The sequence below is a fragment of the Salmo trutta genome, unplaced genomic scaffold (assembly GCF_901001165.1).
Source record: "Salmo trutta unplaced genomic scaffold, fSalTru1.1, whole genome shotgun sequence".
NCBI lineage: Eukaryota > Metazoa > Chordata > Actinopteri > Salmoniformes > Salmonidae > Salmo > Salmo trutta.
This window is the reverse complement of record NW_021822911.1, coordinates 5,068,390-5,140,478: the sequence shown is the minus strand read 5'-3', so window position 1 is coordinate 5,140,478 and position 72,089 is coordinate 5,068,390. Positions and strand designations below refer to the sequence as shown.

The following is a 72,089-nucleotide window of genomic DNA, read 5'->3' as shown; positions in this document are numbered from 1 at the left end:
CTCTAGTTGTTGTTTCTTCTTGTAATCCTGATAATAATGCAGATATCTCACCTCTAGTTGTTGTTTCTTCTTGTAATCCTGATAATAATGCAGATATCTCACCTCTAGTTGTTGTTTCTTCTTGTAAATCCTGATAATAATGCAGATATCTCACCTCTAGTTGTTGTTTCTTCTTGTAATCCTGATAATAATGCATGATATCTCACCTCTAGTTGTTGTTTCTTCTTGTAATCCTGATAATAATGCAGATATCTCACCTCTAGTTGTTGTTTCTTCTTTGTAATCCTGATAATAATGCAGATATCTCACCTCTAGGTTGTTTCTTCTTGTAATCCTGATAATAATGCAGATATCTCACCTCTAGTTGTTGTTTCTTCTTGTAATCCTGATATAATGCAGATATCTCACCTCTAGTTGTTGTTTCTTCTTGTAATCCTGATAATAATGCAGATATCTCACCTCTAGTTGTTGTTTCTTCTTGTAATCCTGATAATAATGCAGATATCTCACCTCTAGTTGTTGTTTCTTCTTGTAATCCTGATAATAATGCAGATATCTCACCTCTAGTTGTTGTTTCTTCTTGTAATCCTGATAATAATGCAAGATATCTCACCTCTAGTTGTTGTTTCTTCTTCCTGTAATCTGATAATAATGCAGATATCTCACCTCTAGGTTGTTGTTTCTTCTTGTAATCCTGATAATAATGCAGATATCTCACCTCTAGTTGTTGTTTCTTCTTGTAATCCTGATAATAATGCAGATATCTCACCTCTAGTTGTTGTTTCTTCTTGTAATCCTGATATAATGCAGATATCTCACCTCTAGTTGTTGTTTCTTCTTGTAATCCTGATAATAATGCAGATATCTCACCTCTAGTTGTTGTTTCTTCTTGTATCCTGATAATAATGCAGATATCTCACCTCTAGTTGTTGTGTTCTTCTTGTAATCCTGATAATAATGCAGATATCTCACCTCTAGTTGTGTTCTTCTTCTGTAATCCTGATAATAATGCAGATATCTCACCTCTAGTTGTTGTTTCTTCTTGTAATCCTGATAATAATGCAGATATCTCACCTCTAGTTGTTGTTCTTCTTATTTCTTCTTGTAAATCCTGATAATAATGCAGATATCTCACCTCTAGTTGTTGTTTCTTCTTGTAATCCTGATAATAATGCAGATATCTCACCTCTAGTTGTTGTTTCTTCTTGTAATCCTGATAATAATGCAGATATCTCACCTCTAGTTGTTGTTTCTTCTTGTAATCCTGATAATAATGCAGATATCTCACCTCTAGTTGTTGTTTCTTCTTGTAATCCTGATAATAATGCAGATATCTCACCTCTAGTTGTTGTTTCTTCTTGTAATCCTGATAATAATGCAGATATCTCACCTCTAGTTGTTGTTTCTTCTTGTAATCCTGATAATAATGCAGATATCTCACCTCTAGTTGTTGTTTCTTCTTGTAATCCTGATAATAATGAAGATATCTCACCTCTAGTTGTTGTTTCTTCTTGTAATCCTGATAATAATGCAGATATCTCACCTCTAGTTGTTGTTTCTTCTTGTAATCCTGATAATAATGCAGATATCTCACCTCTAGTTGTTGTTTCTTCCTTGTAATCCTGATAATAATGCAGATATCTCACCTCTAGTTGTTGTTTCTTCTTGTAATCCTGATAATAATGCAGATATCTCACCTCTAGTTGTTGTTTCTTCTTGTAATCCTGATAATAATGCAGATATCTCACCTCTAGTTGTTGTTTCTTCTTGTAATCCTGATAATAATGCAGATATCTCACCTCTAGTTGTTGTTTCTTCTTGTAATCCTGATAATAATGCAGATATCTCACCTCTAGTTGTTGTTTCTTCTTGTAATCCTGATAATAATGCAGATATTATCACCTCTCTAGTTGTTGTTTCTTCTCTGTAATCCTGATAATAATGCAGATATCTCACCTCTAGTTGTTGTTTCTTCTTGTATCCTGATAATAATGCAGATATCTCACCTCTAAGTTGTTGTTTCTTCTGTAATCCTGATAATAATGCAGATATCTCACCTCTAGTTGTTGTTTCTTCTTGTAATCCTGATAATAATGCAATATCTCACCTCTAGTTGTTGTTTCTTCTTGTAATCCTGATAATAATGCAGATATCTCACCTCTAGTTGTTGTTTCTTCCTTGTAATCCTGATAATGCAGATATCTCACCTCTAGTTGTTGTTTCTTCCTTGTAATCCTGATAATACTGCAGATATCTCACCTCTAGTTGTTGTTTCTTCTTGTAATCCTAGTAATAATGCAGATATCTCACCTCTATTTGTGTTTCTTCTTGTAATCCTGATAATAATGCAGATATCTCACCTTCTAGTTGTTGTTTCTTCTGTAATCCTGATAATAAGGCAGATATCTCACCTCTCGTTGTTGTTTCTTCTTGTAATCCTGATTAATAATGCAGAATATCTCACCTTAGTTGTTGTTTTCTTCTTGTAATCCTGATAATAATGCAGATATCTCACCTCTAGTTGTTGTTTCTTCTTGTCAATCCTGATAATATAAAATGCCGATATCTCCCCTCTAGGTGTTGTTTCTTCTTGTAAATCCTGATAATAAATTGCTAGATATCTCACCTCTAGTTGTTGTTTCTCTTGTAATCTGATAATAAGGCAGCTATCTCACCTCTAGTTGTTGTTTCTTCTTTAATCCTGATATAACTGTCGCCCCTCCCCCCCCCTGTAGTGTTGTTTCTTCTGGTAAATCCTGATAATGCAGATATCTCACCTCTAGTTGTGTTTCTTCTTGTAATCCTGATAATAATGCAGATATCTCACCTCTAGTTGTTGTTTCTTCTTGTAATCCTGATAATACTGCAGATATCTCACCTCTAGTTGTTGTTTCTTCTTGTAATCCTGATAATAATGCAGATATCTCACCTGTAGTTGTTGTTTCTTCTTGTAATCCTGATAATAATGCAGATATCTCACCTCTAGTTGTTGTTTCTTCTTGTAATCCTGATAATAATGCAGATATCTCACCTCTAGTTGTTGTTTCTTCTTGTAATCCTGATAATAATGCAGATATCTCACCTCTAGTTGTTGTTTCTTCTTGTAATCCTGATAATAATGCAGATATCTCACCTCTAGTTGTTGTTTCTTCTTGTAATCCTGATAATAATGCAGATATCTCACCTCTAGTTGTTGTTTCTTCCTGTAATCCTGATAATAATGCAGATATCTCACCTCTAGTTGTTGTTTCTTCCTGTAATCCTGATAATAATGCAGATATCTCACCTCTAGTTGTTGTTCTTGTTTCTTCTTGTAATCCGGATAATAATGCAGATATCTCACCTCTAGTTGTTGTTCTCCTGTAATCCTGATCATAATGCAGATTATCTCAACCTATAGTTGTTGTTCTTTCCTGTAATCCTGATAGATAATGCATCTATGCTCACTATCAGTGGTTGTTTTCTTTGTCAATCCTGATAATAATGCAGATATCTCACCTCTAGATGTTGTTTCTTCTTGTAATCCTGTATAATAATACATATATCTCACCTTCTAGTTTTTGTTTCATCTTGTAATCCTGATAATAATGCAGATATCTCACCCTCTAGTTGTTGGTTCTTCCTTGTAATCCTGGATACAATGCAGATATACTACCTCTAGTTGTTTGTTTTTCCTTGTTAACTCCTGCTAATACTGCCGATTATCTGCACCTCTAGGTTGTTGTTTTCCTTGTAATCCTGATAATAATGCAGTATATTTCACCTCTAGTTGTTGTTTCTCTTGTAATCCTGATAATAATGCAGATATCTCACCTCTAGTTGTTGTTCTTCTTGTAATCCTGATAATTAATGCAGATATCCTCCCTCTAGTTGTTGTTTCTTCTTGTAATCCTGATAATAATGCAGATATCTCACCTCTAGTTGTTGTTTCTTCTTGTAATCCTGATAATAATGCAGATATCTCACCTCTAGTTGTTGTTTCTCTTTGTAATCCTGATAATAATGCAGATATCTCACCTCTAGTTGTTGTTCTTTCTTGTAATCCTGATAATAATGCAGATATCTCACCTCTAGTTGTTGTTTCTTCTTGTAATCCTGATAATAATGCAGATATCTCACCTCTAGTTGTTGTTTCTTCTTTGTAATCCTGATAATAATGCAGATATCTCACCTCTAGTTGTTGTTTCTTCTTGTAATCCTGATAATAATGCAGATATCTCACCTCTAGTTGTTGTTTCTTCTTGTAATCCTGATAATAATGCAGATATCTCACCTCTAGTTGTTGTTTCTTCTGGGTAATCTTGTTAATAATGCAGATATCTCACCTCTAGTTGTTGTTTCTTCTTGTAATCCTGATAATAATGCAGATATCTCACCTCTAGTTGTTGTTTCTTCTTGTAATCCTGATAATAATGCAGATATCTCACCTCTAGTTGTTGTTTCTTCTTGTAATCCTGATAATATTGCAGATATCTCACTCTAGTTGTGGTTCTTCTTGTAATCCTGATAATAATGCAGATATCTCACCTCTAGTTGTTGTTTCTTCTTGTAATCCTGATAATAATGCAGATATCTCACCTCTAGTTGTTGTTTCTTCTTGTAATCCTGATAATAATGCAGATATCTCACCTCTAGTTGTTGTTTCTTCTTGTAATCCTGATAATAATGCAGATATCTCACCTCTAGTTGTTGTTTCTTCTTGTAATCCTGATAATAATGCAGATATCTCACCTCTAGTTGTTGTTTCTTCTTGTAATCCTGATAATAATGCAGATATCTCACCTCTAGTTGTTTCTTCCTGTAATCCTGATAATAATGCAGATATCTCACCTCTAGTTGTTGTTTCTTCCTGTAATCCTGATAATAATGCAGATATCTCACCTCTAGTTGTTGTTTCTTCCTGTAATCCTGATAATAATGCAGATATCTCACCTCTAGTTGTTGTTTCTTCTTGTAATCCTGATAATAATGCAGATATCTCACCTCTAGTTGTTGTTTCTTCCTGTAATCCTGATAATAATGCAGATATCTCACCTCTAGTTGTCGTTTCTTCTTGTAATCCTGATAATAATGCAGATATCTCACCTGTAGTTGTTGTTTCTTCCTGTAATCCTGATAATAATGCAGATATCTCACCTCTAGTTGTTGTTTCTTCTTGTAATCCTGATAATATTGCAGATATCTCACCTGAAGTTGTTGTTTCTTCTTGTGGTTACATTTCCATTGAATTCACTGCAAATTGCAGCCCAACCCTCTTGTTCTACTGCTCAGTAGCAGCAGTGTGGTTTTTACCTTCAATAACTGGATGGTATGACAACATTTGTTTTGGAGCATTTTTTTCATGCACACAAAAGTTTTTTGGAACAAATTATTTTTGCCTCTGCCATTGTTTCGTCTCAAGATTCACACCAGTATTGGTGTTTTCTATTCCGGGTTTTAATGAGCACCACTAGACCAACAGCATGTGTTCATACTGAACCTAATCAGGATTAACCCAGGTGTTCATACTGAACCTAATCAGGATTAACCCAGGTGTTCATACTGAACCTAATCAGCATTAACCCAGGTGTTCATACTGAACCTAATCAGGATTAACCCAGGTTTTCATACTGAACCTAGTCAGGATTAACCCAGTTGTTCATACTGAACCTAATCAGGATTAACCCAGGTGTTCATACTGAAACTAATCAGGATTAACCCAGGTGTTCATACTGAAACTAATCAGGATTAACCCAGGTGTTCATACTGAACCTAATCAGGATTAACCCAGGTGTTCATACTGAACCTAATCAGGATTAACCCAGGTGTTCATACTGAACCTAATCAGGATCAACCCAGGTGTTCATACTGAACCTAAATCAGGCTTAACCCAGGTGTTCATACTGAACCTAATCAGGATCAACCCAGGTGTTCAAACTGAACCTAATCAGGATTAACCCAGGTGTTCATACTGAACCTAATCAGGATTAACCCAGGTGTTCATACTGAACCTAATCAGGATTAACCCAGGTGTTCATACTGAACCTAATCAGGATTAACCCAGGTGTTCATACTGAACCTAATCAGGATTAACCCAGGTGTTCATACTGAACCTAATCAGGATTAACCCAGGTGTTCATACTGAACCTAATCAGGCTTAACCCAGGTGTTCATACTGAACCTAATCAGGATTAACCCAGGTGTTCATACTGAACCTAATCAGGATTAACCCAGGTGTTCATACTGAACCTAATCAGGATTAACCCAGGTGTTCATACTGAACCTAATCAGGATTAACCCAGGTGTTCATACTGAACCTAATCAGGATTAACCCAGGTGTTCATACTGAACCTAATCAGGATTAACCCAGGTGTTCATACTGAACCTAATCAGGATTAACCCAGGTGTTCATACTGAACCTAATCAGGATTAACCCAGGTGTTCATACTGAACCTAATCAGGATTAACCCAGGTGGTCATACTGAACTTAATCAGGCTTAACCCAGGTGGTCATACTGAACTTAATCAGGCTTAACCCAGGTGTTCATACTGAACCTAATCAGGCTTAACCCAGGTGGTCATACTGAACTTAATCAGGCTTAACCCAGGTGGTCATACTGAACTTAATCAGGCTTAACCCAGGTGTTCATACTGAACCTAATCAGGCTTAACCCAGGTGTTCATACTGAACCTAATCAGGATTAACCCAGGTGTTCATACTGAACCTAATCAGGCTTAACCCAGGTGTTCATACTGAACCTAATCAGGATTAACCCAGGTGTTCATACTGAACCTAATCAGGATTAACCCAGGTGTTCATACTGAACCTAATCAGGCTTAACCCAGGTGTTCATACTGAACCTAATCAGGATTAACCCAGGTGGTCATACTGAACCTAATCAGGCTTAACCCAGGTGTTCATACTGAACCTAATCAGGATTAACCCAGGTGTTAATACTGAACCTAATCAGGATTAACCCAGGTGTTCATACTGAACCTAATCAGGATTAACCCAGGTGTTCATACTGAACCTAATCAGGATTAACCCAGGTGTTCATACTGAACCTAATCAGGATTAACCCAGGTGTTCATACTGAACCTAATCAGGCTTAACCCAGGTGTTCATATTGAACCTAATCAGGATTAACCCAGGTGTTCATACTGAACCTAATCAGGATTAACCCAGGTGTTCATACTGAACCTAATCAGGATTAACCCAGGTTTTCATACTGAACCTAATCAGGATTAACCCAGGTGTTCATACTGAAACTAATCAGGATTAACCCAGGTGTTCATACTGAACCTAATCAGGATTAACCCAGGTGTTCATACTGAACCTAATCAGGATTAACCCAGGTGTTCATACTGAACCTAATCAGGATTAACCCAGGTGTTCATACTGAACCTAATCAGGATTAACCCAGGTGTTCATACTGAACCTAATCAGGATTAACCCAGGTGTTCATACTGAACCTAATCAGGCTTAACCCAGGTGTTCATACTGAACCTAATCAGGATTAACCCAGGTGTTCATACTGAACCTAATCAGGATTAACCCAGGTGTTCATATTGAACCTAATCAGGATTAACCCAGGTGTTCATATTGAACCTAATCAGGATTAACCCAGGTGTTCATATTGAACCTAATCAGGATTAACCCAGGTGTTCATACTGAACCTAATCAGGATTAACCCAGGTGTTCATACTGAACCTAATCAGGATTAACCCAGGTGTTCATACTGAACCTAATCAGGATTAACCCAGGTGTTCATACTGAACCTAATCAGGATTAACCCAGGTGTTCATACTGAACCTAATCAGGCTTAACCCAGGTGTTCATACTGAACCTAATCAGGATTAACCCAGGTATTCATACTGAACCTAATCAGGATTAACCCAGGTATTCATACTGAACCTAATCAGGATTAACCCAGGTGTTCTCATTAAGGCTTACTTACCTGACTCCAGTCTCCGACTAGTTTAACTAGTTCTGGCTTAATCTAAACCCTGCAGGGTCTGAATGAAACCTAATGTCCAGTGGGATTGATCTGTTTGATCCAATTGTTTGTTTCAGTTTCCAGTAGTTGAATCCTTTGACGTATTGTTGACTTCAAAACTTTTCAGTTTCAACAAATGCACTGGGTTGGTTGAAAAGTCATACTGTTTTGACATAGTGGAAGATATACTGAATTGATACTGTTTTTCATACTAAGATATGTGCTCATTGGTTATGCAAGAGGGCGGCAGGTAGCCTAGTGGTTAGAGCTGACAAGGTAAAAATACACTGCTCAAAATAAATAAAGGGAACACTTAAACAACACAATGCAACTCCAAGTCAATCACACTTCTGTGAAATCAAACAGTCCACTTAGGAAGCAACACTGATTGACAATACATTTCACATGCTGTTGTGCAAATGGAATAGACAATAGGTGGAAATTATAGGCAATTAGCAAGACACCCCCAATAAAGGAGTGGTTCTGCAGGTGGGGACCACAGACCACTTCTCAGTTCCTATGCTTCCTGGCTGATGTTTTGGTCACTTTTGAATGCTGGCGGTGCTTTCACTCTAGTGGTAGCATGAGACGGAGTCTACAACACACACAAGTGGCTCAGGTAGTGCAGCTCATCCAGGATGGCACATCAATGCGAGCTGTGGCAAGAAGGTTTGCTGTGTCTGTCAGCGTAGTGTCCAGAGCATGGAGGCGCTACCAGGAGACAGGCCAGTACATCAGGAGACGTGGAGGAGGCCGTAGGAGGGCAACAACCCAGCAGCAAGACCGCTACCTCCGCCTTTGTGCAAGGAGGAGCAGGAGGAGCACTGCCAGAGCCCTGCAAAAGGACCTCCAGCAGGCCACATGTGCATGTGTCTGCTCAAACGGTCAGAAACAGACTCCATGAGGGTGGTATGAGGGCCCAACGTCCACAGGTGGGGGTTGTGCTTACAGCCCAACACCGTGCAGGACGTTTGGCATTTGCCAGAGAACACCAAGATTGGCAAATTTGCCACTGGCACCCTGTGCTCTTCACAGATGAAAGCAGGTTCACACTGAGCACGTGACAGACGTGACAGAGTCTGGAGAAGCCGTGGAGAACGTTCTGCTGCATGCAACATCCTCCAGCATGACCGGTTTGGCGGTGGGTCAGTCATGGTGTGGGGTGGCATTTCTTTGGGGGGCCGCACAGCACTCCATGTGCTCGCCAGAGGTAGCCTGACTGCCATTAGGTACCGAGATGAGATCCTCAGACCCCTTGTGAGACCATATGCTAGTGCGGTTGGCCCTGGGTTCCTCCTAATGCAAGACAATGCTAGACCTCATGTGGCTGGAGTGTGTCAGCAGTTCCTGCAAGAGGAAGGCATTGATGCTATGCACTGGCCCGCCCGTTCCCCAGACCTGAATCCAATTGAGCACATCTGGGACATCATGTCTCGCTCCATCCACCAACGCCACGTTGCACCACAGACTGTCCAGGAGTTGGCGGATGCTTTAGTCCAGGTCTGGGAGGAGATCCCTCAGGAGACCATCCGCCACCTCATCAGGAGCATGCCCAGGCGTTGTAGGGAGGTCATACAGGCACGTGGAGGCCACACACACTACTGAGCCTCATTTTGACTTGTTTTAAGGACATCACATCAAAGTTGGATCAGCCTGTAGTGTGGTTTTCCACTTTAATTTTGAGTGTGACTCCAAATCCAGACCTCCATGGGTTGATAAATTGGATTTCTATTGATTATTTGTGTGTGATTTTGTTGTCAGCACATTCAACTATGTAAAGAAAAAAGTATTTGATAAGATTATTTCATTCATTCAGATCTAGGACGTGTTATTTTAGTGTTCCCTTTATTTTTTTAAGCAGTATATGTTGTTCTGCCCCTGAACAAGGCAGTTAACCCACTGTTCCCTGGTAGGCAATCATTGTAAATAAGAATTTGTTCTGTTGGGGCTAGGGGGCAGTATTGATAATTTAGAAAAAATATGCGCCCATTTCTAACTGCCTCCTACACCAACTCAGAAGCTAGGATATGCATATTATTAACATATTTGGATAGAAAACACTCTGAATTTTCTAAAACTGTTTGAATGGTGTCTGTAAGTATAACAAAACTCATATGGCAGGCAAAAACCTGAGAAGAATACAAGCAGGAAATGAGAATTTTGTGGCTGTACTATTTTCGAGTCATTGCTAATAGATCACACAGTGACAAAGGATTCATTTTGCACTTCCTACGGCTTCCACTAGATGTCAACGATCTTTATAAAGTTGTTTGAAGCGTCTATGATGAACAGAGACCGGATGACAAGGAAGGGAAGTTGACGTCCCTGGGATGTCGTCACTTCATTATTGTGCGCACATGCGCGTTCATGTGAGGCAAGACATTTTTCAAAACGTTTTTCAAGACACAGGAGAGGTCGGGTTGAAATATTACTGATGTTTCACGTTAAAAATGGCCCTAAAGATTGATGCTAAACAACGTTTGACATGTTTGAACGAACGTAAATAGATTTTTTTTATTTACTTTTCGTCGTGACTCCCCCCCCCTACATTTTGAGGAGCCTACTGAACGCGCTAACAACATGGAACAACTTGGAGATATTTGGACATAAATTATGAACTTTGTCGAAAGAAACCACATTTGTTGTGGATCTGGGATTCCTGGAAGTTCCTTCTGATGAAGATAATCAAAGGTAAGGGATTATTTACAATAGTATTATTGATATTAGATGGTTCCAAGATGGTGCTAACCTGTATATCCTAGCCTATTGTTCTTAGCATAGCACCCCGTTTATTGCAAAGTGTGATTTCCCAGTAAAGTTATTTTGAAATCTGGCAATGCGGTAGCATTTATGAGATGTTAATCTATAATTCTTTGAATGACAATATTATAATTTACCAACGTTTTCGAATAGTAATTTTGTAAATTGTAACGCTGATTCACCGGAAGCATTTGAGGGAAAAAAAAATCTGAATTTCACCGCCACTGTAAAATGCTGTTTTTGGATATAAATATGAACTTGATGGAACAAAAAATGCATGTATTGTATAACATAATGTCCTAGGAGTGTCATCTGATGAAGATTGTCAAAGGTTAGTGCATAATTTTAGCTGGTTTTCTGCTTTTGGTGACGCCTGTCTTTGAATTGACAAAACATTACACACAGCTATTTTCAATGTACTCTCCTAACATAACCTAACTTTATGCTTCGCCGTAAAGCCTCTTTGAAATCGGACAATGTGGTTGGATTTAGGAGATGTTTATCTTTCAAATGGTGAAAAATAGTTGATTGTTTGAGAAATTGTAATGATTAGATTCTTGCAGTTTTGAATTTCCCGCCATGGTATCTTGTCAATAAATCCCGTTAGTGGGATCAGAGCGGGAAGGGGTCCTCTAGAGGTTAACCGACTTGCCTAATTAAATAAAGGTTAAATAAAATTTAAAAATAATGAAGTCTGTTGATTGTCAATCATTGGGTTCCTTTGTTTTGCAATATTCTCAAATCAAATCAAGCTTTATTTATACAGCACTTTTCAGACATGGATGGATGCAACGCATTGGCTTCACAGGAAAAAACAATGAAAATAAACGGATATTTACTACACAACTGAAAGACTACGGAACATTCCAAGGAAAATCCATTGATTAAAATATTAACAATTGGATGCAATATTCAACCATAACGAGATGGACAAGCAGGCACATGTGTAACACATTCTGACTAACGAGGTGACACCAATCAGTGCTAACGAGCTAGACGTGCTAAAGTCCAACCTCAAAACATAAATGGAAAAACCAAAGCCTGTAACACCTTCCCCTTTAAGACAACAAATATATCCTATATTTTCGTTGGACAAGTTTGTTCACCACCAACAGAAAACAACTTCCATTTCACATTATAATCAACTACAATGCTTCACCTTCACCAATATAAACATGGTGTCTACTGGCTGTCAACAATTAAAAACAAGAAAAAACACGTACTTTTAAATAATAATAATATACAATAGTATTTTTTCACCTTTTTCTTTCTATAGACTCCCCCACCTTGGTTCACTTACTATAGAATCCTAAAACTCACTAGCTTCTAGAACTCTCGTCTTCCTAAAACTCACTAGCTTCTAGAACTCTCATCCCCTTGGAACGAGCCCAAATAAAACTCATCTCCAATACAGAAAAACGTGCAGTCAAAATAAATTGTGATCCATGGCAATGCACTGGCTAAACGCAAAACACAAATCTTTTTGACAAATCTTTTTGAGACAATCAGCAACCAAGTTGTCCTCACCACGGACATGTCTGATTTCAAGAGGAAACTCCTGCAATATCTGTGGTAACTTTCCACCTCACTGCGGAGCTTCTCTCTCTTTTCAGGGTTCACTAGATAGGTATGTTGTTGGATCGGGGCCCAGTCCCCAATGTCCTGCTCTAGTACATTTGGGTTGGCACATCTGAGAATGTACCCAGACATTCTAAAAGCAGGGCAACAATGTCAATATAATTGTACCAAAAAATTGTCAGTTGGTTGAATGAATAATTTTCATTACTAAATGTTACATGAAATATTTGATTGCATGTCTTATTTTCAAGGGCTTTTCAATGACATTTTGCTAGGTGGGATAGCCCCAATGTCAAAACACAGTTTTAACGTGTCTAAATCAATAACCAATATGCAGAAACAGTTTGTGATATATTGAAAACCTAAACATAAAATGTGCTATGTACACAAACATCTGCCACAATAATCATATTACTTGTATTTTTTTAAAACAAGCACCTTATAAATTGCACAAACACCAAAAACGCTGTTGTTTTGATAAGTAGCAATAAATCAGTGATATCGATTAGGGGGAAAATCAGGTTGTGCGTGCTGTTGAAACTAACACAACTAAAAAAACACATGGAAATGGGAGATATCTTTCACCTCACTGGTTAGAGGACAACCTGCAGAAGACAGTCAGCTACATTTTGGAGTGATGCATTTAAATGTAGGGGTCGCTAAACAAAGGAACACAACACTTATTTGTCATAACTCATCGATATCATGTTGAAATCAATTGTGTGACAGAAGGGAGATGAGGTTGCACATCCTGTTAAAGTAACAGCTCAAAAACCACATGGAATCTGGGAATAATGTGAACATCACTGGTTAGAGGAACCTTTGTAGAAAACAGATTACTACATTTTGAAGTGTTGCATTTTGATTCCAGTGGGTCACCAATGTGGTAAGTGTAACACAACTCTTTTTGTGTTAGTCACTTTTTGTTAAATCACATAAATAGTACTCTTTCAATTCAGAGCCTGGATTTTCCCCCTGAGTCTAATATCCATATCATGTTGAAATCAATAGAACAGGGAACAAACGTTTAGGGTTCTACATTGTGACATCATTAAAATACTCCTACTACAATGTTAAAACATTCTACATTGTGACATTAATTCATTGATATCATGAAACAACTCCTTCATGTATGTATTTTCTGATATTTGATCAGAGATCTTTAATCAGATTATCTCTGGTCACAGCCTTGAGGTTTCTCTCCTGTGTGTGTTCTCTGGTGTATCTTCATATGGCTAGATGTTATAAATAACTTCCCACATTGAGTACAGCTATAGGGTTTCTCTCCAGTGTGTTTTCTCTGGTGAACAGTCAGATTGCTGACAAAGTAAAACACTTCCCACATTGATCACAGATATAAGATTTCTCTCCTGTGTGTGTTCTCTGGTGTGATATCAGGCTGGTTGAATGAGTAAAATTCTTCCCACATTGAGTACAGCTATAAGGTTTCTCTCCTGTGTGTGTTCTCTGGTGTCGAGTCAGATTGCTAGAATCAATATAACTCTTCCCACATTCATCACAGCTATAAGGTTTCTCTCCTGTGTGTGTTCTCTGGTGTATCTTCAGTTCTCCAGATTGAACAAAACTCTTCCCACATTGAATACAGCTATAAGGTTTCTCTCCTGTGTGTATTCTCTGGTGTATCTTCAGTTCGCAAGATTGAACAAAACTCTTCCCACATTCAGTACAGCTATAAGGTTTCTCTCCTGTGTGTGTTCTCTGGTGTATCTTCAGTTCACAAGATTGAACAAAACTCTTCCCACATTGAGTACAGCTATAAGGTTTCTCTCCTGTGTGTGTTCTCTGGTGAAGAGTCAGATGGCTCGTAGTAGTAAAACTCTTCCCACATTCATCACAGCTATATGGTTTCTCTCCTGTGTGTATTCTTTGGTGTGATATCAGGCTGCCTAGCTGAGTAAAACTCTTCCCACATTGAGTACAGCTATAAGGTTTCTCTCCTGTGTGTGTTCTCTGGTGAAGAGTCAGATGGCTCGTAGTAGTAAATCTCTTCCCACATTCATCACAGCTATATGGTTTCTCTCCTGTGTGTATTCTCTGGTGTGATATCAGGCTGCTTAGCTGAGTAAAACTCTTCCCACATTCATCACAGCTATACGGTTTCTCTCCTGTGTGTATTCTCTGGTGTGCTATCAGGCTGCTTAGCCGAGTAAAACTCTTCCCACATCGATCACAGGTATAAGGTTTGTCTCCTGTGTGTGTTTTTTGGTGTACATTAAGACGGCTAGATGTATCAAAACTCTTCCCACATTGAGTACAGCTATAAGGTTTCTCTAGTGTGTGGATTCTCTGATGCATTTTAATGGCTGTTGATGAGGTGAATCTCTTCCCACAGTCAGAGCAGCTGTGAGTTCTCTTCCCTGTGGGTCTCTGCTGGTGTTTCTTGAGGTGTTCTAATGTGGAGAGACTCTTCTCTGCCTTGTCAGCATCATGAGGTTGTTCAGGCTCCCCAGAGGATCCACGATAGTCGTGTCTCTCTCCTGTGTGAATGACAAAGTCAGACAGATGGTTAAAGTCCCACAACAGTGGAAATCCACTGTTTATTTGAGGTAAAGGGTGATGCCCAGAGCATACCCATGAAGTTGTACAACAATTGAAGTCTGTTAAATTTGAAAATGGAGACAGTCAAGATAGCAACAATAGTCAGATTTAGTCTTGTTTTCACATTAGTAGTAACATCTAAGATTGTAGACTAGAAATAAGTTATTCATGTTGTTGAAACCCTAAGCAATGTGCCAGATGACTTCTGGTCTCCAATATAGGCCCCTTTCCGTGCTAAAATTGTATGTCTGCCTGGAGCAAAAATGTGTGAGAAAAGATTTTTTTCTGTGTTTTCTAAAATTGCGATGCAAGTTGTTGCAGAAACTCCTCCCTGCTAATGAGGAAACCACTAGTTATGGATGTAGTATATCTGGTAATGAGGAAACCACTAGTTATGGATGTAGTATATCTGGTAATGAGGAAACCACTAGTTATGGATGTAGTATATCTGGTAATGAGGAAACCACTAGTTATGGATGTAGTATATCTGGTAATGAGGAAACCACTAGTTATGGATGTAGTATATCTGGTAATGAAGAAACCACTAGTTATGGATGTAGTATATCTGGTAATGAGGAAACCACTAGTTATGGATGTAGTATATCTGCTAATGAGGAAACCACTAGTTATGGATGTAGTATATCTGGTAATGAGGAAACCACTAGTTATGGATGTAGTATATCTGCTAATGAGGAAACCACTAGTTATGGATGTAGTATATCTGGTAATGAGGAAACCACTAGTTATGGATGTAGTATATCTGGTAATGAGGAAACCACTAGTTATGGATGTAGTATATCTGGTAATGAGGAAACCACTAGTTATGGATGTAGTATATCTGCCTGGAGCAAAAATGGTTTGCTCCATTACCAGGTTGCTTATGAGTACATTTCACACTACTTTGGATTATAATTGTAAGGCTCGTTTGAATGTCTTGCTTAATATAATGTTTGTGTCATCATCGCAAATCAACCACTTTGTACTTAAAAAACACTTCAACCAGTAAAATGCTCTATGGCTTTTCCATCAGCCTGAAAATGAGGGTTTGCACACTGTTTGCCAAATTGGCCCATAACTTCACCTAACAAAAACAGAGACCTACTGTAGGACCCATAACTTCACCTAACAATAACATAGACCTACTGTAGGACCCATAACTTCTTCTAACAACAACATAGACCTACTGTAGGACCCATAACTTCTTCTAACAACAAATATAGGAAAATAGCTTTGTGTGTTGTACAATAGCCTATCCATCAAGGAACAGTTCTCTACACATTATGAGCTAAGTATCTCTGTGTGCAAACAGACTAACGAGACCCTACAGTAAATCAAGCAGACAATAACATTATAAACATCAATTTGTTAAGGATCTTGGATCCAAAGTGGAGCACAGCATAACTGTCTTTACCAGAGTAATGAATGAAGAAGCACTTTGGTTGTTGTTGCATGTCGTGATGTTTGTCATGTGACTGTCATTCAGAAAAAGATTTCCTGGATCAGCTGATGATAGTTGAACGTGACTAACAAAACAGCTACAGTATTAAGAATTATGTGTAATTATTGAAGAACCGCGTTAATGACAGTATCCATTTGGTTGTTGTAAATAAAGTTAAGATGTTTTAATTTCATTTTTTTTCACCTTTATTTAACCAGGTAGGCTAGTTGAGAACAAGTTCTCATTTACAACTGCGACCTGGCCAAGATAAAGAAGAGCAGTGCGACAAAAACAACAGAGCTACACGTTGGATAAACAAACGAACAGTCAATAACACAATAGAAAAATCTATATACAGTGTGTGCAAATGGAGTAAGGAGGTAAGGCAATAAATAGGCCATAGTAGCAGAGTAATACAATTTAGCAGATTAACACTGGAGTATTAGATGTGCAGATGATGATGTGCAAGTAGAAATACTGGTGTGCAAAAGAGCAAAAAAAGTAAATAAAAACATGGGGATGAGGTAGGTAGATAGATGGGCTATTTACAGATGGACTATGTACAGCTGCAGCGATCGGTAAGCTGCTCAGATAGCTGATGCTTAAAGTTAGTGAGGGAGATGAAAGTCTCCAAATTCAGCGATTTTTGCAATGATTGGCAGCAGAGAACTGGATTGGCAGCAGAGAACTGGAAGGAGAGGCGGCCAATGTAGGTGTTGGCTTTGGGGATGACCACTGAGATATACCTCCTGGAGCGCGTGCTATGGGTGGGTGTTGCTATGGTGACCAGTGAGCTGAGTGAAGGCGGCCTAGCAAAGACTTATAGATGACCTGGAGCCAGTGGGTTTGGCGACGAATATGTAGCGAGGGCCAGCCGAAGAGAGCATACAGGTCGCAGTGGTGGGTGCTATATGGGGCTTTGGTGACAAAACGGATGGCACTGTGATAGACTGCATTCTAGTTTGCTGAGTAGAGTGTTGGAGGCTATTTTGAAAATGACATTGCCGAAGTCAAGGATCCGTAGGATAGTCAGTTTTACGAAGGTATGTTTGGCAGCGTGAGTGAAGGAGGCTTTGTTGCGAAATAGGAAGCCGATTCTAGATTACATTTTGGATTGGAAATGCTTAACATTAGTCTGGAAGGAGAGTTTACAGTCTAGCCAGACACCTAGGTATTTACAGTTGTCCACATATTCTAAGTCAGAACCGTCCAGAGTAGTGATGCTGGACGGGCGGGTGCGGGCAGCGATCGGTTGATGAGCATACATTTAGTTTTACTAGCGTTTAAGAGCAGTTGGAGACCACGGAAGGAGTGTTGTATGGCATTGAAGCTCGGTTGGAGGTTTGTTAACACATTGTCCAAAGAAGGGCCAGATGTATACAGAATGGTGTCGTCTGCGTAAAGGTGGATCATAGAATCACCCGCAGCAAGAGCAATATTGTTGGTATATTCAGAGAAAAGAGTCGGCTCGAGAATTGAACCCTGTGGTACCCCCATAGAGACTGCCAGAGGTCCGGACAACAGGCTCACCAGGTGAGAACCAGGTGAGTCAGTCATTTGAGAAACCAAGGCTGTTGAGTCTGCCGATAAGAATACGGTGATTAACAGAGTCGAAAGCCTTGGCCAGGTTGATGAAGACGGCTGCACAGTACTGTCTTTTATCGATGGCGGTTATGATATAGTTTAGTACCTTGAGCGTGGCTGAGGTGCACCCGTGACCAGCTCGGAAACTGGATTGCACAGCGGAGAAGGTACGGTGGGATTCAAAATGGTCAGTGATCTGTTAGTTAACTTGGCTTTCGAAGACTTTAGAAAGGCAGGGCAGGATGGATATAGGTCTGTAACAGTGTGGGTCTAGAGTGTCACCCCCTTTGAAGAGGGGGGTTGACCGCGGAAGCGTTCCAATCTTTAGGAATCTCGGACATTACATTTACGTCATTTAGCAGACGCTCTTATCCAGAGCGACTTACAAATTGGTGCATTCACCTTATGATATCCAGTGGAACAACCACTTTACAATAATACGATACTAAAGAGAGGTGGAACAGACTAGTAATAGGGGTTGCCACAATGGCGGCGGATAATTGTAGAAAGAGAGGGTCCAGATTGTCTAGCCCAGCTGATTTGTACGGGTCCAGGTTTTGCAGCTCTTTCAGAACATCAGCTATCTGGATTTGGATGAAGGAGGAGCTGTGGAGGTTTGGGCAAGTAGCTGTGGGAGGTGGGGAGCTGTTGGCCGGGGTTGGGGTAGCCAGGAGGAAAGCATGTCCAGCTGTAGAGAAATGCTTGTTGAAATTCTCGATTATAGTGGATTTATTGGTGGTGACAGTATTTCCTAGCCTCAGTGCAGTGGGCAGCTGGGATGAGGTGCTCTTATTCTCCATGGACTTTACAGTGTCCCAAAACTTTTTGGAGTTAAAGCTACAGGATGCAAATTTCTGTTTGTAAAAGCTAGCTTTTGCTTTCCTAACTGACTGTGTGTATTGGTTCCCGACTTCTCTGAAAGGTTGTATATCGTGGGGACTATTCGATGCTAGTACAGTACGCAACAGGATGTTTTTGTGCTGGTTGAGGGCAGTCAGGTCTGGAGTGAACCAAGGGCTATATCTGTTCTTAGTTTTACAATTTTTGAAAGGGGCATGCTTATTTAAGGTGGTGAGGAAATTACTTTTAAAGAACAACCAGGCATCCCAGTTTAGGTCACCTAACAGAATGAACTCTGAAGATAGATGGGGGCAATCAATTCACATATGGTGTCCAGGGCACAGCTGGGAGCTGAGGGGGGTCTGTAACAGGTGGCAACAGTTAGAGACTTATTTCTGGAGAGATTCATTTTTAAAATTAGAAGCTCAAACTGTTTGGGCATAGACCTGGAAAGTATGACAGAACTTTGCAGGCCATCTCTCTAGTAGATTGCAACTCCTCCCCCTTTGGCAGTTCTATCTTGATGGAAAATGTTGTAGTTGGGGATGGAAATTTCAGAATTTTTGGTGGCCTTCCAAAGCCAGGATTCAGACACGGCAAGGACATCAAGGTTGGCGGAGTGTGCTAAAGCAGTGAGTAAAACAAACTTAGGGAGGAGGCTTCTGATGTTAACATGCATGAAACCAAGGCTTTTACGGTTACAGAAGTCAACAAATGAGAGCGCCTGGGGACACACAGGGCCTGGGTTAACCTCTACATCACCCGAGGAACAGAGGAGTAGGATGAGGGTAAGGCTAAAGGCTATCAGAACTGGTCGTCTAGTGCGTTGTGAACAGAGAATAAAAGGAGCAGATTTCTGGGCGTGGTAGGATAGATTCAAGGCATAATGTACAGACAGGGGTATGGTAGTGTGCGGGTACAGTGGAGGTAAACCTAGGCATTGAGTGACAATAAGAGAGGTTGCATCTCTGGAGGCAACAGTTATGCTAGGTGATGTGTCAGGGAAATTGCAAGATTATGTTATAATGCTTATAATGGTTGTTTTATTTGACAGAATAGAGTATTCTGTTAACTATTGTGTGTGTGTGTTCTACTGAGGATGGGCCTCTATGAGATAACACTGACAGAGGAGATTTACGATGTCTTTGGGTAATAAAGCCTAAAGAGCATCCAGAGAACATGAGCTAATGGTTCTGTTCTATACCGTACCAGGAAGAGACGGTTCCAGTTTGGAGTAGGAGGACCAGACACTGGTCTATACAATGAAAACTGTTGACACAGCAGATGCTGTCTGCTATGTATTATAGATATCTTTCATACAAATGTTAACATTGTGACCATTCTATGTATCTGTTGTTCGTCATGTAGGTTGAAAGATGTGTATCTTGGCTATAAAAGATCTTTGTACTTTTGTTTTGCCACTCAACGGATCATTAGAAAATGGTGAATCGTTGATAAGTCATTGCTATTGCAAAGCTCTTATTATTAAATATTTAGTTTAAGTATAACTCTGACTTGTGTGAAGTTAGTCTCTCCTCATTTGATAGTAAAGAAATTAACCACCATAGAGGTAACGCATGTGTGGGAGGTGGGACAAAAGAGCTCTCTGAGGCATGTTGAGTGGGACTAGGGGCTCCGCAGTAAAATAAAGCAATAACTTCCCTAAACAACAGTATACAAGGCATATTGACATTAGAGAGATAAAGCGAGGCATAAAGCAATCACAGGTGTTGATTGGGAGAGCTAGCTAAGACAACAACAGGTAAGACAACAGTTAATCAGCTAAGACAACAACAACAGGTAAAATGGTGATGAATGGGCAGAGAGGGTCAGTTAACTACACACAGGGCCTGAGTTCGAGGCTGGGGCCGACAGATAAACAAAATAAACAAAATGGAGTTCCGTGATTAATGAACAGTCCAGCAGGCATCAGCTATGTAGCCAAGTGATCATAGGGTCCAGTGAACAGCAATATACAGTTGAAGTCGGACGTTTACATACACTTTAGCCAAATACATTTAAACTCAGTTTTTCACAATTCCTGACAACTAATCCTAGCAAAAATTCCCTGTCTTAGGTCAGTTAGGATCATCACTTTATTTTAAGAATGTGAAATGTCAGAATAATAGCAGAGAATATTTTCTACCTGCAGGCTTTATGTAGGCAATTTTTTACAGTTGGCAATAAAAGTTACTTTTAGATTTGTATAATTTTCATTTAGATTTAGATAGAATGTAGATTAATCACAGACAATGATTTTGAGATACTATTATAAATTCAATTAAACTGTTCCTGTAAAATGTGCATATTAAAATCATAACTGGCACCAGATCAGTAGAAATGGTCAGATAAATTTGCACTCCAAATGTAGGTTGCCAACTGCTTGTGTCGAAGCCTATTACCAGCAACGTCAGAATTTATGAAGGCCAGCAGGACGTGGTTGTTCAGGAAGAGTTTATTCCTCTGGTTGGGCTATATTGATGTAATGGCATGAAAACAAAAATACTGAAAATTATACAATGACTTATCAACAGCTCTAATAATTTGCGCACCCACAGGAAATCTACACTGGCAATTCTAGAATATACTATATAGCCTAGAAACCTGGTTAAACTATCATTAGGACATCAGGGATGAATTCTAGAATATACTATATAGCCTAGAAACCTGGTTAAACTATCATTATGACATCATGGATGAATTCTAGAATATACTATATATCCTAGAAACCTGGTTAAACTGTCATTATGACATCATGGATGGCCAGTCCTTGTATTCATAGTGTAGTCAATTCAGGGGGTAGCCCTGAGCTGGACTCAAACCTGGGTCCAGCGACTGTCAAGTCAACACCTTATAATTGTTATGCCAAGATGTCTGAACTGGATGGGGCCACAGTGTCTCCTGACCCCTCCTATCTCAGCCTCCAGTATTTATGCTGCAGTAGTTTATGTGGCGGGGGGCTAGGGTCAGTCTGTTACATCTGGAGTATTTCTCGTCTTATCCGGTGTCCTGTGTGAATTTAAATATGCTCTCTCTAATTCTCTCATTCTGAGGACCTGAGCCCTAGGACCATGCCTCAGGACTACCTGGCATGATGACTCCTTGCTGTCCCCAGTCCACCTGGTCGTGCTGCTGCTCCAGTTTCAAATGTTCTGCCTGCGGCTATGGAACCCTGACCTGTTCACCGGACGTGCTACCTGTCCCAGACCTGCTGTCCCAGACGTGCTGGAACCCTGACCTGATCACTGGACGTGCTACCTGTCCCAGACCTGCTGTTTTCAACTCTCTAGAGACAGCAGGAGCGGTAGTGATACTCTCAAAGATCGGCTATGAAAAAGCCAACTGACACTTACTCTTGAGTTGCTGACTTGTTGCACCCTCGACAACTACTATGATTATTATTATTTGACCATGCCGGTCATTTATGAACATTTGAACATCTTGGCCATGTTCTGTTAATCTCCACCCTGGCAAAGCCAGAAGAGGACTGGCCACCATTCATAGCCTGGTTCCTCTCTAGGTTTCTTCCTAGGTTTTGGCCTTTCTAGGGCGTTTTTCCTAGCCACCGTGCTTCTACACCTGCATTGCTTGCTGTTTGGGGTTTTAGGCTGGGTTTCTGTACAGCACTTTGAGATATCAGCTGATGTAAGAAGGGCTATATAAATAAATTTGATTTTGATTTGAACTTCTTGACGAGGTCGCTAGGTTTTGGGTTAAGGTTGATACAATAGCTTTCTCTATGAATTTGAGAGTGGTTACATTTCTCCAGCCCCCATCCCTCAACTGTTTACCAAACCAAGTCTCTGGGCAGCCATTTTGTTGTTGTTTAAATCCTAGGTTGTCCCTTTAAAAAAGCCACACAACAATCAATCAACCAATTTGCAGTTGAAACAATGACAAAGCTGTAATTCCACCACTGTTTTGGTTATAAGATGATGGATGGGGCTAGAGAAATGTAACTGGTCTCTAATTCATAGACAGACCTATGGATACAAGGACTGACCATCAATGATATCAACATTATAGTTTTAACCATGTTGAGGCTATACAGTGTAGATTTACATTGTTTCTAAACAGAGTAAAAAAAGCTTATTTGGGGTTCTGATGGGGTACAACAGTTGAACTAAGCTCATGAGGCATGTGTTATATTCTTCAAGAATCAATGGCTATAAATTAATAATTTAAAAGTCTAAATATGGATGTAGCAATTGCAGATTTCCCCTTTAACACCACACATCAGTTCAACAACTGCAGAGTTTGTGCCTCTGTTTTTAAGACAGTACTTACTAGTGTTAATCAGGGCCCGTTCATCGTTAGAACCATTGGGTGCCTGAAGATGCGTTTGGGAAACCGGGCCCAGATATCCAGTTTCCTCCTCCTTTGTCACTCCAAAAACGGAATCCTCCTCTTCTTTTACTGTAACATCCTCCTCCTCTTTCACTCTAAACGCGTCTTCCTCTTCTTTAACTGAAACGTCTTTCTCTTCTTCTTTCACGGTAACAGCCTCAGCCTCTACTTCTTGTTTTACTGTAGGAGGAGAGTAGCTTAGTGAACTCATGGTCGGGGATATTAGCTAGCTAGCATTAGCGACTAGCCTAGTTCTAAGCTAACTTAGCAAACCAGCTAGCTGACAAACAACGTAAATATATAATTAAATGGGCCAACAAGTACATACAACAGAAGTGTGTTTAATACACAGCGACGAATATACACCAACACAGTGTAAAGAGCGTGAATGTTGTAGCTATGTTTGCTAGAAAGCTACCGAGGTGTCTGACTAGCTGTTGTTGTTGAAGGAGCGTCCGTCCACTAGATTATACGTCACACTGGCAGCATCGCCTGAACCTAAAAGACGCACATCGCCATCTGCTGACTGGAGGGCAACGCAGTTGAGGAACCAAACGTTTATTTTTCATTTATTTCAGGAAAGTTTAATATTATATTAAGTCGTTCAAAGAGAAGCATGTGTTGATTGATTCGTTTTTAATGAGTGAGAATTTAAAACAAACTTTACACCCACTACACATTTGCATTGAACCATACTTCTGACATGGATCATTTTGACCCCAGAGGCATATCTTTTATCATAGCCAAAATGTGGTTTATTCAATTCTTCCAATTTTTCATGACTTTGTCAATCACCTGGTTGTTAATACATCTAAATCATGGTTTAGTGTTTCTGTATCAATATGGACTTTTAACAAATTCAAATCCTTTGGAGTCATTTTGACTCCAGCCAAAAGCATCTTTGATAAATAGGACGTTTAATTCAAATCAAAATCACATTTTATTGGTCACATACACGTGTTTAGCAGATGTTATTGTGGGTGTAGTGAAATGCTTGTGTTTCTAGCTCCGACAGTGCAGTAATATCTAATAAGTAATATCTAACAATTTCACGACATATACCCAATACACACAAATCTAAGTATTTGAATCTAGGTTTCTCTGTAGACATGATCCATCCCACCAGAAGGTGGAGGGGCACCTGTATCAGTGGTTTTGACCAGATAGACACCTGCAGACACACAGTATAGTGCCTCCCATGTACTCTCCTAAGATTGGACTTTTCTATACCACGTACCACATGACTGTGTACAAATTTGCCAATGGTAGAAAACTCTGCCAGCGATATACAGTGCATTCGCAAAGTATTCAGACACCTTCACCTTTTCCACATTTTCTTACGTTACAGCCTTATTCTAAAATTGAATAATTTTTTGCCCTCATCAATCCACATACAATACTTCACAATACCCCATAATGACATCACAATACCCCACAAAGACAAACCCAAAACAGGTTTTTAGAAATTTTTGCAAATGTATTTACTTAAGTGCTCTTTGCTATGCGACTCGAAATTGAGCTCAGGTGCATCCTGTTTCCATTGATCATCCTTGAGATGTTCCTACAACTTGATTCGAGTCCACTTGTGGTAAATTCAATTGATTGGACATGATTTGGAAAGGCACACACCTGTCTATATAAGGTCCCACAGTTTATGTCAGAGCTAAAACCAAGCTATGAGGTCAAAGGAATTGTCCGTAGAGCTCTGAGACAGGATTGTGTCGAGTCACAGATCTGGGGAAGGGTTCCAAAAAATGTCTGCAGCATTGAAGGTCCTCAAGAACACAGTGGCCTCCATCATTCTTAAATGGAATAAGTTTGGAACCACCAAGACTCTTCCTAGAGCTGGCTGCCCGGCCAAACTGAGCAATCGGGAGAGAAGGGTCTTCGTCAGGGAGGTGACCAAAAACTCGATGGTCACTCTGACAGAGCTCCAGAGTTCATCTGTGGAGAACCTTCCAGAAGGATTATCATCACTGCAGTACTCCACCAATCAGGCCTTTATGGTAGAGGCCAGACAGAAGCTACTCCTCAGTAAAAGGCACATGACAGCCCACTTGGAGTTTGCCAAAAGGCACCTAAAGGACTCTCAGACCATAAGAAACAAGATTCTCTGGTCTGATTAAACCAAGATTGAACTCTTTGGCCTGAATGTCATGTGTCACGTCTGGAGGAAAATTGGTACCATCCCTACGGTGAAGCATGCTGGTGGCAACGTCATGCTGTGGAGATGTTTTTCAGCAGCAGTGCAAGTTGTCTACTGATATTGGTGTAATTTCTCACCTATTTTGTCAGAAGGAAAGTTAATTTCCCCTCAGGCACATGCATTTGTTCTTTGTTATTATGAAGGTAATTTGTGTAGAATGTACTTTTCCCCACTCATTCACCCCACCTCTTTACGTTGCTTATTTATATTCAGTGGCCTGACTGCGTCCAGACTGTCAAAGGCCCATCCTGATAGATCTGAACCTAATGCAGCTTGGAGTGATCGGATGACAGAAGTCACATTAAGGTGCCAGGTATAACTGAGGCTACAGATGCTCCATATCCATTACTTGGAGTGTTTTATATAATATGACTAAATGTGTTTCTGTGTTGCAGGAGCAGTCAAGAAATGGAACGGCAAGGCCACAGAACATGATATAATCAGAGCTGTGGGAGACCACCTCAAGCCCCTGGTAGAGCCGGGGGTGGTGTTTACCACTCCACCACGCCTTCAGCAGGCTGGAAAAGTGGGATTGATACTGTTTTTCATACTAAGATGGACCAAGAGTCTGTTGATTGGTCAGTCATTGGGTTAATTTGTTTTGCAATATGTTCAAATCAAATCAAGCTTTATTTATACAGCACATGTCAGACATCAAAATATTTAGTACACAAATATGAGGATAAAAAACAGAAGAATAACAACTGAAAGACTAATGAGCATTCTAAGGAAATGCCATTGATTAAAATATTAATTGGATGCGATATCCAACCCAAAATACAAGCTTGTTTTTTAGGAGGGGCTCTGAACGACACTATGGGGGTGTCCACTGAAAGTTGACTAGTAACAACAACTGGGACCTAAAAGACACCCACCATGAGACCCACTAAATCTGCCCAAGAAGAGGAAAACAAAAGAAAATCCCACACCAAACTTAAAGACAGGAAGCAAACCAAAAAGGTGGAGCAACTAAAGGTGTTGACTCTCCACATGTATCAAGACAACTGGAGCACTGGGCCAGACACTCTTAAATAGAACCTGGACCAGCTCAGGTGAAACACCTTCCCACTAACGAGATGGACAAGCCAGCACAGGTGTAAAACATACTGACTAACGAGGTAACACCAATCAGTGTGTCCTACGTGCTAACGAGCTAGACGTGCTAACGAGCTAGACGTGTTAACGAGCTAGACGTGCTAAAGGCCAACCTCAAAACATAAATGGAAAAACAAAGCCTGTAACACCTTCCCCCTTAAGACAACAAATATATCCTATGTTTTTGTTGGACAAGTTTGGTCACCACCAACAGAAAACAACTTCCATTTCATGTTATAATCAACTACAAAGCTTCACCTTCTACAAATAAACATGGTGTCTACTGGCTGTCAACAATTAAAAACAAGAAAAAAACATTTCTAAATAATAATATACAATAGTATTATTTTTTTCTCCTTTTTCTTTCTATAGAATCCTAGAACTCACTAGCTTCTAGAACTCTCGTCTTCCTAAAACTTAATAGCTTCTAGAACTCTCGTCCCCTTGGAACGAGCCCAAACAAAACTCATCTCCAATACGGAAAAACGTGCAGTCAAAATAAATTGTGATCCATAACAAAGCACTGGCTAAACACAAAACTTTTTAACTGCCCACCCTTGAGACTATCAGCAACCAAGTTGTCCTTACCACGGACATGTCTAATTTCAAGAGGAAACTCCTGCAATATCCGTAGTAACTTTCCAGCTCACAGCAGAGCTTCTCTCTCTTTTCAGGGTTCACTCGATAGGCATGTTGTTGGATCGGGGTCCAGTCCCCAATGTCATGCTCTAGTACATTTGGGTTGGCACATCTGAGAATGAACCCTGATATTCTAAAAGCAGGGCAACAATGTCAATATAATTGTACCAAAAATGGTCAGTTGCTTGCATAAAGAATTATCATTACTAAATGTTACATGAATTGTAAATAGGAAATATTTGATTGCATAGTCTTATTTTCAACGTCTTTTCAATGACATTTTGCTGGGTGGGATAGCCCAATGTCAAAACACAGTTTTAACATGTCCAAATTTAAACATAAAATGTGCTATATACACAAACATCTGCCACAATAATCATACTACATGCATTTTTTTAAACAAGCACCTTATTAACTGCACAAGCACCAAAAACACTGTTGTTTTGACAAGTAGCAATAAATCACTGATATCAATTAGGGGGGAAATCAGGTTGTGCTAGAGGAGGGAGATGACGTTGAACGTCCTGTTAAAACTAACAGCTCAAAAACCACACGGAATCTGGGAATAATGTGTACATCACTGGTTAGAGGACAATTTGTAGAAAACAGATCGCTACATTTTGAAGTGTTGCATTTTGATTCCAGTGGGTCACCAACGTGGTAAGTGGAACACAACTCTTTTTTTGTTAGCCACTCTGTTAAATAACATAAATAGTTCTCTTTCAATTCAGAGCCTGGATTTTTCCCCTGAGGCTAATATCCATATCACGCTGAAATCAATTGAGTGGGGCAAACGTTTAGGGTTCTACATTGTGAAATTCCTTAAAATACTCCTGCTACAATGTTAAAAACATTCTACATTGTGACATTTTTTCATTGATATCACGAAATAACTCCATATATTTTCTGATGTTTGATCAGAGATCTTTAATCAAAGTATCTCTTGTCACACTGATCACAGCTATAAGATTTCTCTCCTGTGTGTGTTCTCTTGTGTAGAGTCAGAGAGCCAGATCGAGAAAATCTCTTCCCACATTGACCACAGCTATAAGGTTTCTCTCCTGTGTGTGTTCTCTGGTGTAGAGTCAGAGAGCCAGATGTAGTACATCTCTTCCCACATTGATCACAGCTATAAGGTTTCTCTCCTGTGTGTGTTCTCTGGTGTGATACCAGATGGCCAGATTGACCAAAACTCTTCCCACATTAATCACAGCTATAAGATTTCTCTCCTGTGTGTATTCTCTGGTGTAGAGTCAGAGTTCTCGATGCAGCAAAACTCTACCCACATTGACCACAGCTATAAGGTTTCTCTCCTGTGTGTGTTCTCTGGTGCACTGTCAGCTCTCCAGATCGACCAAAACCCTTCCCACATTGATCACAGCTATTAGGTTTCTCTCCTGTGTGTATTCTCTGGTGTGATACCAGATGGCCAGATTGACCAAAACTCTTCCCACATTGATCACAGCTGTAAGTTCTCTCTCCTGTGTGTGTTCTCTGGTGTGATACCAGATGGCCAGATCTACCAAAACTCTTCCCACATTGACCACAGCTATAAAATTTCTCTCCTGTGTGTGTTCTCTGGTGTAGAGTCAGATGGCAAGATCGACCAAAACTCTTCCCACATTGAACACAGCTGTAAGGTTTCTCTCTTGTGTGTATTCTCTGGTGCACTGTCAGCTCTCCAGATTGACGAAAACTCTTCCCACTTTGATCACAGCTAAAAGGTTTCTCTCCAGTGTGTATTCTCTGGTGCACTGTCAGCTCTCCAGATCGACCAAAATTCTTCCCACATTGAACACAGCTATAAAGTTTCTCTCCTGTGTGTGTTCTCTGATGAATTTTAATGCCTGATGAGGTGAATCTCTTCCCACAGTCAGAGCAGCAGTTAGTTCTCTTCCCTGTGGATCTCTGAAGGTGTTTATTGAGGTGTTCTGATCTGGAGAGACTCTTCTCTGCCTTTTCAGCATCACGAGGTTGTTGAGGCTCCCCAGAGGATCCACGATAGTTAAGTATCTCTCCTGTGTGAACAACAAAGTCAGACAGATGATTAAAACCTGTTAGGGCTAGGGGGCAGTATTTACACGGCCGGATAAAAAACGTACCCGATTTAATCTGGTTACTACTCCTACCCAGTAACTAGAATATGCATATACTTATTAGATATGGATAGAAAACACCCTAAAGTTTCTAAAACTGTTTGAATGGTGTCTGTGAGTATAACAGAACTCATATGGCAGGCAAAAACCTGAGAAGATTTCATGCAGGAAGTGGCCTGTCTGACAAGGAGTCGTTCTTCTTGTCTCTGTTTATTGAAGAGTGGGGATCTTAGCTGTAACATGACACTTCCTACGGCTTCCATAGGCTCTCAGAGCCTGGGAAAAAGCTGAACGATATCGAGGCAGCCCCAGGCTGAAACACATTATCGCCTTTGCCAAGTGGCCGATAAGAGGACAAAGGAATTAGGCGCGTGCCCGAGTCGACCCTGTGCTGTATTTTCTTTCGGCTGTTTACCTAATTGCAGATTCCCGATCGGAATATTATCGCTTTTTTACAAGAAAAATGGCATAAAAATTGAATTTAAACAGCGGTTGACATGCTTCGAAGTACGGTAATGAAATATTTAGAAATCTTTTGTCACGAAATGCGCCGTGCGCGTGACCCTTATTTACCATTGGGATAGTGTCTTGAACGCACGAACAAAACGCCGCTGTTGGAACATAACTATGGATTATTTTGGACCAAACGTACATGTGTTATTGAAGTAGAAGTCCTGGGAGTGCATTCTGACGAAGAACAGGAAAGGTAATAACATTTTTCTTATAGTAAATCTGACTTTGGTGAGTGCTAAACTTGCTGGGTGTCTAAATAGCTAGCCCTGTGATGCCGGGCTATCTACTTAGAATATTGCAAAATGTGCTTTCACCGAAAAGCTATTTTAAAATCGGACATATCGAGTGCATAGAGGAGTTCTGTATCTATAATTCTTAAAATAATTGTTATGCTTTTTGTGAACGTTTATCGTGAGTAATTTAGTAAATTGTTAGTAAATTCATCGGAAGTTTGCGGGGGGTATGCTAGTTCTAAACGTCACATGCTAATGTAAAAAGCTAGTTTTTGATATAAATATGAACTTGATTGAACAAAACATGCATGTATTGTATAACATAATGTCCTAGGTGTGTCATCTGATGAAGATCATCAAAGGTTAGTGCTGCATTTAGCTGTCTTCTGGGTTTTTGTGACATTATATGCTAGCTTGAAAAATGGGTGTCTGATTATTTCTGGCTGGGTACTCTGCTGACATAATCTAATGTTTTGCTTTCGTTGTAAAGCCGTTTTGAAATCGGACAGTGTGGTTAGATTAACGAGAGTCTTGTCTTTAAATAGCTGTAAAATAGTCATATGTTTGAGAAATTGAAGTAATAGCATTTCTAAGGTATTTGAATAACGCGCCACAGGATTCCACTGGCTGTTACGTAGGTGGGACGATTTCGTCCCGCCGACCCTAGAGAGGTTAACAGTGATGAGGGGTGGTCGTTTGACCGCGAACACATAATGGATGCAGGCAATGAGGCAGTGATCGCTGAGATTCTGATTGAAAACAGCAGAGGTGTATTTGGAGGGCAAGTTGGTCAGGATAATATCTATGAGGGTGCCCATGTTTACGGATTTAGGGTTGTACCTGGTGGGTTCCTTGATAATTTGTGTGAGATTGAGCGCATCTAGCTTGGATTGTAGGACGGCCGGGGTGTTAAGCATATCCCAGTTTAGGTCACCTAACAGAACGAACTCTGAAGATAGATGGGGGCAATCGATTCACATATGGTATCCAGGGCACAACTGGGAGCTGAGGGGGGTCTACAACAGGCGGCAACAGTGAGAGACATATTTCTGGAGAGATTCATTTTTAAAATTAGAAGCTTGAACTGTTTGGGTGTAACAGTGTAGGTTCCTTACCCATCGCGCCACAAAAGCCGCGGCCCTTGCGACGCAAGGGGAAACCCTACTTCAAGTCTCAAAGCGAGTGACGTCACCGATTGAAATGCTATTAGCGCGCACCACCGCTAACTAACTAGCCATTTCACATTGGTTACATGGGCATAGACCTGGAAAGCATGACATAACTTTGCAGGCTTTCTCTGCAGCAGATTGCAACTCCTCCCCCTTTGGCAGTTCTATTTTGACGGAAAATGTTGTTGTTGGGGATGGAAATTTCTCAATTTTTGGTGGCCTTCCAAAGCCAGGATTCAGACACGGCAAGGACATCAAGGTTGGCGGAGTGTGCTAAAGCAGTGAGTAAAACAAACTTAGGGAGGAGGCTTCTGATGTTAACATGCATGAAACCAAGGCTTTTACAGTTACAAAAGTCAACAAATGAGAGCGCCTGGGGACACACAGGGCCTGGGTTAACCTCTACATCACCCGAGGAACAGAGGAGTAGGATGAGGGAACGGCAAAAGGCTATCAGGACTGGTCGTCTAGTGCGTTGTGAACAGAGAATAAAAGGAGCAGATTTCTGGGCGTGGTAGGATAGATTCAAGGCATAAGGTACAGACAGGGGTATGGTAGGGTGCGGGTACAGTGGAGGTAAAGCTAGGCATTGAGTTACGATAAGAGAGGTTGCAACTCTGGAGGAGGTGGGACAAAAGAGTTCTCTGAGGCATGTTGAGTGGGACTAGGGGCTCCGCAGTAAAATAAAACAATGATAACGACCCTAAACAACAGTATACAAGACATATTGACTTTAGAGAGACATAAAGCGAGGCCTAAAGCAATCACAGGTGTTGATTGGGAGACCTAGCTAAGACAACAACGGGTAAGACAACAGTTAATCAGCTAAGACAACAACAGGTAAAATGGCGATGAATGGGCAGAGAGGATCAGTTAACTACACACAGGGCCTGAGTTCGAGGCTGGTGTCGACAGATAAACAAAATAAACAAAATGGAGACCTGTGATTAATGAACAGTCCAGCAGGCATCAGCTATGTAGCCAAGTGATCATAGGGTCCAGTGAACAGCAATATATGAACCAGGGAAGCCGTTAGGTAGTCGTTACTACGCTAGCCGGGAGATGTGCCTGGCTCGAGGATAACTGGTGCTAGCTTCGGGACAAGGGCATCACCGACGTCCTGCAAAGGCCTGTTGAGGGCACATCGGACGGAATTACGTCGGCAGACCAGTCGTGATGGATCGGCGGGGATCCGTGTTGACAAAGGGTCCAGGCCAATTGGCAAAAGAGGTATTGTAGCTGGAGTAATTATGTTTGCTAGCTGGGTGAAGCACCTGGCTCGAGGCTAACTGGGGCTAGCTTCAGGACAAGGGCGTTAGCCACTATAGCCAATCTGGTGCAAAGGTCCAGAGTTTACGGCAGGAATCCGGTGATGTAGTGGCTTCTAGTCGTCTTAGTGAAGAGTCTGGGAGGCATCAGCTGTGTAGCCGAGTGATCATAGGGTCCACTGAGCAGGCCGGGAGATGGGCCTGGCTCAAGGCTAGCTTCGAGGCTGGGCCACTCGGTAGCAGCTAGCTAGCTGCGATTATCCGGTGTAATGGTCAGCTTGTCACCAAAAACACTCACAAACTTTTACAGATGCACAATCGAGAACATCCTGTCGGGCTGTATCACCGCCTGGTATGGCAGCTGCTCCGCCCATAACCGAAAGGCTCTCCAGAGGGTAGTGAGGTCTGCACCACTCATCACCATCACCAGAAACTTTAGGAGCATAACATCAGAATTTACAAAGGCAAGCAGCAGCGGGAGGAGTAGGCTAAAGAAGAGTTTTTTTTCTGATGTTAGGCTATCTTGTTTCAGAGGGGTGTCATCAATAGCCCATAATGACAAAGTGAAAACAGGTAAAAAAAACAAAAATACCTTATTTACTTAAGAATTCAGACCTTTTGCTATGAGACTCAAAATTGCTTTCAGGTGCATCTTGTTTCCATTAATAATCCTTGAGATGTATCTACAACTTGTTCGGAGTCCACCTGTGGTAAATTCAATTGATAGGATATGATTTGGAAGGCACACACCCTGTCTATATAACGTCCCAGAGTTGACAGTGCATGTCAGAGCAAAAACCAAGCCATGAGGTCGAAGGAATTGTCCGTAGAGCTCCGAGACAGGATTGTGTCGAGGCACAGATCTGGGGATGGGCACCAAAAATAATTCTGCAGCATTGAAGGTCCCCAAGAACACAGTGGCCTCCATCATTCATAAATGGAATACTCTTCCAAGAGCTGGTCACCCAGCCAAACTGAGCGATTGGGGGACAAGGGCCTTGGTCAGGGAGGTGACCAAAAACCTGATGGTCACTCTGACAGAGCTCCAGAGTTCCTCTGTGGAGATGGGAGAACCTTCCAGAAGGACAACCATCTCTGCAGCACTCCACCAATCAGATGTTTATGGTAGAGTGACCAGACAGAAGCCACTCCTCAGTATAAAGCATATGACAGCCTGCTTGGAGTTTGACAAAAGGCACCTTAAGACTCTAAGACCATGAGAAACAAGATTCTCTGGCTTGATGAAAGCAATATTGATCTAATTGGCATGACTGCCAACTCTTTGGCCTGAATGTCATGTGTCACGTCTGGAGTAAACCTGGCACCATCCCTACGGTAAAGCATGGTGGTGGCAGCATCATGCTGTGGGGATGTTTTTCATTAGCAGGGACTGGGAGACTAGTCCGGAAAGTATTATGTGAAATTATTTTGATGTGATATTTAAATATTGTGTGAAATTATTCTGAATTGATATGAAAGTAAAGCAATTTATGTTTCTAGAAACGTATCGCAATTGAGAATCGATTCACATTTAGATGGAATATTTGACTATTTTAGCTGCCAGAGCCAGTCTACCTCTGAAAATAACATGCAGTCCTTGGACCTTGAGGAGTAACGGGGGCAGCAATCAGCAGTAGAAACAATAACAAAGCGTACTCCCTGCCCGTTTCGGTAAAAAGCTGAGGGATGGGGCTGGAGAAATGCAACCATCCATGATATCAACATTCTAGTTTTAACCATGTTTTGAGGATATACAGTGTTTGTTTATATTTACTGACAAACATTGGAATAAAAAATAGCTTATATTTTGGGTTCTGATTGGTACAACAGTTGAACTAAGCTCATGAGGCATTTATAAGTGGATTCTTCAAGAAACAATGGGTACATATCATTAATGTATAAGTCCCAAAATGGATATAACAACTGCTGATTGCCCCTTTAAGAGAACATATTGGGCTAATCTAATAGGAGATATTGAGGACTACAGTATTTCAGGCATTGTCATTGGATGCATTTGATCAATTGTTAACGTTTTGTTGATGGTCCACTCTTGATGTTCTACACGTTACAGTGTAGCTTCAGCCATTCCTACAGAACAACATTAAAGTGTAGAACCCCTTTACTGCATATTGGTTCAACGACTGCAGAGACGGTACTTACTGGTGTTAAACAGATCTCCAACCTCCTCTTCTTCCTCCAATGTGACAGTCATCTCCCCCTCCTCCTCTTTCACTCCATAAACTGCTTCCTCCTCTTCTTTTACTGTAACATCCTCCTCCTCTTTCACTCTGAACGCGTCTTCCTCTTCTTTCACTGTAACGTCTTTCTCTTCTTCTTTCACGGTAACAGCCTCACCCTCTACTTGTTTTTGTATTGTAACATCCTTCTCTTCCTCCTCCTCTTTCACTAGAGCTTCCTTCTCCGTCCAGCAGACCTCTTCTTCTTTAACAGGAGGAGAGTAGCTTAGTGAACTCATGGTCGGGGATGTTAGTTAGTTAGCATTAGCGACTAGCCTAGTTCTAAGCTAACTTAGCAAACCAGTTAGCTGATAAACAACGTAAATATATATAATTAAATGGGCCAACAAGTACATACGACAGAAGTGTGTTTAATACACAGCGACTAATATACACCAAAACAGTGTAAAGAGCGTGAATGTTGTAGCTATGTTTGCTAGAAAGCTACCGAGGTGTCTGACTAGCTGTTGTTGTTGAAGGAGCGTCCCGTCCACTAGATTATACGTCACACTGGCAGCATCGCCTGAACCTAAAAGACGCACATCGCCATCTGCTGACTGGAGGGCAACGCAGTTGAGGAACCAAACGTTTATTTTTCATTTATTTCATAAAAGGTTAATATTATATTAAGTCGTTCAAAGAGAAGCATGTGTTGATTGATTTGTGTTTAATGAGTGAGAATTTAAAACAAACTTTACACCCACTACATATTTGCATTGAACCATACTTCTGACATGGATCATTTTGACCCCAGAGGCATATCTTTTATCATAGACAAAATGTGGTTTATTCAATTCTATTACATTTTTCATGATTTTGTCAATCAACTTGTTGTTAGTAAATCTAAATCATGGTTTAGTGTTTCTGTATCAATATGGACTTTTAACAAATTCAAATCCTTTGGAGTCATTTTGACTCCAGCCAAAAGCATCTTTGATAAATAGGACGTTTATTTCAAATCAAAATCACATTTTATTGGTCACATACACATGTTTAGCAGATGTTATTGCGGGTGTAGTGAAATGCTTGTGTTTCTAGCTCCGACAGTGCAGTAATATCTAACAAGTAAAATCTAACAATTTCACAACATATACCCAATACACACAAATCTACGTATTTGAATCTAGGTTTCTCTGTAGACATGGTCCATCCCACCAGAGGGTGGAGACACCTGCAGATACACAGTATAGTGCCTCCCATGTACTCTCCTAAGATTGGACTTTTCTATATCACGTATCACATGACAGTGTATAAACTTTGATTTGATCATGTACAAAACTGCGGTAGAAAAGTCAAGTATTCAGACCCCTTCACATTTTCCACATTTTGTTACGTTACAGACTTATTCTAACATGTACTTTTTTCCCCCCTCATCAATCTACACACAATACCCCATAATGACATCACAATACCCCATGATGACATCACAATGCCCCATAATGACATCACAATACCACATAATGACAAAGTGAAAACAGGTTTTTAGAGATTTTTGCAAATGTATTTACTTAGGTATTCAGACCTTTTGCTATGAGACTCAAAATTGAGCTCAGATGCATCCTGATTCCATTGATAATCCTTGAGATGTTTCTACAACTTGATTGGAGTCCACTTGTGGTAAATGCAATTGATTGGACATGATTTGAAAGGCAGACATCTGTCTATGTAAGGTCCCACAGTTCACAGTGCATGTCAGAGCAAAAACCAAGCCATGAGGTCAAAGTTATTGTCCATAGAGCTCTGAGACAGGATAGTGTCGAGGCATAGATCTGGGGAAGGGTTCCAAAAAATGTCTGCAGCATTGAAGGTCCCCAAGAACAAAGAGGCCTCCATCATTCTTAAATGGAAGAAGTTTGGAACCACCTAGCCGCCTGGCCAAACTGAGAAATCGGGGGAGAAGGGCCTTGGTCAGGGAGGTGAACAAGAACCCGATGTTCACTCTGACAGAGCTCCAGAGTTCCTCTGTGGAGATGGGAGAACCTTCCAGAAGGACAACCATCTCTGCAGCACTCCACCAATCAGGCCTTAATGTAGCAATGATTAAAGTGTCAAAATGTATTTCAATGGACAATTCAGTGAACTGTTCTGTGAAAGGTGTCAGCTAGAGATGACATGCAGGAGCTTGCAGGGATTTGTAGTCTTGCATGTCATCTACTTTGATGCTAATTAGCGTTTTAGAATCCGAGAGTAAAGAGACAGAAATATAGGCAGCAGCTACTCTTCCTGGGGTTTATTATTGATCCCCATTAGTTCCTGCCAAGGCAGCAGCTACTCTTCCTGGGGTTTATTATGGATCCCCATTAGTTCCTGCCAAGGCAGCAGCTACTCTTCCTGGGGTTTATTATGGATCCCCATTAGTTCCTGCCAAGTTAGGTCAGGGAGCGTGCCAGCCTGCCTGAACAGCCCTTGAATTAACAGGTATAAATGATGGGTTATGAACTAACAGGTATAAATGATGGGTTATGAATTAACAGGTATAAATGATGGGTTATGAATTAACAGGTATAAATGATGGGTTATGAAATAACAGGTATAAATGATGGGTTATGAATTAACAGGTATAAATGATGGGTTATAAATTAACAGGTATAAATGATGGGTTATGAATTAACAGGTATAAATGATGGGATATGAATTAACAGGTATAAATGATGGGTTATGAATTAACAGGTATAAATGATGGGTTATGAATTAACAGGTATAAATGATGGGTTATAAATTAACAGGTATAAATGATGGGTTATAAATTAACAGGTATAAATGATGGGTTATAAATTAACAGGTATAAATGATGGGTTATGAATTAACAGGTATAAATGATGGGTTATGAATTAACAGGTATAAATGATGGGTTATGAATTAACAGGTATAAATGATGGTTTATGAATTAACAGGTATAAATGATGGGTTATGAATTAACAGGTATAAATGATGGGATATGAATTAACAGGTATAAATGATGGGTTATGAATTAACAGGTATAAATGATGGGAAATGAATTAACAGGTATAAATGATGGGATATGAATTAACAGGTATAAATGATGGGATATGAATTAACAGGTATAAATGATGGGTTATGAATTAACAGGTATAAATGATGGGTTATGAATTAACAGGTATAAATGATGGATTATGAATTAACAGGTATAAATGATGGGTTATGATTTAACAGGTATAAATGATGGGATATGAATTAACAGGTATAAATGATGGGTTATGAATTAACAGGTATAAATGATGGGTTATGAATTAACAGGTATAAATGATGGGTTATGAACTAACAGGTATAAATGATGGGATATGAATTAACAGGTATAAATGATGGGATATGAATTAACAGGTATAAATGATGGGTTATGAACTAACAGGTATAAATGATGGGTTATGAATTAACAGGTATAAATGATGGGATATGAATTAACAGGTATAAATGATGGGTTATGAATTAACAGGTATAAATGATGGGTTATGAATTAACAGGTATAAATGATGGGTTATGAATTAACAGGTATAAATGATGGGATATGAATTAACAGGTATAAATGATGGGTTATGAATTAACAGGTATAAATGATGGGATATGAATTAACAGGTATAAATGATGGGATATGAATTAACAGGTATAAATGATGGGTTATGAATTAACAGGTATAAATGATGGGTTATGAATTAACAGGTATAAATGATGGGTTATGAATTAACAGGTATAAATGATGGGATATGAATGAACAGGTATAAATGATGGGTTATGAACTAACAGGCATAAATGATGGGTTATGAATTAACAGGTATAAATGATGGGTTATGAACTAACAGGTATAAATGATGGGTTATGAACTAACAGGTATAAATGATGGGTTATGAATTAACAGGTATAAATGATGGGTTATGAATTAACAGGTATAAATGATGGGTTATGAACTAACAGGTATAAATGATGGGTTATGAATTAACAGATATAAATGATGAGTTATGAATTAACAGGTATAAATGATGGGTTATGAATTAACAGGTATAAATGATGGGTTATGAACTAACAGGTATAAATGATGGGATATGAATTAACAGGTATAAATGATGGGTTGTGAATTAACAGGTATAAATGATGGGTTATGAATTAACAGGTATAAATGATGGGTTATGAATTAACAGGTATAAATGATGGGTTATGAATTAACAGGTATAAATGATGGGTTATGAATTAACAGGTATAAATGATGGGTTATGAACTAACAGGTATAAATGATGGGTTATGAATTAACAGGTATACATGATGGGTTATGAATTAACAGGTATACATGATGGGTTATGAATTAACAGGTATAAATGATGGGTTATGAATTAACAGGTATAAATGATGGGTTATGAACTAACAGGTATAAATGATGGGTTATGAATTAACAGGTATAAATGATGGGTTATGAATTAACAGGTGTGAATGATGGGTTATGAATTAACACATCCCCTGCGAGCCCAGGCATTTCAATATATTCAAGACTTCTTACGGTCCATGTGCAATGTATATGGTTACCTCTCTCTGTCTCTCTCTCCATCTCTTCTTTAACAAGCAGCCATGTTGTTGTCATTCCGCTAGGGACCTGTTTTCAGCATTTTAAGTCTCCAGTCAATAACCGGTGCACTGGAATTATCCCTCTACACATGTACTGCACTGGAATTATCCCTCTACACATGTACTGCACTGGAATTATCCCTCTACACATGTACTGCACTGGAATTATCCCTCAACACCCTTTACACATGTACTGCACTGGAATTATCCCTTTACACATGTACTGCACTGGAATTATCCCTTTACACATGTACTGCACTGGAATTATCCCTCTACACATGTACTGCACTGGAATTATCCCTCAACACCCTTTACACATGTACTGCACTGGAATTATCCCTTTACACATGTACTGCACTGGAATTATCCCTTTACACATGTACTGCACTGGAATTATCCCTCAACACCCTTTACACATGTACTGCACTGGAATTATCCCTTTACACATGTACTGCACTGGAATTATCCCTTTACACATGTACTGCACTGGAATTATCCCTTTACACATGTACTGCACTGGAATTATCCCTTTACACATGTACTGCACTGGAATTATCCCTTTACATATGTACTGCACTGGAATTATCCCTTTACACATGTACTGCACTGGAATTATCCCTCTACACATGTACTGCACTGGAATTATCCCTCTACACCCTCTACACATGTACTGTACTGGAATTATCCCTCTACACATGTACTGTACTGGAATTATCCCTCTACACATGTACTGTACTGGAATTATCCCTCTACACATGTACTGCACTGGGATTATCCCTCAACACCCTTTACTGCATACTGCACTGGAATTATCCCTCAACACCCTTTACTGCGTACTGCACTGGGATTATCCCTCAACACCCTTTACTGCGTACTGCACTGGAATTATCCTTCTACACATGTACTGCACTGGAATTATCCCTCTACAAATGTACTGTACTGGGATTATCCCTCTACACATGTACTGTACAGGAATTATCACATTGGCTGGCAGAAACTTACTGTTTTTTTTATTGGGCCATCGAAGCTGTCTCAGTGAGAGACTAGTTGATTATGGACTAACAGTCTAACAGCTTGAAGGTCACAACTCACGTTATTCTGGTTAAACAGAGAGAGACCAGTTGATTAAGGAGTGGGGAGTTTTTGACAATTAGGAAATAATGTCATGTTTTACTCGTACCTCAGCCAGCATTGTGAATGGTTAGGAAATAATATGTCATGTTTTACTCGTACCTCAGCCAGCATTGTGAATGGTTAGGAAATAATATGTCATGTTAGAACTGTACCTCAAAATCTAACGTCTACCTGGCCCACCACTCTCCCCTGGACTTGAACAGCCTTTATGACCAGGTCCACCTCTGCAAGGTAGCAACGTTTGCAGGACCCTGAAGGACGTCACTCTCATCTGTAGCCCCAGCACCTCACACAGGACAAACAGAGCAACAGACACCCTGCCCAGACACGCAGACACTCTCCCAGACCTGCAAGACCCCCTCCCGAAGGACCTGCACCGAGAGAACCCACACCAAGAGGACCTACACCCAGACCCCCGCTTCTACAGACACACCCCAACCAGCTGAGACCACCCCAAATAAACCTTGGCCACACCCTATATAGGCCCCCCAGATAAGACCTATGCCCCTTCTGCCCTCCCCCCCGCCCCTGCAGCAAGGACCTCAACATGACAGCCGCACATATGCCCAGGCAGTGAGCAGAGCAACAGGCCCAACCCCTACTAATGCACCCCCCCCAAAACTACTCTACTAAATTAGTCAAACCACAAACATTTTATATCTGGCTGGAAATTAATATGGAAATGATCTCAATAGAGAAAACGTCATGTTAGTAGAAGATATACTGAATTTATACTGTTTTTCATATTAAGATGGACCAAGATACATGTTGCTTTTGCACATATTTGTTCATTGGTTTTGCAAGAGTCTGTTGATTGGTTGGTCATCGGGTTCATTTGTTTTACAATATGTTCAAATCAAATCAAGCTTTATTCATACAGCACATTTCAGACATGGATGCAACGCAATGGCTTCACAGGAAAAAACAAATAAAAAACCAATAAAAATAAACAGAAATATTTACTACTCAGCAAACATAAGAGGATACAAAACAGAATAATAACTGAAAGACTAATGAGCATTCTAAGGAAAATTCATTGATTAAAATTTTAACAATTGGATGCAATATTCAACCATAACAAGATGGACAAGCCAGCACAGGTGTAACACATACTGACTAACGAGGTGACACCAATCAGTGCGTCCTACGTGCTAATGAGCTAGATGTGCTAACGAGCTAGACGGGCTAGACGTGCTAACGGGCTAGACGTGCTAACGGGCTAGACGTGCTAACGGGCTAGACGTGCTAACGAGCTAGACGGGCTAGACGTGCTAACGGGCTAGACGTGCTAACGGGCTAGACGTGCTAACGGGCTAGACGTGCTGTGGTGGGAATTCTACCCTTAATCAATAATGAGGAGAGGATAAATTAATAATCAAGGTTTTACTTTTATTAAAAGGCTTGTTATAACAAGGAGGCTTCTGGGTTATATACTATCTCAGGATAGGTGCAACTTCAGAGACGACATACAATGGTTCCAAACACCAACACATCCTGTGCCAGACCTTGGGCCCCAAATACAATCTCCCCCTAGGAGGAGGTGACTGACGCACAGACACTGTGGAGACAAGTGATTGGTTCCCCATTACTCAGGCCATCCCTTCACATGGTTTGTAATAAACACACAGTTCACATGGAAACAATGTTTCCTTCTGATCTCCTTTGCCTCCCTGCTGATATTCTGCCTAGCAACAGGGACATGTGATAGATGCTGATATTCTGCCTAGCAACAGGGACATGTGATAGATGCTGATATTCTGCCTAGCAACAGGGACATGTGATAGATGCTGATATTCTGCATAGCAACAGGGACATGTGATAGATGCTGATATTCTGCCTAGCAACATGGACATGTGATAGATGCTGATATTCTGCCTAGCAACAGGGACATGTGATAGATGCTGATATTCTGCCTAGCAACAGGGACATGTGATCGATAAGCCTGACTTCTCCCCTCTCTGGACCCAAGGTGACTGAGGCCCATTTGAGGGAGGAAGTGCAGCTGCCAACACCAGAGTTAGAAAGGAGACATTCTAATAGCAAGAGGTCAATAGTTCATATCAGCATATTCTGCAGATAAGACATCTTAATTATCCATGTTACTTAGCTAATTCTGATTTCTCCACCACAATCTTACCCCAGAAACAGGCTCCAGAACAATAGCTGTGTTACTGGTGTGCAGGATATAACCTTTACTCTGTGGAGGATCAAGAGGAACCAGTCAGTTTCTGTCATATTCTTGGCTGACAGTCCGAACATCATGGGTTCATTCTACACACCCAGAACAGTTAGAACATCATGGGTTCATTCTACACACCCAGAACAGTTAGAACATCGTGGGTTCATTCTACACACACAGAACAGTTAGAACATCATGGGTTCATTCTACACACCCAGAACAGTTAGAACATCATGGGTTCATTCTACACACCCAGAACAGTTAGAACATTGTGGGTTCATTCTACACACCCAGAACAGTTAGAACATCATGGGTTCATTCTACACACCCAGAACAGTTAGAACATCATGGGTTCATTCTACACACTCAGAACAGTTAGAACATCGTGGGTTCATTCTACACACCCAGAACAGTTAGAACATCGTGGGTTCATTCTACACACCCAGAACAGTTAGAACATCATGGGTTCATTCTACACACCCAGAACAGTTAGAACATCATGGGTTCATTCTACACACCCAGAACAGTTAGAACATCGTGGGTTCATTCTACACACCCAGAACAGTTAGAACATCATGGGTTCATTCTACACACCCAGAACAGTTAGAACATCATGGGTTCATTCTACACACCCAGAACAGTTAGAACATCATGGGTTCATTCTACACACCCAGAACAGGTAGAACATCATGGGTTCATTCTACACACCCAGAACAGGTAGAACATCATGGGTTCATTCTACACACCCAGAACAGTTAGAACATCGTGGGTTCATTCTACACACCCAGAACAGTTAGAACATCGTGGGTTCATTCTACACACACAGAACAGTTAGAACATCATGGGTTCATTCTACACACTCAGAACAGTTAGAACATCGTGGGTTCATTCTACACACCCAGAACAGTTAGAACATCGTGGGTTCATTCTACACACCCAGAACAGTTAGAACATCATGGGTTCATTCTACACACCCAGAACAGTTAGAACATCATGGGTTTATTCTACACACCCAGAACAGTTAGAACATCATGGGTTCATTCTACACACCCAGAACAGTCTGAACATCATGGGTTCATTCTACACACCCAGAACAGTTAGAACAGGCCTCTATCAACACACTTTTCTATGTTATAGGAGTTAGGTTCTTTACCAATCTCAAGCCCAATGCCTCGGCTTAAACAATTATATTTTACTACACCAGCATTAGTAAGGTTAAATAGAAATTTCCCTCACAGTGCTAACGAGCTATACGTGCTAACGAGCTAGACGTGCTAAAGTCCAACCTCAAAACATAAATGGAAAAACCAAAGCATGTAACACCTTCCCCCTTAAGACAACAAATATATCCTATATTTTTGTGAGACAAGTTTGCTCACCACCAACAGAAAACAACTTCTATTTCATATTAAAATCAACTAAAATGCTTCACCTCCTGTCAACAATTAAAAACAAGAAAAACCCACTTATTTTCTCCTTTTTCTCTTCTTACTATAGAATCCTAAAACTCACTAGCTTCTAGAACTCTCGTCTTCCTAAAACCCACTAGCTTCTAGAACTCTCGTGTTCCAAAAACTCACTAGCTTCTAGAACTCTCGTCTTCCTAAAACTCACTAGCTTCTAGAACTCTCGTCTTCCTAAAACTCACTAGCTTCTAGAACTCTCGTGTTCCAAAAACTCACCAGCTTCTAGAACTCTCGTCTTCCTAAAACTCACTAGCTTCTAGAATTCTTGTCCCCTTGGAACGAGCCCAAACAAAACTCATCTCCAAAACGTGCAGTCAAAATAAATTGTGATCCATGGCAACGCACTGGCTAAACACAAAACACATATTTTTGACTGCCCAGCCTTGAGACAATCAGCAACCAAGTTGTCCTTAACACGGACATGTCTGATTTCAAGAGGAAACTCCTGCAATATCTGTAGTAACTTTCCACCTCACTGCAGAGCTTCTCTCTCTTTTCAGGGTTCACTAGATAGGTATGTTGTTGGATCGGGGCCCAGTCCCCAATGTCATGCTCTAGTACATTTGGGTTGGCACATCTGAGAATGTACCCTGATATTCTAAAAGCAGGGCAACAATGTCAATATAATTGTACCCAAAAAATGTCATTTGGTTACATAAATAATTATCATTACTAAATGTTACATGAAATGTAAATATTAAATATTTGGTTGCATAGTCTTATTTTCAACAGCTTTTCAATTACATTTTGCTAGGTGGGATAGCCCCAACGTCAAAACACAGTTTTAACGTGTCCAAATCAATAACCAATATGCAGAAACAGTTTGGGATAAATTGAAAACCTAAACATAACATGTGCAATATACACATCTGCCACAATAATCATATTACTTAGATTTTTTTTAAACAAGCACCGTATAAACTGCACAAGCACCAAAAACGCTGTTGTTTTGACAAGTAGCAATAAATCACTGATATCAATTAGGGGGAAAAAATCTGGTTGTTTGTGCTGTTGAAACCAACAACAACAACAACAAAAGACACATGGAAATGGGAGATATCTTTTATCTCACTGGTTAGAGGACAACCTGCAGGAGACAGTCAGCTACATTTTGGAGTGATGCATTTAAATTTAAGGGTCACTAAACAAAGGAACGCAACACTTATTTGTCATCACTCATCGGTATCATGTTGAAATCAGTTGTGCGACAAGAGGGAGATGTGGTTGCACGTCCTGTTAAAACTAACAGCTCAAAAACCACACAGAATCTGGGAATAATGTGTACATCACTGGTTAGAGGACAATTTGTAGAAAACAGCTCGCTACATTTTGAAGTGTTGCATTTTGATTCAAGTGCGTAACCAACATGGTAAGTGTAACACAACTCTTTTTTTGTTAGTCACTTTTTGTTAAATCACATAAATAGTAACTCTTCCATTTCAGAGCTTGTATTTTTCCGTGAGGCTAATATCCATATCAGTCTGAAATCAATAGAACAGGGGGCAAACGTTTAGGGTTCTAAATTGTGACATTATTAAAATACTCCTACTACAATGTTAAAACATTCTACACTGTGAAATTATTAAAACAATTCCTTCATTTATGTATTTTCTGATGTTTGATCAGAGATCTTTTAACAGAGTATCTCTTGTCACATTGATGACAGCTATGAGATTTCTCTAATGTGTGTGTTCTCTGGTGTGCTATCAGGCCACTTGACTGAGTAAAACTCTTCCCACATTGAGTACAGCTATAAGGCTTCTCTCCTGTGTGTGTTCTCTGGTGTGATATCAAGGAGCATGACTGATTAAAACTCTTTCCACATTGAGTACAGCTATATGGTGGTTTCTCTCCTGTGTGTGTTCTCTGGTGTGATTTTAAATCACTTGATCTAACAAAACTCTTTCCGCAGTCAGAGCAGTGGTAAGGTTTCTCTCCTGTGTGTGTTCTCAGGTGTACTTTCAGGCAACTTGCCTGAGTAAAACTCTTCCCACATTGAGTACAGCTAGAAGGTTTCTCTCCTGTGTGTATTCTCTGGTGCACGATTAGGGAGCTTGACTGAATAAAATGCTTCCCACATTGAGTACAGCTATATGGTGTTTTCTCTCCTGTGTGTGTTCTCTGGTGTGATTTTAAATTACTTAAGCTAATAAAACTCTTTCTGCAGTCAGCGCAATGGTAAGTTTTCTCTCCTGTGTGTGTTCTCAGGTGTACTTTCAGGCAGCTTGCCTGAATAAAACTCTTCCCACATTGAGTACAACTACACCGTTTCTCTCCTGTGTGTGTCCGCTTGTGTAATATCAGTCCATTTGGCTGAGTAAAACTCTTCCCACATTGATTACAGCTATATGGTTTCTCTCCTGTGTGTATTCTCTGGTGCATAACCAAGGAGCTTGACCGAGTAAAACTCTTTCCACATTGAGTACAGCTACATGGTTTATCTCCTGTGTGTGTTCTCTTGTGTACCTTCAGAGAGCTAGATGTCGTAAAACTCTTCCCACATTGAGTACAGCTAAATGGTTTCTCTCCTGTGTGTGTTCTCTGGTGTACTGTCAGAGAGCTAGATGTAACATAACTCCTCCCACATTGATCACAGCTATAAGATTTATCTCCTGTGTGTGTTCTCTTGTGTAAAGTCAGATAGCTAGATGTAACATAACTCTTCCCACATTGATCACAGCTATAAGGTTTCTCTGTTGTGTGTGTTTTCTGATGTTTAGTCAGATTGGAAGATGTAGTAAAACTCTTCCCACATTGAGTACAGCTATAAGATTTCTCTCCTGTGTGAATTAGCAGGTGTGTTTTCAATGAATATGATCTAGAGAAACTCATTCCACAATGAGAGCAGTGGTACGGCTTTTCTCCTGTGTGGATTCTCCGGTGTATTTCAAGTTCTGATTTAGATTTGCAGTTCTTCTCACAGTCAGAGCAGCAGTAAGGATTATTCAATGTGGGTCTCTGCTGGTGTTTCTTGAGGTGTTCTGATCTGGAGAGACTCTTCTCTGCCCTGTCAGCATCATGATCTTGTTGAGACTCCCCAGAGGACCCAGGATAGTCACATCTCTCTCCTGTGTGAACGACAAAATTAAACAGATGGTTAAAGTCCCACAACAGCAGAAATCCACTCTTTATTTGAGGTCAAAGGTGATGCCCAGAGTGTACCCATGAAGTTGTACAACAATTGACGTCTGTTAAATTATTTGACAATTGTCTTAATACAGTCAAGTGAGCAACAATAGTCATATTTTGTCTTGTTTTCACATTAGTAGTAACATTACATTTTTTTTTTTACATTTTAGTCATTTAGCAGACGCTCTTATCCAGAGCGACTTACAGTTGTGAATGCATACATTTCATGCCTTTTTCCCCCCCCCCTGTGGGAATCGAACCCACAACCCTGGCGTTGCACACACCATGCTCTACCAACTGAGCCACATGGAAGGCCATCAATAACTACTGGAAGATCCTAACAGTAACACACACGTACTGTAGGACCGATAACTTCACCTAACAACATAGACCTACTGTAGGACCCATAACTTCACCTAACAATAACATAGACCTACTGTAGGACCCATAACTTCACCTAACAACAGCATAGACGTACTGTAGGACCCATAACTTCACCTAACAACAACATAGACCTACTGTAGGACCCATAACTTCACCTAACAACAACATAGACCTACTGTAGGACCCATAACTTCACCTAACAACATAGACCTACTGTAGGACCCATAACTTCACCTAACAATAACATAGACCTACTGTAGGACCCATAACTTCACCTAACAACAGCATAGACCTACTGTAGGACCCATAACTTCACCTAACAACATATACCTACTGTAGGACCCATAACTTCACCTAACAACATAGACCTACTGTAGGACCCATAACATCCCTTAACAACAACATAGACCTACTGTAGGACCCATAACTTCACCTAACAAGAACATAGACCTACTGTAGGACCCATAACTTCACCTAACAACAACATAGACCTAATAACAGACTCTAAAGGAGAGAAAAAACGATTTGACAGAGGAGAAGGGGTACAAAAATCAAGAAATTATCTCTTTCAAGGACAGTCTCACAAAAACCAAGCATTCTTGCATTCTTACTAAACTCTGATTTACCTCCCCAAAATATCTCTGCACAACGTCTATTTACACCTCTTCTGGATGGAAACTACAAATGTAATGGCTGCGCTCAATGCAATGGCACTTATAAATGTAGATCCTTCAAACACCCCCAAACAGGGAAACAGATCCCAATCAAAGGTGTTATCACGTGCACCACTAAGGCAGTTATTTATCTTAGAACTTGTCCATGTTCTAAAATCTATATGACGTATCCAGTTGCGACCCACTTTTTGGAAGCGAACCCCTTGATTTCGTCTCCTACATTATATCGGCATCGAACACGTCACCCTCCCTAGGAGAGGGGGTGACCTCGACAATTTATTGTTAAAAACAAGAGGCTGCCTGGATCTTAAATTTAAAGAGCCTTGCTCCCGTCGGTCTCAACGTAGCCATTATTGTAATATTGCTATTCATTGTAAATGTTTGTAGGTCTATGTATCCATTATTGTAATATTGCTATTCATTGTAAATGTTTGGAGGTCTATGTATCCATTATTGTAATATTGCTATTCATTGTAAATGTTTGGAGGTCTATGTATCCATTATTGTAATATTGCTATTCTTTGTAAATGTTTGGAGGTCTATGTATCCATTATTGTAATATTGCTATTCATTGTAAATGTTTGGAGGTCTATGTATCCATTATTGTAATATTGCTATTCATTGTAAATGTTTGGAGGTCTATGTATCCATTATTGTAATATTGCTATTCTTTGTAAATGTTTGGAGGTCTATGTATCCATTATTGTAATATTGCTATTCATTGTAAATGTTTGTAGGTCTATGTATCCATTATTGTAATATTGCTATTCATTGTAAATGTTTGGAGGTCTATGTATCCATTATTGTAATATTGCTATTCATTGTAAATGTTTGGAGGTCTATGTATCCATTATTGTAATATTGCTATTCTTTGTAAATGTTTGGAGGTCTATGTGTCCATTACTGTAATATTGCTATTCATTGTAAATGTTTGTAGGTCTATGTATCCATTATTGTAATATTGCTATTCATTGTAAATGTTTGTAGGTCTATGTAGCCATTATTGTAATATTGCTATTCATTGTAAATGTTTGGAGGACTATGTATCCATTATTGTAATATTGCTATTCATTGTAAATGTTTGTAGGTCTATGTATCCATTATTGTAATATTGCTATTCATTGTAAATGTTTGGAGGTCTATGTATCCATTATTGTAATATTGCTATTCATTGTAGATGTTTGGAGGTCAATGTATCCATTATTGTAATATTGCTATTCATTGTAAATGTTTGGAGGTCTATGTATCCATTATTGTAATATTGCTATTCATTGTAAATGTTTGGAGGTCTATGTATCCATTATTGTAATATTGCTATTCATTGTAAATGTTTGGAGGTCTATGTATCCATTATTGTAATATTGCTATTCATTGTAGATGTTTGGAGGTCTATGTATCCATTATTGTAATATTGCTATTCATTGTAAATGTTTGTAGGTCTATGTATCCTTTATTGTAATATTGCTATTCATTGTAAATGTTTGGAGGTCTATGTATCCATTATTGTAATATTGCTATTCATTGTAGATGTTTGGAGGTCTATGTATCCATTATTGTAATATTGCTATTCATTGTAAATGTTTGGAGGTCTATGTATCCATTATTGTAATATTGCTATTCATTGTAAATGTTTGGAGGTCTATGTATCCATTATTGTAATATTGCTATTCATTGTAAATGTTTGGAGGTCTATGTATCCATTATTGTAATATTGCTATTCATTGTAAATGTTTGGAGGTCTATGTATCCATTATTGTAATATTGCTATTCATTGTAAATGTTTGTAGGTCTATGTATCCATTATTGTAATATTGCTATTCATTGTAAATGTTTGGAGGTCTATGTATCCATTATTGTAATATTGCTATTCATTGTAAATGTTTGGAGGTCTATGTATCCATTATTGTAATATTGCTATTCATTGTAAATGTTTGGAGGTCTATGTATCCATTATTGTAATATTGCTATTCATTGTAAATGTTTGTAGGTCTATTTATCCATTATTGTAATATTGCTATTCATTGTAAATGTTTGTAGGTCTATGTATCCATTATTGTAATATTGCTATTCATTGTAAATGTTTGTAGGTCTATGTATCCATTATTGTAATATTGCTATTCATTGTAAATGTTTGGAGGTCTATGTATCCATTATTGTAATATTGCTATTCATTGTAAATGTTTGGAGGTCTATGTATCCATTATTGTAATATTGCTATTCATTGTAAATGTTCGTAGGTCTAAATAGCCAAATTGTATCTATGATCGTATGCTATCCATTTATTTTTTCATATGTTCTATTTCTATCTGTAAATTAACCAATGATATCAGGCCACACTCAGACATGATTACAGACACCTGTGTGTGTCCTTTGACACAAGATAAACTAGTTACCTGCAGTGTTTGTCATTATACTGTCATGAAGACAGCTTGTCTGTATAAACTAGTGACCCACAGTGTTTGTCATTATACCCTGATGAAGACAGCTTGTCTGTATAAACCAGTTACCTGCAGTGTTTGTCATTATACCCTGATGAAGACAGCTTGTCTGTATAAACCAGTTACCTGCAGTGTTTGTCATTATACCCTGATGAAGACAGCTTGTCTGTATAAACTAGTAACCCACAGTGTTTGTCATTGTACCCTGATGAAGACAGCTTGTCTGTATAAACCAGTTACCTGCAGTGTTTGTCATTATACCCTGATGAAGACAGCTTGTCTGTATAAACTAGTGACCCACAGTGTTTGTCATTGTACCCTGATGAAGACAGCTTGTCTGTATAAACCAGTTACCTGCAGTGTTTGTCATTATACTCTGATGAAGACAGCTTGTCTGTATAAACCAGTTACCTGCAGTGTTTGTCATTATACCGTGATGAAGACAGCTTGTCTGTGGAAACGTTGGTTATTAGGTTATTAAGTTATTGCATCTGAGCTCCTAGAGAGTGAGGTTCTCCTTTTCTTTTTCAGGCCACCGGGGTCTGACAACTTGGATGGAAAATGACTGAGGATAATAGAGGACGACATTGCCACTCCTATTTGCCATATGTTCAATATAAGCCTACTAGAAAGTGAGAAAACCCTACCATGTCACAACACAACTGATTGGCTCAAATGCATTAAGGAAAGAAATTTCGCAAATGAACTTTTAATTATTATTTGTTCCGTGACAAATGGTGAATTAGTTATTGATTTATACCACTTTTAAATGCCATTTTATATATTTATGTATTTCTATAAAATCAAAACTGGAATTTTTGTTTAAAAAAGGTTGTAAAAGTATGCTAGACATTTATATAATAAATCTAGTTTAATGTTTCTGTGACAATCAATGAATTAGTTATTGATTTATACCATTTTAAATGGCTTTTGGCCAACGTCTGTTGAATGTGTGAATATAAATCCAACTTTACCTCGGTCTGAACATTCATGGTCTAGGTCTAATTTTTAGCCATCTTACTCATTGCTATAACCAGGACATTGTGATTAGGAAACTATGAGAACCACACAAAGTCCAGGGGGTGATCACTGAGTTCCTTTTCATTTATGAAGACAAAGGAATTGTCCGGTTGGAATATTATTGAAGATTTATGATAAAAACATTCTAAAGATTGATTCTATACATCGTTTGACATGTTTCTACAAACTGTAATATAACTTTTTTGGACTTTTCGTCTGAACCTAGTGCATGCGCCTACTGCATTTGGAATAGTGAACTGAACGCTCGAAAAAAAGGTATTTGGAGGTATTTGGACTTTATAAATATGGACTTTATCTAAACAAAATGAACATTTATTGTGGAACTGGGATTCCTGGGAGTGCATTCCGATGAAGATCATCAAAGGTAAGTGAATATTTATAATGCTATTTCGGAATTCTGTTGACTCCACAACCTGGCGGGTATCTGTATGGCTTTTTTTGGTGACTGAGCGCTGTACTCCAATTATTGCAAAGTGTGCTTTCGCCGTAAAGCTTTTTTGAAATCTGACACAGCGGTTGCATTAAGGATAAGATTATCTTTAATTCTATGCATAACAGTTGTATATTTTATCAACGTTTATGATGAGTATTTCTGTAAATTGATGTGCTCATTCACTGGAAGTTTTGGAGGTAAAACATTTCTGAACATTACACACCAATGTAAAATGTTTTTTTTTTATATAAATGTGAACTTTATCGAGCCAAACTTACATGTATTGTGTAACATAAAGTCCTATGAGTGCCATCTGATGAAGATCATCAAGGTCAGTGATAAATTTTAGCTGTATTTCTGGTTTTTGTGACGCCTCTCCTTGTTTGGAAAATGGCTGTGTGGTTTTTCTTGTCTAGGTGCTGTCGTAATAATCTAATGGTATGCTTTTGCCATAAAGCCTTTTTGAAATCGGACACTGTGGTTGGATTAACGAGAAGTTTATCTTTAAAATGGTGTATAATACTTGTATGTGTGAGAAATTTGAATTATGAGATTTTTGTTGTTTTGAATTTGGCGCTCTGCTATTTCACTGGCTGTTGGCGAGTGGGACGCTACCGTCCCACATACCCCAGAGAGGTTAAACGTGTTAACCCTAGCAAGGCTGCAGGCCCAGACGGCATCCCCGGCCGCGTCCTCAGAGCATGCGCAGACCAGCTGGCTGGTGTGTTTACAGACATATTCAATCAATCCTTATCCCAGTCTGCTGTCCCCACATGCTTCAAGAGGGCCACCATTGTTCCTGTTCCCAAGAAAGCTAAGGTAACTGAGCTAAATGACTACCGCCCTATAGCACTCACTTCCGCCATCATGAAGTCCTTTGAGAGACTAGTCAAGGACTATATCCCCTCCACCCTACCTGACACCCTAGACCCACTCCAATTTGCTTACCGCCCCAATAGGTCCACAGACGACGCAATCGCCATCACACTGCACACTGCCCTAACCCATCTGGACAAGAGGAATACCTATGTAAGAATGCTGTTCATCGATTACAGCTCAGCATTTAACACCATAGCACCCTCCAAACTCGTCATTAAGCTCGAGACCCTGGTTCTCGACCCCGCCCTGTGCAACTGGGTCCTGGACTTCCTGACGGGCAGCCCCCAAGTGGTGAGGGTAGGTAACAACATCTCCACCCCGCTGACCTTCAACACTGGGTCCCCACAAGGGTGCGTTCTCAGCCCTCTCCTGTACTCCCTGTTCACCCACGACTGCGTGGCCATGCACGACTCCAACTCAATCATCACGTTTGCAGACGACACTACAGTGGTAGGCTTGATTACCAACAATGACGAGACGGCCTACAGGGAGGAGGTGAGGGCCCTCGGAGTGTGGTGTCAGGAAAATAACCTCACACTCAATGTCAACAAAACAAAGGAGATGATTGTGGACTTCAGGAAACAGCAGAGGGAGCAGCCCCCTATCTACATTGACAGGACAGTAGCGGAGAGGGTGGAGAGTTTTAAGTTCCTCGGCGTACACATCACGGACACACTGAAATGGTGCACCCACACTGACATTTATAGAAAAAAATCATACCTAGTTTGATGTTTTTGTGACAATCAATGAATTAGTTATTGATTTTTACAATTTTAAATCGCTTTTGGCCAATGTCTGTTAAATATCTGAATGTGTGAATATAAATCCAACTTTACCTCGGTCTGAACTTTCATTGTCTAGGTCTCATTTTTAGCCATATTACTCATTGCTAAAGCCAGGTCATTGTTTGTGATTAGGAAACTATGAGAACCACACAAAGTCCAGGGGGTGATCACACTCTACCACTAAGGGTCAGTTTAGTTGGAGCAACGTAAGACAGTCTCGTGTTCCAATTGTATGTTGTAGTAGCATGAATTTTTCCTGTTCACACCGAGGTGAAGAGCGGAATAATGGAAGGAATGAATCCCAGCCTGACGCTCATCACCTGTGGAAGGCGGGACTTCCAGCCAGGCGTGGATTTCATTGGCCTTTTCAGGTGTGATTTTAGATCCTTCAACCGAAGTCGCGACTCCTCATAGTATGTTGTACCAAAGTTGACTGACCCTTAAGGGAACTACACTGCCATAAATACAAGGAAAGTCAAGAAGTGTTAAATAAATAAAAAAATTAAAATACAAATCCGGCAAGGTACCAACTTTGAGAAGGGTTTAAAACAAAGGTTTCAAACAATTTATAAATGTTATGGAATGTAGGTATGTTTCGCCTTTAATGTAATGGCATTGAAAAAAGGCGAATATGTGTTTGAATACCCATACTAACATACTGTATACTACATACTTAATGAGTACATACTATTAGTTAATTGTAGTATACTGTATACTACATACTTAATGAGTATATACTACATACTATTAGTTAATTGTAGTATACTGTAACCGAACCGTTTCCTTTCAGTTGAGGCTCTTCTCCTGTAAACCGGAAGTTTATGCTGTTGCTATGCAACCTCTTGCTAGCTAGTTAGCATAACACATTACTAGTTAGACATTTTACGACTTCGGGTGTGTTTTTAAATTCAATCTTGAATACCAGAGTGCTTCATAAATTCAGACCGTTGTCAGGTTGTCTGTTTGTAAATTCAGCCCGTTTCGCTCTCGGAGCCACTGGCCGCTCCGGCCGAGGAGTTGGGTTGATTTGACCGTTCTGACCTTAGCTTGCTAGCTACTTCCAGACACAAATGAGACTCTGACCATGTTACTCGCCCTAGCAGAGCTGGTTAGGCAGTTTTCATGTTATCCAGAGTGACTGTAACTGTGCTGCTGGAAAACATTTAATTACGGTTTTTGTTGCCTACGTTTACTGACACCTGGACATATTCAACGGGTGTTGAGCGCTAGTAAATTCATTATTCTGCTCTCTGGTACTCAGATGAGAGTGCTCTGAAATCAGAGTAGATAGTCAGAGTGAATTTATGAAAGCACCCGAATGTCCATTGAGAAAACACAACGACTATACCGTTTAGCTAAGCTAAGAATGACGGGAATAATCAAGTCAATAAACGTTGGGTAGTTAGTTAGATAGAATATAGAGAATATACTGGCAAGTTTGATTTATAAGTAGCCAACTAACATTAGGTAGCTAGTTAACACACCGGTACATACTGCTGTAATAACATGCTAACAAATTGTCAGCCAAAATAACGTGTAAGGTAACTTATTTGAAAAGTCATTACTTTATTAGATTGCTCAACATTTTCTTAACATTTGGCATAATTAGTTAAAACAATGAATTTGTATCGGCTTTCGTTGGACTTCGGCTGCATATATAAATTGGCTGAATATTATACAATGACTTATCAATAGCTGTAACAATTTGACCCCCACAGGAAATCTACACTGGCAGTTATAGAAAGACCCATTTACTATATAACCATTGATTCTTGAAGAATATAACTTATAAATGCCTCAAATGTTTCAACTTTATTACCCCACCAGAAACCAAAACATAAGCTTGAAAAACGCCACTGTTTGTAAACAAGCACTATATAGCCTTGAAATCTGGTTAAAAACTATAATTTTGACCTTATGGATGGCCAGTCTTTGTATTTATAGTGTAGTCAATTCAGGGGGTAGTCCTGAGCTGGACTCAATCCTGGGTCCAGCAACTGTCAAGCCAACACCTTATAACTGTTACACCAAGATGTCTGAACTTCTTGACAGGTCGCTAGGTGTTGGGTTACGGTTGCTACAATAGCTTTCTCTATGAATTTAAGAGTGGTTACACTTCTTCCCCCATCCCTCAGCTGCTTACCAAACCAAGTCTCAGGGCTGACAATTTTTTGCTATTTAAATCCTAGGTTGTCCCTTTAAAATAGCCGCACATCTATCAACCAATCTGCAGTTCATACAATAACAAAGCTGTAATTCCACCACCAGTTTGGTTATAAGATGATGATGGGGCTGGAGAAATGTAACTACTCTCAAATTCATAGACAGACCTATGGATGCAAGGACTGACCATCCATAATATCAACATAGTTTTAACCATGTTGAGGCGATACAGTGTTGATTTACATTGTTTCTAAACATTGGAGTAAAAAAGCTTATTAGGGGTTCTGATGGGGAACAACAGTTGAACTAAGCTCATGAGGCATGTGTTATATTCTTCAAGAATCAATGGCTATAAATAATTTAAAAGTCTAAATATGGATGTAGCAATTGCATATTTCCCCTTTAACACCACACATCAGTTCAACAACTGCAGAGTTTGTGCCTCTGTATTTTAGACAGTACTTACTAGTGTTAATCAGGGCCCGTTCATCGTTAGAACCATTGGATGCCTTAACATGCGTTTGGGAAACCGAGCCCAGATATCCAGTTTCCTCCTTTCATTCTTCTCTTCTTCTTTCACTGAAACGTCTTTCTCTTCTTCTTTCACTGTAACAGCCTCACCCTCTACTTGTTGTTGTATTGTGACATCCTCCTCTTCCTTCTCCTCTTTCACGACAACGTTCAGCCACAGACCCTCTTTCTCCGTCCAGCAGACCTCTTCTTTAACAGGAGGAGAGTAGCTTAGTGAACTCATGGTCGGGATGTTAGCTAGCCATGCTAATGCTAACTTAACCAGCCCGCTAGCTGACCAATAACAACACCGTAAATATGAAATTAAATCTGATAACTAACTAGACGACAGAAGTGGGTTTAAAACACAGTGGCTAATATACACTAAAGCGTCTAAAGAGCTTTATTGGTTCGGCTATTTTGTCTAGCAAGCTACCGAGGTGGCTAACTAACTGTTGTTGCTGTTGAAAGAAGAGTTCCGTCCACTACATTATACGTCACACCAACAGCATCGACTTAAAGCCCCACATGATGTATTGTTACACCATGTAGGATGAGTATAGACCTAGTCTGTTCATTATATACATCTACATGATGTATTGTTACACCATGTAGGAGCAGTATAGACCTAGTCTGTTCATTATATACATCTACATGATGTATTGTTACACCATGTAGGAGCAGTATAGACCTAGTCTGTTCATTATATACATATACATGATGTATTGTTATACCATGTAGGAGCAGTATAGACCTAGTCTGTTCATTATATACATCTACATGATGTATTGTTACACCATGTAGGAGCAGTATAGACCTAGTCTGTTCATTATATACATCTACATGATGTATTGTTACACCATGTAGGAGCAGTATAGACCTAGTCTGTTCATTATATACATCTACATGATGTATTGTTATACCATGTAGGAGCAGTATAGACCTAGTCTGTTCATTATATACATCTACATGATGTATTGTTACACCATGTAGGAGCAGTATAGACCTAGTCTGTTCATTATATACATCTACATGATGTATTGTTACACCATGTAGGAGCAGTATAGACCTAGTCTGTTCATTATATACATCTACATGATGTATTGTTACACCATGTAGGAGCAGTATAGACCTAGTCTGTTCATTATATACATCTACATGATGTATTGTTACACCATGTAGGAGCAGTATAGACCTAGTCTGTTCATTATATATATCTACATGATGTATTGTTACACCATGTAGGAGCAGTATAGACCTAGTCTGTTCATTATATACATCTACATGATGTATTGTTACACCATGTAGGAGCAGTATAGACCTAGTCTGTTCATTATATACATCTACATGATGTATTGTTACACCATGTAGGAGCAGTATAGACCTAGTCTGTTCATTATATACATCTACATGATGTATTGTTACACCATGTAGGAGCAGTATAGACCTAGTCTGTTCATTATATACATCTACATGATGTATTGTTACACCATGTAGGAGCAGTATAGACCTAGTCTGTTCATTATATACATCTACATGATGTATTGTTACACCATGTAGGAGCAGTATAGACCTAGTCTGTTCATTATATACATCTACATGATGTATTGTTACACCATGTAGGAGCAGTATAGACCTACAGTAGCTGGCTACTTATTTATATGTTGTTTGACTGAATGAAACTGCCTTAAATGTGCTGTAGTAAACATTTTTTATTCGCACTAATCAATCACCACATTCCTGTCTTTGTATGTCTCAATATAATAGTATTATTTCCTTAAATCCATGTAAAATAATCTTTGTCTGAAAATAAAATGTGATCCTCAACTGCGTTTCCCTCCAGTCAGCAGACGGCGATGTGCGTCTTTCAGGCGATGCTGCAGCGTGACGTATAATCTAGTGGACGGTTCTTCATAAACAGCTCGTCAACCACCTCGGTAGCTTGCTAGCCAACATAGCCGAAAGATTCAAGCTATTTATACGCTTTCGGTCTATATTAGCGACTGTGTTTTAGACACACTTCTGTCGTATCTACTTGTTAACCTATTTAATTTAATATTACGTTATTTTTTATTAGTCAGCTATAGTAGCTGGCTGGTTAAGTTAGCATTAGCCTAGTCGCTAATGATAGCTAGCTAGCTAACATCCCCGAACATGAGCTCCCTAAACTACTCCCCTCCTGTTAAAGAAGAGGAGGTCTGCTGGACGGAGAAAGAAGCTCTGGGGCTGAACATTGTCGTGAAAGAGGAGAAGGAAGAGGAGGATGTTACAGTAAAACAAGAAGTAGAGGGTGAGGCTGTTACAGTGAAAGAAGAAGCGAAAGACGTTTCAGTTAAACAAGAGGAAGAAGCGTTCAGAGTGAAAGAGGAGGAGGATGCAGTTTTTGAAGTGAAAGAGGAGGAGGAGACAGAAGGTCAGATTAACACCAGTAAATACTATTATTTAATAACGGGGCACAATTCCTGCAGTTGTTGAACTGATGTACACAAACGTGGTTTTAAAGCAGCAATGGTTTTTGTTTTGCATACAGATTCTGGTGTAATTCTGTTACTGTGGAATTGCCCAGCTCCTAACTATACTCAACAAAAAATATAAACGCAACATGCGACAACTTCAAAGATTTTACTGAGTTACAGTTCATAGAAGTCAATTGAAATATATTCATTAGGCCCTAATCTATGGGTTTCACGACTGGGCAGGTTCTGCTGCCGTAGGCCCACCCACTGGGGCACAAGACCCAGCCAATCAGAATTAGGTTTTCCACACAAAAGGGCTTCATTACAGACAGAAATACTCCTCAGCCCCCCCTCCTCAGACGATCCCTCATGAAACATGGGACCAACACTTTCCATGTTGTGTTTATATTTTTGTTCAGTATATAAACTTAGAAACACATGTCAGCGTAGAGCCCTGAACTATAATAATAAGGCAGCAGTTTATCTGTCAGGACAGTGTGGTGTGTAGTGATCAGTTTATCTGGCAGGACAGTGTGGTGTGTAGTGATCAGTTTATCTGGCAGGACAGTGTGGTGTGTGGTGATCAGTTTATCTGTCAGGACAGTGTGGTGTGTAGTGATCAGCAGTTTATCTGGCAGGACAGTGTGGTGTGTAGTGATGTGTTATGGAGGCACTTTGGTGATTCTTCATGTTCATCATTACTATTGTATCTAAATGAATTATTTTAACACATTGGTTAAAAGTCTCTTGTCACAAAAATGTAATTACATTGAGCAATATACCACATTACTTCATAATTACATTTCTTGTTTTACAAACATTGCCAAGCTGCTCATTAGTTTCTTGTTGTTGTGATTTTTGGTGTAAGCAGTCATGGCAAAAAAATATTTGGGCTGGTAAAAAATCAGTGGCTGGTATATTCTATCATCTGCCTGATACAGTGGCTGGTGGACCAAAATCAAAGTAAAACAAGACTTAGACGACATTTGTCAATGTCAAAAAACATTTAAACATTCACTATATTGACTGTCTGACTTTGACGTTCATACAGGAGAGAGACGTGACTATCATGGATCCTCTGGGGAGCCTCAACAACATCGTGAAGCTGACAAGGCAGAGAAGAGTCTCTCCACATCAGGACACCTCAAGAAACACCATCAGAGACCCACAGGAAAGAAACCTCACTGCTGCTCTGACTGTGGGAAACGTTTCAAGTCTTCATCAGAATTGAAAAAACACCAGCGAGTACACACAGGAGAGAAACCTTATAGCTGTAATCAATGTGGGAAGAGTTTTACTCAGTCAAGCCACCTGGTATCACACCAGAGAACACACACAGGAGAGAAGCCTTATAGCTGTGATCAGTGTGGCAAGAGTTTTACTCAGTCAAGTAGCCTGGTATCACACCAGAGAACACACACAGGAGAGCAGCCATATGGCTGTGATCAGTGTGGCAAGGGTTTTACTCAGTCAAGTAGCCTGGTATCACACCAGAGAACACACACAGGAGAGCAGCCATATGGCTGTGATCAGTGTGGCAAGGGTTTTACTCAGTCAAGTAGCCTGGTATCACACCAGAGAACACACACAGGAGAGAAATCTTTTAGCTGTAATCAATGTGGAAAAAGTTTTACCCAGTCAAGAAGCCTGATATCACATCAGCGAACACACACAGGAGAGAAACGAGAGAAACCATATAGCTGTACTCAATGTGGGAAGAGTTTTTTTCGTTCTAGCTGTCTGAAGAGACACCAGAAAAAACACACAGGAGAAAAACCTTTTAGCTGTACTCAATGTGGAAAGAGTTTTACCCAGTCAAGAAGCCTGATATCACATCAGAGAACACACAGGAGAGAAACAAGAGAAACCATATAGCTGTACTCAATGTGGGAAGAGTTTTTTTTGTTCTAGCAGTCTGAAGGTACACCATAGAACACACACAGGAGAGATACGAGAGAAATCATATAGCTGTACTCAATGTGGGAAGAGTTTTTTTTGTTCTAGCCATCTGAAGATACACCATAGAACACACACAGGAGAGATACGAGAGAAATCATATAGCTGTACTCAATGTGGGAAGAGTTTTTTTGTTCTAGCCATCTGAAGATACACCATAGAACACACACAGGAGAGAAACCTTTTAGCTGTGATCAATGTGGGAAGAGTTTTACTACATCTGGCCAGCTGACTATACACCAGAGAACACACACAGGAGAGAAACCTTATAGCTGTGATCAATGTGGGAAGAGATACTCTAGTAAAAGACCTCTGATTAAACATCAGAAAATACATGAAGGAGTTGTTTCATGATATCAATGAAATAATGTCACAATGTAGAATGTTTTAACATTGTAGTAGGAGTATATTAATGATGTCACAATGTAGAATGTTTAAACATTGTAGAAGGAGTATTTTAATGATGTCACAATGTAGAACCCTAAACATTTGCCCCCTGTTCTATTGATTTCAACATGATATGGATATTAGCCTCAGGGGGAAAATCCAGGCTCTGAAATGGAAGAGTTACTATTTATGAGATTTAATAAAAAGTGACAAAAAAAAAATGTGTTACACTTACCACGTTGGTTACCCACTTGAATCAAAATGCAACACTTCAAAATGTTTAGGTTTTCAATTTATCACAAACTGTTTCTACATATTGGTTATTGATTTGGACACGTTAAAACTGTGTTTTGACATTGCACTATTCTCATTTAGCAAAATGTCATTGAAAAGACGTTGAAAATAAGACTATGCCCGAAGTCCAATATATGTTCGGTTGTAGTTGAAAGTGAAAGTTGAAAAGAGGTCTTTTCTGGTCGTTTTTTCAATGACTTGAAAACAGCTTCATTTCAACGTACTTGCAGCCTATACACATGGACGCAGTATAATAAATTGGTCTATAATTAATTTTATTAACAATCCTACATCACTCCAGCATTTCTTGACAACATTAAAATGCTAATTGTCTTTATTCCACTACTGAAGAAGCATGACTCAAATCACCTCATATTTAAAAAAAATTAAAAAATGTATGAAATGTAAACATTTTTTTTAAATGAAATATATGAAATGTATGCATTCACTACTGTAAGTCGCTCTGGATAAGAGCGTCTGCTAAATGACTAAAATGTAAAATGTAACAAATTTCAAACATTCAGCCTTAGAAAATCAGATTTTTTTTTATTATTTCATGCCTCACCATTAGGTTCATTATTGTCAATATGTATTAACAAAGGGGTGTACATTTGGTTTGATATTTGATATTTACAATTCATGTAATACTTATTCATGCAACCAACTGACCATTTTTGGGTACAACTATATTGACATTGTTATCCTGCTTTTAGAATATCAGGGTTCATTCTCAGATATGCCAACCCAAATGTACCAGAGCATGACATTGGGGACTGGGCCCCGTTCCAACAACATGCCTATCTAGTGAACCCTGAAAAGAGAGAGAAGCTCTGCAGTGAGGTGGAAAGTTACTACGGATATTGCAGGAGTTTCCTCTTGAAATCAGACATGTCTGTGGTAAGGACAACTTGGTTTCTTGGTTTGTCTCAAGGGTGGGCAGTCAAAAAGATTTGTGTTTTGCGTTTAGCCAGTGCGTTGCCATGGATCACAATTTATTTTGACACGTTTTTCCGTGTTGGAGATGAGTTTTATCTCTTATTCTTTTCTGTATGTTTTTGAAACTGCACTGTTGGTTAGGGGCTCGTAAGTCAGCATTTCACTGTTAGGTCTACAGGTCTACACCTGTTGTATTCGGCACACGTGACTAATACAATTTGATTTGAGTTTATTTTGGGGTTCCTTCCAAGGGGACGAGAGTTCTAGAAGCTAGTGAGTTTTAGGAAGATGAGAGTTCTAGAAGCTAGTGAGTTTTAGGAAGATGAGAGTTCTAGAAGCTAGTGAGTTTTAGGAAGATGAGAGTTCTAGAATCTAGTGAGTTTTAGGAAAGATGAGAGTTCTAGAAGCTAGTGAGTTTTAGGAAGATGAGAGTTCTAGAAGCTAGTGGTGGAAAATATTTTTTTCTTGATGACAGCCAGTAGACACCATGTTTATATTGGTGAAGGTGAAGCATTGTAGTTGATTATAATGATAAATGGAAGTTGTTTTCTGTTGATGGTGAGCAAACTTGTCCATCAAAAATATAGGATATATTTGTTGTCTTAAGGGGGAAGGTGTTACAGGCTTTGGTTATTCCATTTATGGTTTGCGGTTTGGATTTTAGCACGTCTAGCTCGTTAGCCCGTCTAGCTCGTTAGCCCGTCTAGCCCGTTAGCCCGTCTAGCTCGTTAGCACGTCGTCTAGCTCGTCAGCCCGTCTAGCTCGTTAGCACGTAGGACGCACTGATTGGTGTCACCTCGTTAGTCAGTATGTGTTACACCTGTGCTGGCTTGTCCATCTCGTTAGTGGGAAGGTGTTTCACCTGAACTGGTCCAGGTTCTATTTAAGAGTGTCTGGCCCAGTGCTCCAGTTGTCTTGATACATGTGGAGAGTCAACACCTTTAGTTGCTCCAGCTTTTTGGTTTGCTTCCTGTCTTTAAGTTTGGTGTGGGTTTTTCTTTTGTTTGCCTCTTGGGCAGATTTAGTGGGTCTCATGGTGGGTGTCTTTTAAGTCCCAGTTGTTGTTACTAGTCAACTTTCAGTGGACACCCCCATAGTGTCTTTCAGAACCCCTCCTAAAACCCCACCTGTTTAGTTGTGGTTGTTGTCAGTGACTCTTTGTTAGTTCCTCTTCTGTTTGAGAAACATTTTAGATGTTTCATGCTGGGGAACGTAACAACAAACAATGTAGTAAAACAAGCTTATATTTTGGGTTGGATGTTGCATCCAATTGTTAATATTTTAATCAATGTCATTTCTTTAGGGTGCTCATTAGTCTTTCAGTTGTTAATCTTGTTTTTTATCCTCTGTTTGTTGTGTACTAAATATTTCTGTTTATTTTCATATTTTTTCCCCTTGTGAAACCATTGTGTTGCATCCATGTCTGAAATGTGCTGTATAAATAAAGCTTGATTTGATTTAAACATATTGTAAAACAAATGAATCCAATGACCGACCAATCAAGACTATTTCCAAAACAAATAATGTTAAAGCAACACATTTCTTGGTCCCTAGTTTTGCCAGCCTGCTGAAGGTGTGGTGGAGTGGTAAACACCACCCCCGGCTCTACCAGGGGCTTGAGGTGGTCTCCCACAGCTCTGCGGTCTTGCCGTTCCATTTCTTTACTGCCCCTGCAACACATTTAGTCATATTATATAAAACAGTCAGAGCTGGTTTCACAGACAAGGCTTCAGCTTAGTCCCAGACTAAAATGCTTGTTTGAGCTGTCTTAAGTTGCTTTGAGTTATGTTAAAATAGTGGTAGATTTAGCCTGTTCTGGACTAATCAAAGCCGATTGCAAGAGGGAGGATTAGAGCTACTCCAGGACTAAATGGAAGCTTAAATGAATCTTTCAAAGAGGCAGGTTTAACTTCTGCTTAGTGCTGTTTGTGAGGGAGCCTGGACTATGTGGAATGTCTAAATGAAGACCAACATGCACTACAGAGGCCAGACCAGTACTTGTGGATAGGAGGAATCCATTACATTACCTTGAGACCGCTTTCTTATGTACAAAGAAAATGCATTGGAGATAATATCTCTGCTTGAGCCTAGACTTTCCTCTCTGTCTCAAAGAGGAAGACCTTCACCCAATTCTCTCCAAGTTCTGATCACTGAGGTTTTTGGCATCTGGAATATTTCATTGTGAAACTGGTGATTTGTGTCAGTGCCAGTGAAGCAACTGTGTGTTTAATAGTTGACAAAGTCTGCAGGAGGAGTCTTTACATCTAGTTTCCTGATGCTGCTGGCCAAGCCAACTATAAAGTCTGCAGGAGGAGTCTTTACATCTAGTTTCCTGATGCTGCTGGCCAAGCCAACTATAAAGTCTGCAGGAGGAGTCTTTACATCTAGTTTCCTGATGCTGCTGGCCAAGCCAACTATAAAGTCTGCAGGAGGAGTCTTTACATCTAGTTTCCTGATGCTGCTGGCCAAGCCAACTATAAAGTCTGCAGGAGGAGTCTTTACATCTAGTTTCCTGATGCTGCTGGCCAAGCCAACTATAAAGTCTGCAGGAGGAGTCTTTACATCTAGTTTCCTGATGCTGCTGGTCAAGCCTACTATAAAGTCTGCAGGAGGAGTCTTTACATCTAGTTTCCTGATGCTGCTGGCCAAGCCAACTATAAAGTCTGCAGGAGGAGTCTTTACATCTAGTTTCTTGATGCTGCTGGTCAAGCCAACTATAAAGTCTGCAGGAGGAGTCTTTACGTCTAGTTTCCTGATGCTGCTGGCCAAGCCAACTATAAAGTGCAATTCTCTGAATATGGGCAGTTCCCAGGAGTGATTGGCTGGTTAGATGGATGTCATGTTCCCATCAAGTGTCCATCAGCTCCTGATGCTGAGGAGTACCGTAACCATAACAACTGGTTTTACATCAACTCCTGATGCTGAGGAGTACCGTAACCATAACAACTGGTTTACCATCAACTCCTGATGCTGAGGAGTACCGTAACCATAACAACTGGTTTTACATCAACTCCTTATGCTGAGGAGTACCGTAACCATAACAACTGGTTTACCATCAACTCCTGATACTGAGGGGTACCGTAACCATAACAACTGGTTTTACATCAACTCTTGATGCTGCGGAGTACCGTAACCATAACAACTGGTTTACCATCAACTCCTGATGCTGAGGAGTACTGTAACCATAACAACTGGTTTACCATCAACTCCTGATGCTGCGGAGTACCGTAACCATAACAACTGGTTTTACATCAACTCCTGATGCTGAGGAGTACCGTAACCATAACAACTGGTTTACCATCAACTCCTGATACTGAGGAGTACCGTAACCGTAAGTTCTCAAACATTGTTGCCTGTTGGAAAGGTACAACTCACCATTGAAGGATTTCCCTCAACTCTTCATTGGTCTCAGTTTCAGAGAGGACAACATAGTGGACTACTAGAGTAACTTTTTATTCACTCCAGACATAAATCCCACAACAGCTGAGCAGCAAAGATACAACAGACCTCATATCCACACGAGAGGGATGGTCCAGCATATGTTTGGAGTATGGAAAAATAGATTCCAGTGTTTTCACAATACACCTGGTTTCAAGCCAAGAAGTTGCTGCAAGGTGATCATTGCTACAGCTGTGCTGCACAACTACCTGAAGCAGCATGGCTGTCCTGATCCTCCCATGATCAGCATCAAGCAGATGTTCCCATGACTGAGACAGATGTGATTGAGGCAGATGTGTCCATGACTGAGGCAGGCAATGACCAACGAGGACTTGCACAGTTGCACAGGGAGATGCTTCACATTGCAGCACTTCAACTAGATGAGATGCATTTAAATATGGAATGTGTTCATTATGGATTATTTTTGCTTTGATGTTTGTTCTGTCCAAAATTCAAATAGTGTGCAGCAAAATGAAATGAGTGACTAAACCAAGGCTGGTTTAAAATGTAGTTTGTGGTGATTAAAATACTCTCTCATGAATATCCAAATGACAAAACATGTATAGTTTTACATATCATATTGTTCACCATGGCTGGTCATCTTTTTAGGATCATACCTCTCTCTTCCAACTTCATATCCAATTCAACCTGGACAATTCTCATCTCATGTTCTTACTTCAGATATTTCATTTTATGCTCATGAAATTCTCTGGTTAACGTTTCATGTATTGTCGTCTTCTTTGTTCTCTGCTGAAAGGTGGTGGCAGCATCTTCTCTCAGGGATGTTATAGCAGATGTGGAGGGAACACACTCACTGTGTACTGGCTCTTCCAACCTGTTCACATTCCACCCTCACTGTGTACTGGCTCTTCCAACCTGTTCACATTCCACCCTCACTGTGTACTGGCTCTTCCAACCTGTTCACATTCCACCCTCACTGTGTACTGGCTCTTCCAACCTGTTCACATTACACCCTCACTGTGTACTGGCTCTTCCAACCTGTTCACATTACACCCTCACTGTGTACTGGCTCTTCCAACCTGTTCACATTCCACCCTCACTGTGTACTGGCTCTTCCAACCTGTTCACATTACACCCTCACTGTGTACTGGCTCTTCCGACCTGTTCACATCACACCCTCACTGTATACTGGCTCTTCCAACCTGTTCACATTACACCCTCACTGCGTGCTGGCTCTTCAAACCTGTTCACATTACACCCTCACTGTATACTGGCTCTTCCAACCTGTTCACATTACACCCTCACTGTGTACTGGCTCTTCAAACCTGTTGGTCATCATCTGGTATACAATCCAGAGGTTGGTCATCATCTGGTATACCATCCAGAGGTTGGTCATCGTCTGGTATACCATCCAGAGGTTGGTCATCGTCTGGTATACCATCCAGAGGTTGGTCATCATCTGGTATACCATCCAGAGGTTGGTCATCGTCTGGTATACCATCCAGAGGTTGGTCATCGTCTGGTATACCATCCAGAGGTTGGTCATCGTCTGGTATACCATCCAGAGGTTGGTCATCGTCTGGTATACCATCCAGAGGTTGGTCATCGTCTGGTATACCATCCAGAGGTTGGTCATCGTCTGGTATACCATCCAGTGGTTGGTCATCCTCTGGTATACCATCCAGAGGTTGGTCATCGTCTGGTATACCATCCAGAGGTTGGTCATCATCTGGTATACCATCCAGAGGTTGGTCATCATCTGGTATACCATCCAGAGGTTGCTGCTGCTCTATTTTTCCTGACAGGAAGTCACTCAATTCATCAGTGTTGTCTTGTTTTGGTGGTCCACCACCAGTAGTAAATCTCTCTCTTCTGATCTCTGCTTTCTCTCTTTTTCAGAGTCTATAAAAGGCAGACATCATTTAATAATAAAAGTGATGTCACAAAAATATGAATATGAGAAATGTGTAATACTGATAATAATGCAGATATCTCACCTCTAGTTGTTGTTTCTTCCTGTAATCCTGATAATAATGCAGATATCTCACCTCTAGTTGTTGTTTCTTCCTGTAATCCTGATAATAATGCAGATATCTCACCTCTAGTTGTTCTTTCTTCTTGTAATCCTGATAATAATGCAGATATCTCACCTCTAGTTGTTGTTTCTTCCTGTAATCCTGATAATAATGCAGATATCTCACCTCTAGTTGTTGTTTCTTCTTGTAATCCTGATAATAATGCAGATATCTCACCTCTAGTTGTTGTTTCTTCTTGTAATCCTGATAATAATGCAGATATCTCACCTCTAGTTGTTGTTTCTTCTTGTAATCCTGATAATAATGCAGATATCTCACCTCTAGTTGTTGTTTCTTCTTGTAATCCTGATAATAATGCAGATATCTCACCTCTAGTTGTTGTTTCTTCTTGTAATCCTGATAATAATGCAGATATCTCCCCTCTAGTTGTTGTTTCTTCTTGTAATCCTGATAATAATGCAGATATCTCACCTCTAGTTGTTGTTTATTCTTGTAATCCTGATAATAATGCAGATATCTCACCTCTAGTTGTTGTTTCTTCTTGTAATCCTGATAATAATGCAGATATCTCACCTCTAGTTGTTGTTTCTTCCTGTAATCCTGATAATAATGCAGATATCTCACCTCTAGTTGTTGTTTCTTCTTGTAATCCTGATAATAATGCAGATATCTCACCTCTAGTTGTTGCTTCTTCTTGTAATCCTGATAATAATGCAGATATCTCACCTCTAGTTGTTGTTTCTTCTTGTAATCCTGATAATAATGCAGATATCTCACCTCTAGTTGTTGTTTCTTCTTGTAATCCTGATAATAATGCAGATATCTCACCTCTAGTTGTTGTTTCTTCCTGTAATCCTGATAATAATGCAGATATCTCACCTCTAGTTGTTGTTTCTTCTTGTAATCCTGATAATAATGCAGATATCTCACCTCTAGTTGTTGTTTCTTCTTGTAATCCTGATAATAATGCAGATATCTCAACTCTAGTTGTTGTTTCTTCTTGTAATCCTGATAATAATGCAGATATCTCACCTCTAGTTGTTGTTTCTTCTTGTAATCCTGATAATAATGCAGATATCTCACCTCTAGTTGTTGTTTCATCTTGTAATCCTGATAATAATGCAGATATCTCACCTCTAGTTGTTGTTTCTTCTTGTAATCCTGATAATAATGCAGATATCTCACCTGAAGTTGTTGTACTCTTCTTGTAATCCTGATAATAATGCAGATATCTCACCTCTAGTTGTTGTTTCTTCCTGTAATCCTGATAATAATGCAGATATCTCACCTCTAGTTGTTGTTTCTTCCTGTAATCCTGATAATAATGCAGATATCTCATCTCTAGTTGTTGTTTCTTCCTGTAATCCTGATAATAATGCAGATATCTCACCTCTAGTTGTTGTTTCTTCCTGTAATCCTGATAATAATGCAGATATCTCACCTCTAGTTGTTGTTTCTTCTTGTAATCCTGATAATAATGCAGATATCTCACCTCTAGTTGTTGTTTCTTCTTGTAATCCTGATAATAATGCAGATATCTCACCTGAAGTTGTTGTACTCTTCTTGTAATCCTGATAATAATGCAGATATCTCACCTCTAGTTGTTGTTTCTTCCTGTAATCCTGATAATAATGCAGATATCTCACCTCTAGTTGTTGTTTCTTCCTGTAATCCTGATAATAATGCAGATATCTCATCTCTAGTTGTTGTTTCTTCCTGTAATCCTGATAATAATGCAGATATCTCACCTCTAGTTGTTGTTTCTTCCTGTAATCCTGATAATAATGCAGATATCTCACCTCTAGTTGTTGTTTCTTCTTGTAATCCTGATAATAATGCAGATATCTCACCTCTAGTTGTTGTTTCTTCTTGTAATCCTGATAATAATGCAGATATCTCACCTCTAGTTGTTGTTTCTTCCTGTAATCCTGATAATAATGCAGATATCTCACCTCTAGTTGTTGTTTCTTCCTGTAATCCTGATAAAAATGCAGATATCTCACCTCTAGTTGTTGTTTCTTCTTGTAATCCTGATAATAATGCAGATATCTCACCTCTAGTTGTTGTTTCTTCTTGTAATCCTGATAATAATGCAGATATCTCACCTCTAGTTGTTGTTTCTTCTTGTAATCCTGATAATAATGCAGATATCTCACCTCTAGTTGTTGTTTCTTCTTGTAATCCTGATAATAATGCAGATATCTCACCTCTAGTTGTTGTTTCTTCTTGTAATCCTGATAATAATGCAGATATCTCACCTCTAGTTGTTGTTTCTTCTTGTAATCCTGATAATAATGCAGATATCTCACCTCTAGTTGTTGTTTCTTCTTGTAATCCTGATAATAATGCAGATATCTCACCTCTAGTTGTTGTTTCTTCTTGTAATCCTGATAATAATGCAGATATCTCACCTCTAGTTGTTGTTTCTTCTTGTAATCCTGATAATAATGCAGATATCTCACCTCTAGTTGTTGTTTCATCTTGTAATCCTGATAATAATGCAGATATCTCACCTCTAGTTGTTGTTTCTTCTTGTAATCCTGATAATAATGCAGATATCTCACCTGAAGTTGTTGTACTCTTCTTGTAATCCTGATAATAATGCAGATATCTCACCTCTAGTTGTTGTTTCTTCTTGTAATCCTGATAATAATGCAGATATCTCACCTCTAGTTGTTGTTTCTTCTTGTAATCCTGATAATAATGCAGATATCTCACCTCTAGTTGTTGTTTCTTCTTGTAATCCTGATAATAATGCAGATATCTCACCTCTAGTTGTTGTTTCATCTTGTAATCCTGATAATAATGCAGATATCTCACCTCTAGTTGTTGTTTCTTCTTGTAATCCTGATAATAATGCAGATATCTCACCTGAAGTTGTTGTACTCTTCTTGTAATCCTGATAATAATGCAGATATCTCACCTCTAGTTGTTGTTTCTTCCTGTAATCCTGATAATAATGCAGATATCTCACCTCTAGTTGTTGTTTCTTCCTGTAATCCTGATAATAATGCAGATATCTCACCTCTAGTTGTTGTTTCTTCCTGTAATCCTGATAATAATGCAGATATCTCACCTCTAGTTGTTGTTTCTTCTTGTAATCCTGATAATAATGCAGATATCTCACCTCTAGTTGTTGTTTCTTCTTGTAATCCTGATAATAATGCAGATATCTCACCTCTAGTTGTTGTTTCTTCTTGTAATCCTGATAATAATGCAGATATCTCACCTCTAGTTGTTGTTTCTTCTTGTAATCCTGATAATAATGCAGATATCTCACCTCTAGTTGTTGTTTCTTCTTGTAATCCTGATAATAATGCAGATATCTCACCTCTAGTTGTTGTTTCTTCTTGTAATCCTGATAATAATGCAGATATCTCACCTCTAGTTGTTGTTTCTTCTTGTAATCCTGATAATAATGCAGATATCTCACCTCTAGTTGTTGTTTCTTCTTGTAATCCTGATAATAATGCAGATATCTCACCTCTAGTTGTTGTTTCTTCTTGTAATCCTGATAATAATGCAGATATCTCACCTGAAGTTGTTGTACTCTTCTTGTAATCCTGATAATAATGCAGATATCTCACCTCTAGTTGTTGTTTCTTCTTGTAATCCTGATAATAATGCAGATATCTCACCTCTAGTTGTTGTTTCTTCTTGTAATCCTGATAATAATGCAGATATCTCACCTCTAGTTGTTGTTTCTTCTTGTAATCCTGATAATAATGCAGATATCTCACCTCTAGTTGTTGTTTCATCTTGTAATCCTGATAATAATGCAGATATCTCACCTCTAGTTGTTGTTTCTTCTTGTAATCCTGATAATAATGCAGATATCTCACCTGAAGTTGTTGTACTCTTCTTGTAATCCTGATAATAATGCAGATATCTCACCTCTAGTTGTTGTTTCTTCCTGTAATCCTGATAATAATGCAGATATCTCACCTCTAGTTGTTGTTTCTTCCTGTAATCCTGATAATAATGCAGATATCTCACCTCTAGTTGTTGTTTCTTCCTGTAATCCTGATAATAATGCAGATATCTCACCTCTAGTTGTTGTTTCTTCTTGTAATCCTGATAATAATGCAGATATCTCACCTCTAGTTGTTGTTTCTTCTTGTAATCCTGATAATAATGCAGATATCTCACCTCTAGTTGTTGTTTCTTCTTGTAATCCTGATAATAATGCAGATATCTCACCTCTAGTTGTTGTTTCTTCTTGTAATCCTGATAATAATGCAGATATCTCACCTCTAGTTGTTGTTTCTTCTTGTAATCCTGATAATAATGCAGATATCTC

General features: G+C 39.6%; 1 long non-coding RNA gene and 1 pseudogene across 1 annotated transcript; both read right to left on the bottom strand.

Moving 5' to 3' along the window:
- Positions 1 to 13,469: 13,469 nt before the first annotated feature.
- Positions 13,470 to 17,868, bottom strand: LOC115186424 (zinc finger protein 420-like; annotated as a pseudogene).
- Positions 17,869 to 46,734: 28,866 nt separating this feature from the next.
- Positions 46,735 to 56,326, bottom strand: LOC115186611 (uncharacterized). The gene is made up of 2 exons (XR_003875798.1): positions 56,282 to 56,326; positions 46,735 to 46,957 (listed from the first exon to the last, which is right to left on the bottom strand). It is a non-coding gene; the product is annotated as an uncharacterized LOC115186611 (long non-coding RNA).
- Positions 56,327 to 72,089: the final 15,763 nt, after the last annotated feature.